This window comes from Ictidomys tridecemlineatus, chromosome 1, assembly GCF_052094955.1.
Source record: "Ictidomys tridecemlineatus isolate mIctTri1 chromosome 1, mIctTri1.hap1, whole genome shotgun sequence".
In the NCBI taxonomy this organism is placed as follows: domain Eukaryota; kingdom Metazoa; phylum Chordata; class Mammalia; order Rodentia; family Sciuridae; genus Ictidomys; species Ictidomys tridecemlineatus.
The window spans coordinates 85,744,633-85,815,189 of NC_135477.1; the positions used below are offsets into that span (position 1 = coordinate 85,744,633).

The window sequence follows — 70,557 nt, forward strand, 5'->3', positions numbered from 1 at the left end:
CGCTGTAAACAGTTTTCCAAGGTGTGGCAGTGGGAACTGGGTTGAGGAAACAATCAAGGAAAGAACGTGCAGTAATCTGATCGGGGACTTTCTGAGTGTGTGCTACTGTTACCCCAGGCACTGCTAGCAGGAACTTTAGCAACAAGATGTGTATGTGAAAAACCTTTCCTGTATGTGAAAGTTCTGTTCCTGCTCTAGGGACTTCAATGGTATGTGTCCCTGTGCAAGAGTTCATAGTACAATGAACTAGGATGTGTTTCCACATCCATGAATGTACTCACATCACATAGTGTCTTTATCATGTGTGTTTATGTACTACATCTATAACAGCAGTGGCAATGGAAATTATTTATGCCAGGACTCGAGAAGATGAGACTCATAGAAGACATGGAGAGAGATAATTATTGCCTTCTCTTCCCCCTCTAGTCTAAAAATAATTTTATAAACAGGTAGTACGTAATTGTAGTAAAAATGTTCATTCATTACCATGGAATAAAGTGAAAAATGAGTCTATCATCCTCCACCCCAGAAATAATTAATACCAATTCTTCTGTGTTCTTCAAGAGATTTTTTCCAAATACAAAAAGATGAGTTGGGATGTAGCTCGGTGTTAGAGTGCATGTGTGAGGACCTGGAATTGATTTCTAACACCCCAAACAGAAATAATGCTGAGCACATACATACTCAAATATGTATGTCCACCTTTGAAAATAATGAATGAGAAGGTTAGAACAGAAAAAAAATCTATCTTCTAATACCTGTGTATAAGCACAGACTCCAGAACATATGTGTTTGGTTCTATGATTTACACCTGTATATGTTTTACAATACAGGGCAGATTCTTTGTTATAAGAAAACTTCTAGAAACTAGGAAACAGATTCCCTTACTAGTTCTTCTAGTAATTCATCTTAAAGTCTCCAGGCAAATAAAATTCCCTATCTGAGACCTTGTGGCTTCCCACCGGTAGGTGAGAATCATTCCCATGGTGTTGTCTTCACATTCTGGTTTGTCATCAATGCTTTCAGAGCCGTCCGGCAAAGGTTTATTTAGTACAGCCCTCTGTTGATTTTATAACCAACTGCTGACTGCTCAGGACATAAAAATCTCGATGATTTACAAGTAGTACGTGGGGAAGAAATCCATAAATCATATTCCATAATAAGAGAGTGTAGGTGAATACACACACATTGGGACATTTCCACCTTCAAAAGAAGAGTTGTAGGCATGTGCAGAAAATATATTCATTTTAATTTGAAGAACATTGAAAATTCATTGATAAAAGGCCCAGGAAATAACCTCTGAGGGTTAAATTGTACCAGGTAATATTTTAATGTAGAGCAAGCAGAAGGCTTTGATTCTTTATGTCTTAAAAAGGAGACTCTAAGAAAAGAAAAAAGACTTTGGATCCTGCTTTTGAGATATTTAAAGGAGTTTTTATGACCCTAACAGAAGAAAAATATTTTTTTTCAACATTTTAACCAAAAAAGTTGAAGGTTGTCAACTTTCTGATGCTTTTGCAGCTATTCTGTGACAGATAATTCTTAGCCAGTCAAAGGTCTCTTTCTCTTTTTATGTGTTATTTTTTTCAGGCCTATATTTGGAAAAATCTCTAATAATATTCTAATAGTAAGCAAAAATCTATTAGTTATAGAAGAGCCCTAGCGCTTCAGGGGGCTGAGAGAAATGGAAATATGAAGTTGAAAAATCTCAAAAACAGTTTTTGTTTGGAAAGTGAATTTTATCAGGTATGAATCTGCTGCCATAGGTAATTTACCTACTGTCTACCTTCCAAAATACAGAATAAAACAGCTAGAAATTTATGATGCATTTAGCAAAAAGCTAATTTTGTTTGGATCCTGATCTTAGTCAAACAAAGAGGGGGAAAGGTGTGTGTGCAGTGTTGGGGGAGGGACTGGAGAAACTGAATACTGACTGGATATCTGACGACATTGAGGAACCATTGTAAAATTTTTAGTTTAATAATGGCACTGTAATTGTTTTTGTGTCTTCATCTTTTAAAGATACACAGTGAAATATTTTATGAGGAAATCATCTGATGACTTGGACTTGCTTTTTAAAAATCCAGTTGATTGTGGGTGGGCTTAGAGTTGACAGTTGAAGCGGATGATGGCTACATAGGGTCTCAGACACTGTCCCCTGTACTCGTTAAGTTAGAAACTGTTCATCATGGAAAAAACAACAAAACACCTAATAAGCTAGAATGGTCATTTATTATCCATTTGGAAAGTTCTTCATGTATTCATTTCCCATTTGTTATTCAACAGGATCTGAGAGCTGGTTGTGTGTAGGGCTCTGAACTAGGCAATCTCACCAGACAATATGAGATGGGCCGACAGTTGTTACAGGCAGGGACACTACGAAGATCTGGATGCACCTGAGATATGTGTCAGAACCTCTCTCCTCTTGGTTGGCAGGGAAGGTGTGTGGCCCATGGTCACTGTGAGGGGCTTCTGTTTGGGGTACAGCCACCCTGCATTTAGTCAGTTTCAGTGAAATCTTACTCCACTGATCTAACAGTAAACAAGGCCAGGAGGAGCCCCAGAGGTCTGAACCTGAAAACAGACACCCCAGGTCCACTCTTCACAAACAACAGCCTTTATTTTTATACTAGAGGAAAAGAGGAGAGTATTGAAAGGGCTGGTTTTGTAGCAGAGAACCACATGGTGAATCTGAAACATAAGACACATACTGAACTCTATGGAGAAGAAGGGGAAGAGACTAAAATCTCTGGGGAGCCTCCACTGTGACAAACAGTCCCATGTTGCAAAAGAAACGGGCCCCTACAAGGGCTGACAGGGACCAAAGAAGATGCCCCCAGAGCTTTGTGGAAGTGTTTTTCCATTGGTATTTGGGCTTCATTCCTCAAACCTGGACAATCCCAGTTCAAATTCTGAAGAAACCTATTTTTGCTTTTGCTTTTGTTTGTTTTCAACAAGACCTTTAGCACTGTTTTGAACTCTATGTAGATGGCCCAATTATATATGGCCCCACTGGAGGCCAAGGTTGGAGGGGAAGGAGGGAAAGGTGGCTTGGCTACTGACTATAGCTCCCTCTCCACTGAAACACGCCCCGTGTCCCCGAACACCATCTAAGGGTAAACAGCAGACCAGGAGACTGACTCCAGATCTCTTTCTTTGCCCTGATAAGATAGTGACTGAGAGGATGCTAAAAGGCAGCTTTCCAGACGACAAACCAGAAATTCTGTAGCAAGGTGTTCAGGAGACCAAGCAAGGACCTGAGGGTTATAAGCAAGGAGCCCCCCCGTGGGTTGGCCCCTATGACTTCCTGGTAAAGAAATAAAGAGAGCCTGGTGGGGTTGTCTCTCAGCAAGAAAAGGTGGTAGGTGCAATGTCTTGGGTACTGAGGGCAGTTTTTTTCTGAGCACTTTAGCAGCAAGGAATGGAAAAGGCCTGCACAGCCCTGAAGATGCCTCCTCCTACTGCCTTCCACGTGGCACTTCACCAGGCTTCTCCCATGAGCTCTGCCCTCTCCTCTTTGTTCAGTGGATGCTCCTGTCCCTTTGGGTCCCTGCATGATCTCCACAGGTGGCTGTTCCTGCGAAAAGCGCTCCCTGGAGTTATACAAGGCAATGGCCCCAACCTCACTTCCCCAGGCAAGTTGTGACTCCTTGGTGAGTACAATCCCGCCCCCACCCCCAGAGCTCCAGAACCCCTCACAAGTATCAGAAATAATTAATAAATAATGTAGATATTCAATACTTGATTCTCCACCAGACTAGAAGTTCCACAAGTACAGAGCCTTATCCACTCTATTTTAGATTTGTGTCTTCACGGTTGTATTCCCACTCGATGGCCTGGTCCTGGCACAGAGTAGACGCTCAATAAATAAATGTGGAATGAACACATTTCCATTTTCTGATGCCCTGATTGTTACAGTCTCCACTTGCACCATGGATTCCTGCAGCTATTAGCCCTGAAGTCCCGATTCCAGATCTTAGGACCATAAACGACTCTAGTTGGTACTGAGATGGGAACAGTGGTGCTGAATGACTCTGCTTCTTGGAGCTAAAATCTCCCCAAGGTCATTTCTCTGCATGGTGACCCTCTCTTGACATCACCAAGACTAGTTGGCCGTCTTGCCCAAATTGGCTCCACACACAACATGCTTTCCTAACATCTTTTCCTTTAGTGAGCTTCCTTTGATGTTCATTGTCACTCAACTTGTCATTTGGCAGTCAGCATGTCACTAGTGATGCTCTATGATGTCATCTAACTTCTTCCCTAGAACTGATACCCGCTGCTGGGACTCCAATCTCTCATGAATATATTGAGTGTGAAGCTCATAAAGCTCAATCTGTAAACAGAATCATGTTTCTCCACCTTCTATTCCCAAAAATGAAAATGAATATAAAGAGGTATTCCTTGAGTCATATTATAAATCACAACCATAATATACTATGCTTATATTAGTCCAATTCTTTTTTGGGGTACTGGGGATTGAACTCAGGGGCACTCAACCACTGAGCCCCATTCCTAGCTTTATTTTGTATTTTATTCAGAGACAGGGTCCCACTGAATTGCTTAGCTCCTTGCTTTTGCTGAGGCTGGCTTTGAACTTGCTGTCCTCCTGCCTCAGCCTCTGGAGCCACTAGGATTACAGGTGTGCACCACTGCACCAGCTATATTACTTCTATTCTTGAAACTAAGTGCTCTTATAGAAAGTAAAAATCCCTCCATGAACAGACATTGTATAAAAACTTTAAAGCATTGCTATACCCTGTGTCTTTCTTTGGGATATTCCCTCACCTTGAGTGGCTTTACCTTTGGAGCCCAAGGAAAATATCTTCTTCTGACACCTAATGATTTTAAACTGCCTCTTGTAAAGTAGCCTATTTAGTACACAGTTCAGATTCAGGAAATGAAGGATATCAAAGTTTTGTTATGAACAAGGTGAGCTTATCTTAGCCAAAAGATCCTTTTCACCACCATGACTTCTCAGGTGTTGACATGCTAGCTCTGTTCTAACTTAACAGATCCCTAGGGTTTGGGGAAGTGCCTGCGGTCAGTCAGCCATATGGCAGGGCTCATTCATGCCCAGGATGACCCCAGTCTGGGATGGACCAAAGGCCATTCACGTGCATCACACATCTATCAACCTCCAGCATGGCAGAAGAGAACATCAGCAGCCCAGGGTCACTGTGACTCAGTGATAACCTACAGATTTATTCACATCATTATCTCATTATCATTTCATCCATATGGTTTGGCCAGCTATCCAACACTATTCCAACAGGAGACACTATTTTATCTTATTCTACTGTATCTATGCATCTATTTTTCGGCCTTTAACATATTCAGAGTCCTTAAGGGAAACCAGAAGGCAACTGGGTTGATTGGGATATGCAAGTCCACTTTGGGGCCCGGGACAAGCACTGGGAAATCTTTAGTTGAGCCTCTTTCTCTCTCCTGCTCCCTTCCCACCCCACTCGCTCGGCCATGGAAGCTCCCTGACAAGAAGTGATTGTCTCAGAAGCAGTGATTTTTATCCTTGGCTGCTGGAGTTAAAACTGAGACACCAATGCCTTTGCATAGGGAAAGGGGGAGGGGAGCAGGTGAAATCCCTGGAGATCTTACACAGAGAGGTGCTCACCTGAGAGGATTTGAAACTGTACTAAAGGGGAACTTTCCCGGGCCATCATAATCTTTACCAGCCTGAAACATTTAACTTCCCACCTTGAATGTCAGGCTGTCTGGGCTGCTCTGCTGCCTGATTTCTGAAGGTCACAGCACAGAACACGCCAGTTGTCAGGTCACAATAATTCAAATACTCATTCCCTTAGCATGATAGTCTAGCCTCTAGCGGGGGAGAGTGTATATTTCCTCGTAGGGTGGAGGTGAGAAGCGCGCACAGTCCCCTTCCAGCTGTGTGTCTTCTAGCTGGTCAGCATCAGGGCTGCGTCTGAAATGTGACAGAAAACACAGGTGTGTTACAGCCCAGGACCCTACTCACAGAACTAGTGCTGCCACCCTGAGCAGCAGACGACAGACCATAGTCCTCACCCCTGCCTTATAGACCAGATGCAGCTGTAGATCCTGAGCGTGACAGGTGGGAGAGGGCCATCCCCAATACGCTCCCCATACCTGTCATTTCCACCATCCACGAAAGAAGGGCAGTCCTCGTCCTGCACAAACACAGCATTGTCTTGAGGGTAGATGGTGTAGTACTGAGGGGGACTTGGCATGGTGGCAGTTGCGCCTCCAGAGGGTATGAGACCACAGGGGTTCACCACAGGCTGCAGGTAGGAGGTGTTCATCCCCATCGGCTCCTGAGAACTGTAAGGAGGAGGGATATACTGCACCACAGTGGCCCCGTGGAAGGTGATGGGTTGGTTGATGCCGGTGAATACAAAGGATTGTCCTCCTGATGTCTGTTCCGAGTCCAGGACCCTTTCCTCACTTTCTTTGCACAACTGGCAAGAGAGCATTTTGAATTTGCACACAGCAATGAGGATGAACGTCACCCCGACTGACAGCAGGATGGGCCCAAGGAGCTGGGTCCATTCAAAATGGGAGACGCCTTGGTATTTGATCCAGCCCATGACGGTGAACGTGATCCCCACTAGTCCCAGAAAGATGCCTGAGAAGAGTAAGGTGGCCCCCGCCTTGTCGTCGTCGGACACCTGGATGTCAGCGGTACTGGGTGTGTAAGGAGTGACCGAAAACACATTGAGAGGGAAGTCCTCCAAGCGGCTGCCGTGCTCCATGGTCCCTCCCGCAAGGTCCCTGCTTCTCAGAGGGGAAAGGGATTGTGAAAGCCGAGGAATCGCAGGTTCAGATTAGTTATAGAAGAACTTTGGGCTTCTGTGGTTAACAGAGTGTAACACGCTGAGGGCTGAACTTTGTTTAGAAGAATAAAGGTCTGAGAAATGAAGCCTGAAATTTTGTCATAAATCACCAGCAAGTGGAGGTCTGTGTTTTGCAAGCCAATGACAAGCTCTCTCTGGGGTTCACATTCATTCATTCACTCATTCAGAAGACACTTCTCAAGCTGCCCTTAGGCCTGGAGGTGCTCTTCTAGAACTAGACAAGTTATTGCTCCAAGCCCTGTTTTTGACCTCCCAAAGCCAGGTTTGTAGAAATGGCAAAGCTGCCTCCAGGGGACCCTTGATGTATCCACCACAGGTGCTGGGAGCGTAACCGAACTTTGCTACTGAATCAACTGGTTACAAATAGGTGGACACTATTTCTTGGCTGTATGTGTATTCCCAGTCACTTTAGAAATCTCTAGTCATGATGTATTTGTCATAATCCATTTTCTGTTGCTATAATAGAATACAATGTGCTGGGTGATTTATAAAGAACAGGAGTTTATTTCTCACAATTGCAGAGGCTGGCAAGTCCAATACTAAGGTGCTATAGCGTATCTGATGAGGGTCTTCTCTCTTCATAACATGACAGAAGGCATCTTGTGGTAAGAGCTCAAGAATGTATCAGCTCAGGTCTCTCTTCCTCTTGTTTTATTTTTATTTATTTATTTATTTATGGGTGGGAGGGGACTCATTCAAATCATAGCAATACTTAAAACTTCATTAACAGAGTTACAAAGCTCTGAGGTCCTGTTCTTTCCTGGCTGGACCATGTGCCTTTTTTCCCCCCATTTTTTATTACCTTTTTATTTTATTTATTTATATGGTGCTGAGGATCGAACCCAGCACCTTGCAGATGCTAGGTGAGTGCTCTACCGCTGAGCCACAACCCCAGCCCCACCCCCAGGTGCCTTTTGCTTTGCATGTTTGGGAAGTAACTCCAGCTGAGGGAGAGGGAAGATCCACAGGAAAGCTTTCTATATGCCACATCACTGGTAGAGGCTGTATGAGCATCAGAGGTGAAAGTGACATAGTGTAACGGGGACACATGCTTAGGGTCTTCCCTCCAGATGGCTCCCAAGTTTCCGGTCTCCAAGGTGAGACAAACAGCTGCCTTTTTGAGCCTTCTATGTTTGTTCCCAAACCCAAGCTCATTTAGAGAACGCAGCATGCTCTTCAGGGACATTATCTGTCATTCATGACTGCAAAGCTTCCAAATGACCTGTGAACTTCGTCCTCCACAGAATTGTGACTGGCCTTCTTTCTTTCCTGGATTTTGTCCAAGAAGATGTTTCTCTTTGGTGGTTAAATATTACATCTGCTTCCTCTCATAGAATGAGAGAGCTGTGTCCTTGCCCAAGGCAGGGCTTCCTCAACTTCCTTTGATAACAAAAATCATCCTTTTTTTTAAATTGGCACTGGATTTTGACCCCAGGAGCATTCTACATCTGAGCTTCATCCCCAGCCCCTTTTTCTCTTTCTTTTTATTTTTAAATATTATTTTGAGACAGGGGCTCACTTTCTAAATTGCCCAGGATGACCTCAAACTTGCAATCCTCCTGCCTCAGCCTTTTGAGTAGCCGAGATTATGGGCATGTGCCACAGTACCCAGCTCTGGGACCGCTTTGTTAAAAGGCATAGTCTGAACTCCTGACAAAACCAAAATATCCAACAGAACCAAAATATTCAAGGAAGATGGTCAGTAAGTGACCCATGTGACTATTATCATTAGGGAATCTTGGGAAACCCTACCCCAAGTTAATCCCCAATACTGCTAGGGGACCAGGGACTGTTTTCCCCACCACAATGCCTCTCTTTGCTACAGGAGAAGGCTTGTCATCTCTAGTTTCACTGCCAAATAGATGGAAAAGCAAGCAGGTGACCCTTCATCTGACTCCCAGTGTGCCCTCAAGCAGCAAGGCTTGAGTGGGCTTGCCAGGGATGGGCTGCCCCTTCCCACCCAGCTGCATAGGAGAGCAAGGCAAGCCAACTTTTCTCCTTAATCAAAAAGATTCTGGCCAGCTGGACTGACATTCTTTCCAGGCTTTTAACTCCCAAGTTAAATATATATATATATATTAATTATATATATATTAATTATATATATATATATTAATTATATGTTTAATTTATAATGTTTAATTTATAATGTAATGGCAAATGTCCTTGATATTTATAAAAAAAAGAGCTATGGTAAGGACCTCAAACTATGAAAATATCTGCATTCATTATTATCTGATCAAGTACTGGGCTGACTTTGCAGAAAATGACATGGTCCTGGAAAGCTGTCCCATTGGAGATAGGCTCCTCTCCATCTCCAGCTGCAGCAGTTGTGGATCAAAGGGATTAGAGACAAAGTGACATTCTTGAAGATGCAGTTACAATGACAAATGAAAACTAGCCAGCTAAAAATGAGTACTCAGAAGAAACACCTAAGGCTGATGAATGGTCATCTAGCAAATTAGTCATTCTGCAAGTTGACCTAGATCCATTTTACATAAATAAATAAAAAACCTATAAAGTGGTTACATCGTTGATGTTTGTATAAACATACTATTCACTTTGCTTTTTACTTTTCAGTCTGTGCTTTTAGCAAAATATTAAAAATTAATCTCAGTCTCTCGTTAATTATTCAATTTGGCTTTTTAGCACATTAAAATGTGCCTTTTGATAACAACATCCTTTTGGGTTTGGCTGCCTCTTTTTTGGTGGGAAAGATATTAGGGATTGAACCTGGGAGCTACATCTCTTGCCCTTTTTCAATTTTTTTTCTTTTTTAAGACAGGATCTTGCTAAGTTGCCCAGGCTGACCTTGAACTTGCAAACCTCCTGCCTCAGCCTCCTGAGTAATCATACAGGTGTGTGACACCATGCTCAGTTAGGAGAATGTTTTATTTGCTGGATTGACAGATTAATTATAAGGATGGAACTCCTTTTTATTAATACTTCAGATATCTACTTTCAGGCTTTAGCTTGAACATATCATAAAAATTGAATTGTATTCAACTTTGTTATTCTTTAACTCTTTTTTTTACTTCCCAAATCTATACAGTTCTGTTTTTAACAATTTGACAAGAATGATTTATGCAATTAATATAGTTATAGCTGGGAATTTCTCAAAAGCCATCAAAATATCAACTAGCTATCATCAATGTAGCTCATTTGCTTTTCCACAATAATAAAAACATCTAATTGGAATAAGAATTCAGCATAAACAATTTCTTAAACTTTGGTAACATGCTGTTTTGGCAAGTATGTGGGAAAGTAGGTACCCCTAAATCTGCTTAGAGAGAATATAACTTGGTATAATGTCTTTTGCTGGGGAGGGGCAATGTGGCAATTTATACTACAATTTAAAATGCACATAGAATTATATTAAAGAAGATAAAAGTATTTTCTTCTGGAAATGTAACCAATAGATTGATACATACATACATACTATAGACACTTGCACAAGAGTATTTTAGCTGAATAGACAATGAATCAAGGTGGTAACAAAATACAGGTTGGCAAAAGGGAACCCTAAATGTCCATCAATAGTGAACTGGTTAAATATATTATAGTGATAAGTGATGGGGTACTCTTTTAGTCAGGGTTCTCCAGAGGAACATAACCAATAGACTAGATATAATCATAGGAGTGGACTTACATTGGCTTACATGAATGGTAGATTCTGGGTAGTTCTACAATGGCCATCTGCAGGCTGGAGAGTCAGGGAAACCAGGAGCTGCTCAGTCTTAGATGTTGGACACCTCGGAACAAGAGGGGCCAATGATGCAGACCCAGTGTGAAGCTGAAGGTCTAGAAGCTTCTGGGAGAGTCACTGATGCAAGGCCACATTCAAAGGCTGAAGAATCTAGAGTCTGATGTCCACAGATGATAACCACTCAAGGAGGGTCCAGAGTGGGCCCACAGGAAGTTCCTCTTCTGCTTTTTTATTCCACCTGGACCCCAAGCCTACTGGACAATACTGTTCACATTCAAGGCAGGCCTTCCCCCCTCAGTTTGCTGGCCCACATGCCAATCTTCTCTACAAACACCCACAAAGACACACCTAGAAGTATGCTTGACCAGTTTTCTAGGCATCCATCAATCCAGACAAGTTGATAATCAGAATTAACCATCACAGGTACTCTGCTACTATTTCAAAGCAATTCAGGTCTACATAAACAGAAGCAGAATAAACTCTTAAAATATGTTATTGACTGAAAAGAAAAGAAAAGAAAGCAAAGGGAGTGATGTGTTGCTATGCTACCACTTGCTCAAGGAAAGAGACACACTCTCATTGAATGCATTTGCTGAAAATATGATTGAAGGCATACACAAAAATATTGGGAAAGAGAACTGGTAAGGTGTTCCAGGTATCTATTACCATATGAAAAGCCATACAAAACTTTGGATCTTAAACCAGAGTTCCATGGTGAGCTGCATTTTCCAGCAGTCAGCTAGGGCTACTATCATCTGCCAGCTCCACAGTGTCGAATGTCCAAGATGGTTCACTCATTCGACTGATAATGCATGCCTGGAGCTCAGTCGGGCTTACCAAACAGATTCTCCACCGCATCTTTCTTTGTGGATTCTCCCAGCATGAAAACTGGGTTTCAAGAGCAGTGTTCCAGAACTCCCAGGGGACATGTGCAAGATGTCTAGCTTTGGAAGTCCCAGGAAAATCACTTTCATTTCATTCCATTGCTCAAACAAATGACTAAGTCAACTCAGAGAATGTCAAGGTCACACTGCAGACAAACATGTGGGACAAGAGATATTATTGCCTGTCTCCTTACAAAATATAATTTTCAAGAGATAATTACTTTTCATTATTCAGTCTGTTATATTGCTTGAATATTTTTTGTCCATGTGGACATTCAAGGGCATCCCAAGATTTCAAATCAACTCTCTCTCTCTCTCTCTCTCTCTCTCTCTCTCTCTCTATATATATATATATATATATATATATATATATATATACACTCGCTTGAGTTTGGTTGGTAGACTCGTCCATCTTCACTGGCAATTTCTTAATGGGTGTAGTGTAGTTTCTAGGGGGTAACATTGTCACAATCATTAATAATTCCAGGCTCTGAATTTTCTTGAGTTTTCTGTGTATTTTTACTGCTTTTCAGACTTACCCTTCAGGATTCCTGTATTTAACCACCAACCCACATTTCCGGTTAAAAGTTATAATGTTGAAATGAAATGATGATAGTTCAAAGAGGTGAATGAGAATGACAGTTAAGCCACAGAAAGAGTTTTCAGAGGTTATCAGAGAACCAGGTAGGAGTGAAACCTAATGTGGTTATGTATTTCTGAACAAACAAAACATTCAATTGGACATCTTGTGGGAGGAAGTACATTGTTTTTTTGGAAGAGGTGTGTGTGTGTGTGTGTGTGTGTGTGTGTGTGTGTTTGAATGCTTTTTAAAAAAAGTTTTGTAAAGTGGCAAATTTCTGTTTCAAAAATCTAGTTGCTCCAGCCATGACCCTTGTCGTGCCATCTGTTTTCATAGCCACAGGGACAACATTTCCTTTGATCTGACTCCAGATGTAATACCACCTCCATGCTCTCTGATAACAAAAAAAGCACCAAATATTTCAACCATAAAATGTAAAATAAGATAAAGCCATGAGCTTGGATGACATAGAAAACGGGAATCTCCTCATTTTGCAGGCAAATATGTCTCAATGCCCTTCAAGATTTCCAATATTTAAAAAGAATGTCTTCCCAAATATTTCATAAAAATGTTACTGTGTAGCTTCTGCTACACACAGTACAAGGTGGGAGGTAGAAGGGTAATAGACAGAGGTTGGAGAAAGAAGCAGCAGCAAGGGCCAGAGACTTTGCTTTGCACAGTAGGGTCCTGCCTGTGGCCACCAACACCCTGAAGTTGGGAGACAAAATCAGGAAAGGTCTGCATGGCATATTTCTGTTTAAAAATTATAATATTGAGGGGCTGGGGAATTGGCTCAAGCAGTAGCGCACTCGCCTGGCATGCGTGAGGCACTGGGTTTGATCCTCAGCATCACATAAAAATAAAGATATTTAAAAAATAAAATAAAAATTATAGTTGAAATGATAGTAGTTCAAAGAGACAAACGAGAATGACAGTGAAACCACAAAAAGAGAATTTTGAGAAGTTATTGGAGAACTGTGGTGGGAGTGCAACCTAACGTGGTTATGTATTTCTGAACAATCATATGATTAGACATCTTGTGGGAAGAAGTGAATTTCTCAGGGTCTTGAGAAAGCCAGTCTGTGGGTGCAGCTCTGCCTCCGAGTTGTTGTGAGAGGCACACAGGATCTGAGTACATGGCTCATGAGCCTGCTCAGAAACCCAGGAGCTAAACCTGCCTGCATAAGGCAGATGCTCCCTCCACGGCATTCCTGGTCACTAGGGTTCACGCAGTGTAAGAAGGCAGATGTCACAGAAAAGGGTGACCAGGGCCAGAAAACCATGCCCTGCCCTATTCTGTATCTTCAGAGGGCCAAGGATGAAGACCTGCAGGGAGCAGGACCTGGCTACTCGGCTCCACCCTTCCAGGGCTTTCAGCAAGAGGATCAATGCACAGTTAAGGACCCAGGATGAAAGAGACGTGGAGCCTCAGCCTTCATAACTGAGCATCCACCTACATGAATATTAGGTGTCAGCAACTCATTTGGAAGAGAACATTTGGGGGAAAACCTCAATAGTAGGCATTATGTACTAACTTTTTTATTTACTTGAAGGGTGTCCGACTGTGGCAATAGATGGTTATTTCTACTTTCTCCAATGAAAAGATCAGGTGGTTGAATCTTGGCTATACTATTGTAGTTATACTGCCATCATGTTAAAAATCAAGAATTCCCTTCAATTTTTAGATTTTAACTTGTTTCCAGAATAACACAAACATTTGGGGTGGGGATCATTGCTGGATGGATTCTGGACATTTATACCTTCCTCTGACTTCAGTCTCTCCGCATCCTAGTGAGGCGCAGGGCCTCCGCATTATAGATGATTAATCTCAAAAACAGGGAAGTGGGGCATTTGCTTAGCAGCCTCGCAGGAGGACAATCTGTTTTCCTAACCTGTTTTTAAACTGCTCATCCATGAAGGGCATGTGCTAGTTGACAAGAGATCTGCCTGTGTTCATGAGCCAGCCAGGCTGGTGTGGATCAGCCAGGCAGGCAACTCTCAGGTGTGTGTCAATCTTTAGATTTTTTTTTTTCCCTACTGAACTGAACATCATCTCAAAGGGACTGGAATTCAAGTCAGAGCCACTCTGTTTCCAGCAAATGATAAGGTGAGCCTCCCAAGGGGCTAGCTCCTGGTCTTAGATCTTCTAGAGCGGGGAGGTCTGCATTGGGCCGTAGTTCCCTTCTGAACTTGGAACTTCGTGAATTTGCGTGTTAGTTTTCTACTGCAGTACAGTCACCAACACAGAGGCTTAAAACTACATTCATTTATGAGCTCACAGTTTGGGAGATCAGACCTGGCTCTATTTTCTGGAGTTTCAGGGAAGAATCTGTTTCTGAACTCTTTCAGGCTGTTGGCAGCATTTGGCAACTATTGGGCTGAGGTTCTGATTTCTTCCTGAAGGAAGGTCACTTTCACCTCTCAGACCAGCAGCAGCTCTTCCACACTGTCCCTGGCTCTTGAGCTTCAAGTCTCTCAGACTTCCTCTTTCTGCCTTGTTCTCTGCCTTAAGAGCCACAGGAAGTTCTCTGGTTTTAAGGACCTACATGGTTAAATGGCACCACAATCCCTTGTTGAATTCCTCTTTAGGTCAACTGTGCAGAATAACATAACACAATCTTGGGGACAATATCAGCACACCTTCCCAGGTTTCAAGAACAAAGGAGTGTGGAATCTTTTCATGGAAGAGGGCATTTTTAGAAATCTGTCTACGACATTCTGACTCTGTTGCTGGTAATCAAAAAGGAGTTATTAGGGCTGGGGCTGTAGCTCAGTAGTAGAGGGCCTGCCTCACACGTGTGAGGTACTGGGTTTGATCCTCAACACCACATAGAAATAATTAAATAGATATTGTGTCCGTCTACAACTAAAAACATATATTTGAAAAAAAAGGAGTTATTAAAGAATAAGTGACTGTTAAGAGTGATCCCTGGGCACATTTGCTTGGTGTTATGGTTTGGATGTAAGGTGTCCCCCAAAAGCTCAAATGTGAGATAGCGCAAGAAGGTTCAGAGAGAAAGGATTGGGTTGTAAGAGTTTTAACCCAATCAGTGAATTAATCTCTGATGGGATTAATTGAAGTGTAGGGTGTGGCTGGAGGAGGCGGGAATTGGGGCTATGGCTATGGGGTATATAATTTGCATCTAGAGAGTGAAGTCTCTCTCTCTCTCTCTCTCTCTCTCTCTCTCTCTCTCTCTCTCTCTCTCTCTCTCTCTCTCTCTCTCCTTTCTGATCACCGTGATGTGAACTGCTTCCCTCTGCCACCCTCTCCCTCCATGATGTTCAGCCTCAACCCTGAGGAATGGAGCTGGCCTTCTATGGACTAAGACCTCTAAAACCATGAGCCCTCAAATAAACTCTTCCTCCTCTATAGTTGTGCTAGTCAACAGCAGTGAAAAAGCTGACTAAAACACCCGGGCTTCATCAACATTGCTAAGAAAGTTTAAGTGACAACTGCAGTGTGTCTTATGGACACTACCATGTCCCGTTCACTCTAAAGCAGCAGGCAGCAGGTCTCTGCTATGATTTAGCTGAAGTTTCAGTTTGTCTCCCAAAGGTTCATGTGCTGGAAGCTTTTTCCTGATGTGATAATGTGGGGTTTTGTTTATTTGTTTTTAATATTTTTTCTATTTGTTGATGTACATTTATTTATTTATTTATTTATTTTTATGTGGTGCCAAGGATCAAAGCCAGTACCTCACACATGCCAGGCAAGTGTGCTACCACTGAGCTACAAACCCAGCCCCAATTGATGATGTTGAGAAGTGTTGGAGCCTTTAAGAGGTGGGGCCTAATGGGAGGTGGTTAGGTCATTGGGGGCATCCCTCAGAAAGGATTAACATTGGTCTGTAGGAGTATGTTAGTTCTTGCAAGAGCAAATTAGTATCAAAAGAGCAAATCTGGCCTCTGAAGCTCTCTGGTTTCCTGTCTCATTGTGTGGTCTCTTTAGTACATGTTCCCACCACTGTGATACAGGCATCATGAGGTCTTTACCAGTGACCAAACAAATAATGCTACCTGATCTTGGAATATCAGCCTCCAAAACTGTGAGCTAACTAAAACCTCTTTTCTTTATTCAAATATCTTACCTCAAATATTTTATTATAATAACAGAAAACAGACTAAGTTTCCATGTGGTGGGGGGGTCCCAGAACTAGCAGCATCAACACCCTCTGGGAACTTGTTAGAAAGACACATCTCAGACCCCACTCAGATATACTGAATTAAAAGTTCTACTAGCAGGGCCCAGAGATCTGTGTTTAGGCCAGTTCTCAGGTGATTGATGCTTGCTCAAATTTGAGAACTATTTCTCCAAGGTAAGTACAGTATATGCTTTTTTTGTGTGGGGGGGAATTGAAAGAAGGGAAAATGTCAATAATTTGAAAATGATTTTTATTTCTAACAACCTATGATTCTGTGAATATTATAAAAAGTGATTACACTTTTTTAAACCAAAGGATGCATGGTAGGTACATCATCAATATGTGGGGGGGGGGCGGCGTGCACAAGCACCGGATCTTATACCCATATAGTGGTTAAACACACAGACTCAAACTCTACAGTCTTCTGTGATTACATCCTGATCCCACCAACTGCTAGCAGTGGGACTGGGCCAGTTGCTTAGTCTCTCTGAGTCTCAGACTCCCCATTTATGAATAATAGCATTTACTCCATAAGGTTATGAGGATCATGTGAGATGACAGAGAGAACATTTAGCATCCGTGATTATCAGTTGCATGTAATTATTTTACCTTGCTAAGTTTTTTAAAACTTTCTCCAGAGGACACGGGTGCACAGAGGACTGGAGCACCTGGGTCCTGGTCAGAGGCCCTGAAGGCCGTCCAATGAGGCACTACCTGGGTACTGAAGATCAGCTGCTCCTGGACCTGCAAGCAAAGGTGAGCCTTCTCTGATTCTGAGTGCAGCTGAAGTCCTGACACTACAGAGAAAGGCATTCCTGGTTGTAGTGTGTGCATGATTCCGTGTTCATCTCCTCCTCTGGGAAGTTCATAGAACTACGTACAACTATCCAATCTGAATGCTGAGTTAGCTGGGATTTGGAGAGTGGGACTGGAAACACCTGGGGGCCATTGCTGTGTGTTTTTATTTGTTATTTAGGGGTTTTATATATTCTTGTTGCTTTTCTTTGTGTTGTATCTTCAAAGGAACAAAACTAGTTTGGTCTACAATAGAGTCAAGATGTGCTTCTATAAAGTTTAGGTGAGGAAGATGTCACTTGGGGGACATCAGTACTGCTACCTGCTGCCTTGACTTCATAGGCCTTACCCCTCAAGCTGCAAGAGATCTTGCCAAGGGGCCCAAATGGAGCTTAAGATGCTGTTGAGCCAGAAACATGGGACGACGAGAAAGGCAGGGCTTCTTCCCCCAAGGACAGCTCTGCTCTCCTCAGCCTTCTGCGTCTATGGTACTGATGTGAGAGGCACAGCAGAGGCCACCCAGCGTGAAGCACTGCTGCCTGAAATGGAATCCACTCTCCCAGGCACTGGCAGGCAGTGACAGAGGGACTGATCCCCACAGCTGTTCCCCACCTGCAGCCCTGTTCCCAGGCTCCACATGGCTCCTTAAGCCCCAATGCCACCAAGAGAGCTGCTCAGCCTTGCTAGACACTGCTCAGCTAACAACCACAGGAACTCTCTGGGCGGATGCTGGCGGGTCTTCCCTGCTCTAAGCCATGTATCCTGGTGGCCCAGGGGGGAGGAGCAAAGCCTTGCAGACATACACACGATTTGAGGTCGGTCTCTGGCTGCAGCCTTAAGCAGCTGCCAGACGTTTCTGTGCCTGATGAAATATGAGTGTGAGCCAGGAACTCTTCTTCTGCCTCCCCTTGGAGGATGTCTACCAGCTTCACAGAGGGAAGCTCCCCGGCCCCCAGAGGAGCAGAGCGCATGGGACTGCAGATCTGGTAGGTTTTGGAAAGGCTTCCTAGCTCAGAGTCAGACACCAAAGATGCGCTCACAACTGCTTTTGCCATCCAATATTATATTAATTCCCCTTTGATATCCTCAATCTATGAATCCATTTGATTTCCTGAATGCAGACCCAAGTGACACAATTTTGGAGCCGTAGTTTCTTGTCTGCTTGGTAACTCCAGAAAGCCCACCAATAATTTGATTCAGATTAACAAGAACTCCAGAAAATAGTAAATTATTATCAATATACAATACTAAACAATGCTCATAAAATGTCACTGTGAAAGAAGCCTTAGAAATCAAGAGTCTGAAAAATGAAAAAAAAACTCTCTCTCTCTCTCTCTCTCAAAAAAAAATATTAAAAAAATTTTTTTAAAAAGTTTATACAATCACAAACAGTATATAGTGCTTGATGATGAAAATAGCAACTATGTTACTGGTTTATGTATTTGCTATACTCTATCATGATTATTTGAGTGTGGGTTCCTTCTACTTTTAAAAAAATATTTACTACAAATAAGTATGTTGTATTTTGCTGGCAATAAAAAAAAAATCAAGAGCCTGACCAGGTGTAGAGGCACACACCTGTAACCCAGCAACCTGGGAGACTGAGGCAGGAGGATCGCAAGTTTGAGGCCAGCCTGAACAACTTAGTAAGGCCCTGCCTCAAAAATAAATAAATAAAAGGCCTTGGAGTGTAGCTTAGTGGTAGAGCAGTTTCCTAGTATATGCAAACCCTGGGTTCAATCCCTAGTACTGAAAGAAACAAAAAAAAAATCAACAGCCAACACCACAGAGACATTCTTTTTTTTTTTAGTTTTTTTTTATATTTATTTTTTATCTTTATTTCACTTATTTATTTTTATGTGGTTCTGAGGATCGAACCCAGCATCTTGCACGTGTGAGGTGAGCGCTCTACCGCTGAGCCACAACCCCAGTCCCACAGAGACATTTTTAAAATGGTTCTAGGTAAGTAATGTTAGAAACCAAATGAGGGCTATAGTCTAATAGGATATATATAAACTAAGAATGTATACATAAAATAATACTCCTACCTACCTCATAAAACTACATACCTACTCTAGGAGAGATACCTTTCCTATTGATGCGATTGCCTCTGGGGGAGAAGGGGGTCAGTGCTGGGAATGGAGAAGGAAAGAAGAGAGGGAAGAAGATAAAAGGGAAGGACGGGAAGGATTTAGCAATGATGAGAACAAGACCATGTCCTGAGGAGTCTGAGTAACTCTGCCCTATGGACCTGAAGTTCTAGAACAAAAATAAAATAAAAGGAAGCAAACCCCAGTCTAACCCTTTCATTTTACAGATGGACACACAGAGGCTCAGAAAGTTGAGTGGTCTGGCTCTGGGGTTCTACTGCTGCTCAGTGGCAGAGGCCAGGCATCTTGACTCCAAGTTCACTGCTCTTTCTACTGAATCTAACTGCTGTGCATGTATGTATAATACCTCGATTCCTTCCTTCCCAATAGGTAATTCATCTAAGTATTCTTTTAACTAAAGAGGTTGATCATTGCTGGCCCAACTCATACCCTGGCCTGGGGGAAGCTCCCCATCTCTGCTTAAGGTCAGGGGTCTTGCAGGATGCCAGGTCCCCCAGCTTGCCTCTTCTTGAGAGACTGGCTGGAGTTGACATTTGACGAGGGGCCCCCTTTCCTTACCCAGAGTGTGTCTGGGTATGAGCTGGTTCCTGGGATGTGAGACTTTCAGCTTAAAACCAGAAAAGTACTGCATCAATGGGACAAATTGGTCACCCTAGCAGGAAATGATTTATAGCCTATATTGCTGGGTTCAAAAATAAAGCATGGACAATCAGGTTCTCATTTAGAAACAGGGAAACGAATGGAGAGAAGCTGTTGGCTGGAGTAGACATGCCATGGTGTGAAACGAAAGCAAGGATTGTTAGGAATTGCTGTGCTGGCCCCTAGCTAAACAAACCTTAAGAGAAGATACTCTGAGTAAGTAGTAAACACTGGTGACCAAGAGAACAGCAGAGCCCCACCCTTAAGAGACTGACCATGCAGGAGATGAGATAAAGTGCTCAAGACCATCTGTGAATGGCCTCAGATTCCTCTGTGGTCAATGCGTCACACCACTCAAGAGCCTATGAGCTCCAGAAATGTGGAGTGGGAATCTGTATGTGTAACTCCTGGGTTTTCCAACTTAGAGCTTCTAAGTGTGCTGGATTTTGGTGGTTTCTTTTTGATTTGGAAAATAAGATGCCTTGGTCTGGAGAGCACCAGCTTTATTCCAGAGAGAGGAGTCTGCTGGCGTGACCTTCTTCTTGGCAATGAAAGCAGAGGAACAGCCACAGCAGACAGAAGCATCTGGAAAGACTGTCTGCAAGGATATGAAATTGGCCATGGTGGTTTTTAAGAGAGAAGCTACTGAAAGCCAGTTTTCCTAAAATGTAGTCACACTGGTCAGCCTCATCTGGGCACAAGGAACAGAAATCCCGTGGGGACAGTGCTATAGAACATTGCCAAGGAGAGAGTCAGAGCAGAAGTCTCTTCTCTGGAATAAAGCTGGTTGCTCACCAGACCAATGCATCTTATTTTTCAAATTAAAAAAAAAAGTGAGCATAATCCAGAACATGCAGGAATTTAAGTTGGGAAACCCAAGAGTTACCCTTGCTGATTCCCACTTTGAGTTTTCTAGAGCTCTTAAAGATCTCAGTTGGCCAAAGCTGGTGTAGCAGGTTGTTTTTTCCAAAGGTAACTGTGACCACATGTGCCATTTCACTTTCTCCTCTTTCACTGTGACTTTGATACTTCCCTCACCAGAACCAGGGGTAGACGTCCCCTGCCCTTGAAACTGGTGGACTGTCTCAGAGTGTGGCGACTGTCACAGCTCAGGTATAAACCACAGTTTCCGCTCTGTGCATTGAACATTCACCATGGAACACTCTGGCCATCGTGTGAGCGGTCTGCCTGACCCTGGGGGGCCACAGCTGTTTTGTCACCACAAGGTCTGGGACCTTAACTGCCCATCTCTCGGTGTGTTCTTGTGCTTTCTCCTGTGTGTCCTTCTCTGCGGTGCCACTTCTTCCAGGTCTTTCCATGACTCCATGGTCTCAATTTCCTTATCACCTCAGACTATCCAACATCCACTTCTTCATGTCCCTCCCTCTGACTTTCTCCTTTAATTAAATATAATTAGAAGTCTGTCTAGATTACATCCATGCACATAAAAAGAGGTTTATGTTTTCTGTTCTTATTTTTAAAGACAGGTAAGGAGAATGTGTGGCACTGGAGTCCCTCTGGGGACCTCAGAACATCACCACGGCTTTGTCTCTCCTCTCTCCTTCCCTGACATCTGAATTTCTGTGCTGAGCCACCCTTCACAGGGGTGCCCCTCCTTCCTTGATCTCCAAGGATCCAGTCACCTCCTTCCCTTCCTCTCCTCTGAGCTCCAAGCATACTCAGGTCTCCAGACAAGCAAACCCCTCTCCCCGGCTCCCGTGCCTGGCGCCCCTTCCTCAACCATCTCAGCATTGTGCCAAAACTAACTGGCAAAATTGTTTGCACCTGTGCCTCCATCGTCTCCTTTCTGGGGCAATCCCTAAGTCCTCTCCCTCTATCTCCCAAGCTCTGAGAATTACTCTGACCCTGATCCCCCAGACCCACCAAGGGCCCAGATTTTGTGAACTTTTTCCAGCTCTTAACCTCAGGGCATTTCTGTAACATCTCACACCTGCTGCCGGCAAGGTGGGACCTCAACCTTGCTGCTTCTCTCTCTCCTCACCCCAGCCGACTCATCTTCCTCCTCTTCTACCTGCTGAAGGTATAGAGCCCAAGGAAGCCCTTGCCCACTTCTTACGCTTCCCTCCTTAGCTCCAAGGCCCCAGATGGCCAAGGCCCTGGGCAGCACCTCAGTAGCAGTGAGTCTGAGATCTGCAGCAGACGTTTCCACATGTGTGCACTTAGCCTTTTGTGAAACATCTGTGTGAAACTGGTTTTCACAATTTAGCAAACAGAGTCACATGGGCCTTATGTGTCCTGTGTCATTGTATGAAACTTTTAGCTTGGCTGGAATAATTCAGCCAGGGAGAGCCCTGGGTAGGCACCGAGAAGGGTTGAAGAATGCCAAGGGTAGGTGACTAAAGGACAGCACAGAGGTGGCCCCAGCCACGGTCCTGTTGTTCCCTGACCCAACACAGAGATGTCTCCTGCCCCAGTCAAGAAAGCTAGGAGGCCCATCTGCTCCACCCAGGGGGCCCATGGCAGCTAACTCAACTGCTAACATTGCTAATGCCATTTGTCCCTGGAGTTCTGTTCAAAACCATACTTAGAAGAATTTGGAGGAAACTCTGACTGTAGCCATGTTTTCATAAAAGCCACCCTCTAAGGAAGTCTGTAGACTTCAGGGTTAGCTCAAGTGTCAACAGTTTCTCCTCCAATTTTCATAATTATCATAGAAAGTTGTGGGAAAATGTTGAAAATCAGAAAAGTTGAAATTACAATGAAAATCCATATACCACCTTCTTCAACAATGGTACTGCTTGCCAGACTTGCTTCATCTCAGAGTCTTGGATGTGTTTTTATTGGCATTATATCATTTTTTGGTTGCTACTAAACCATTGAAAAGTAAGTTGTAGATGAACTTGAGATTTTATTCCTAACGTAGGTCTAAGAATAGGAAATTAGATGCTTCTTTTTAATCTTCATATCATTATCATAGTTAAGATTAATATTTTACAATATTATTTAATAACCAAGCCATAATCAAAATTGCCCATTCATCCTAAAAATATCTTTAATAGCTTTGTTTTCTCCAAGTCAGTAGATAACTGAGGATCACACATTGAGTTTCACTATTATGTCTCTATTATTCTCTATTTTTAGTCTATTTTAAACTTTTTTAAATAAGTAAAACCAATATTCAGTACAATACATTCATTTAAACTGTATGATTCAATGCATTTTAAAATGTATCTACTCTGACATTTACTCCTTTATCAAAATATAGAAAGTTCAGACATTTTCTCTTCAAAACCTATCACTAGCTCTGCCCCATCCGGTACCTTGTCAACCACTGTAAATAGTTTTGCCAGCTCAGAATCTTCATAAATGGAAGAATACAGCCTATGTTCTTTTGTGTCTCACTTCTTTCACTCAGTATATCTTTGAGATTCACCCAGGATGTTGTAAATGTGAAAAGCTTGTTCTCTGTATTGCTGAGCAGTGAGCCATTGTATAATATATTATGATTTGCTTATCCATCACCCCTAACAGATATTTGGATTATTTCCAGTTTTAGGCTATTATGATCAAAGTTGCTACGAAAATTCTTTACAACTCTTTCTGTAGACATGTGTTTTCATTTCTCTTGGGTAAAAATCTGTGAGTAGGATTTCTGGATCATATAAATATATATTTAACTTTATAAGAAATGGCCAAACTGGGCTGGGGCTGTAGCTCAGTGGCAGAGAGCTTGCCTAGCACATGTGAGGCACAATCCTCAGCACCACATAAAAATAAAATAAAGGCATTCTGTCCATCTACAACTACAAAAAAAATTTTTTTAATTAAAAAAAAAAGAAATGGCCAAACTGTTTCCAAAGTGTTAATAACATTCTACACACCAGTTTCTTTTTTTTAATATTTATTTTTTAGTTGTAGTTGGGCACAATATCTTTATTTATTTATTTTTATGTGGTGTTGGGGGTCGAACCTAGGACCTCGCCCATGGTAGGTGAGCGCTCTACCGCTGAGCCACAACCCCAGCTCAAGGTTGTAGTTTCTATGTGTCCTCCTCACCCTATGATCAGTCCTTTACATTTTACTATTTTTGTGAATGGTCAGTAGTATCTTTATGTGGTTTTGATTTGCATGTCCCTGATAACTAGAGATGTTTTATGTATCTTTTCATGTGCTTACTGGCCATTTGGAGATATATATTCTTTTTGTGGTATCTGTTCAAATATTTTGGCTTTTTAAAAAGCAGGTTGTCACCAGGCATGGTGGTGCACACTTGCAATCCCAATGGCTCAGGAGACTGGCGCAGGAGAAATGCTCATTCAAAGCCAACCTCAGCAACTTAACAAGACCCTGTCTCAAAAAAAAAAAAAAAAAAAAAGGTGGGGGTGGGGATTGGGGATGTGGCTCTGGGTTCAATCCTTAGTACAAAAACGAAAACAAAAAACCAGCAGATTGTCTTTTTATTACTGAGATATTCATATGAGTACTTTGCCAGGTTTATGTATTACAAATAATTTCTCCCACTCAGTGACTTGATTTTTCATTTTATTAATAGTGTCTTTTGAAGGATTTTGTTTCAAGGAAACCAAACTTATCAATACTTTCACTTATGTTTGATACTTTCTAAGAAATCTTCACCTATCTGAAGGTTATAAAGATTTTCTTCTGTGTTTTATTCTAGAAGTTTTGTAGTTTGAACTTTGGCATTTGGGCATATAAACCATTTAGGGGTAATTTTTTTTTTTTTTACATGGAGATAGAAGCTGAGGTTTGTTTTGTTTTGTTTTTTGCAGATGGCTCTGGCAGAAAGTCTAGGTAATTGTAAAGCTCACCTAGTTTCTTTGTTACCTCTTGGAGTATAGCCCTGTGCTGCCAAATATCTTGTGTCTGAAAACAGCTATTGGATTGATTTTATTCGGTTTTCTGGTTGCATGTGGCAGGATGACCACTCTGTCACTGATGGAAGCAGAAGAGTCATCAAGCATCTTTAATCCAGAATGGAGGTCAGCAAACTTTTTCTTAAAAGGTCAGGTAATAAATATCTTTGTTTTGCGGCCAACACTGTCCAGTTACAGTTTCTCAATTGTGTCATCATAGCACAAATGTAGCCAGAGGTAACAGTAAGCTAGTTAGAATGATTAGGTTCAAATAAGACTTTATTTACAGAAACTAGCAACTGACCTTTAGCCCTTATCTAGAACAATCCCCCTATCCTTTTCTCCCCTATGCCATTGACTTGGTCAGAACTCCAGCCCAGCTGTCTTATTAAATGCCCCAAATTCTGTATTCATCTGATTATCTTCTCAAGATATCACATAACACATTCCTTTATCACCCATATTTTCTATAAACTGTGATTTAGGTAAAGAGGCTTCATGAGAGCAGGTTAGATACTTCTCAGCAAGAATAACATCTTAGGTGATGTTGGGAATTTTAACGTTTGAAAAAGCATCATCAAAGTTGATACAACTGAGCTTTGATCATGAATCATTCATTCACCTGTTCATCATCCATCTATTGAGAGGATTTGTGATGCACTTACCTCTGCCAGGTGTGGTGCTGAGTGTTCTAACAAGCTACAGTGATGTGCTCCAACTTGCTTTCAGTGGAATGCTGATGGGATTGTTGGTGACGTAGAAGCACAGTGCTAAAAATCTCAGTACCTATCTTGATGGGCCAGGACCAAAGGATTCACTGTATCAGCAATGCTTGTAAAAATGAAGATTCACTAGCCCATTGGGCCAATGAAATGAAAGTCTTGATGAGGTTCAGAAAACTGTATTTTAATTGGTTCCATTGTTATAATAGGTCAAAGAACACTGAAAGCAGGTGTGATGAAGACATTTTATTAGGAGGAAAACTGAGAAGAGGCTATATCTTTCATGAGGTCAACCAGAGAGGATTTTATGAGGCAATACTTTAGTTACAAGGGAAAAGGCTTTTGGGCCTGGGGTGATTTTAAAGTTTATCCGTAGCTAGGCATGGTAGCACACACCTGTAATTCCAGAAACTCAGGAGGTAGAGGCAGGAAGTTCAAAAATTCAAGGCCAGCCTCAGCAACTTAGCGAGGTCCTAAGCAACTTAGCGAAACCCTGACTCAAAATTTAAAATTAAGGGGCTGGGGATGTAGCTCAAGGGGTAGCGCGCTCGCCTGGAATGCGTGTGGCCCGGGTTCGATCCTCAGCACCATATACAAACAAAGATGTTGTGTCTGCCGAGAACTAAAAAAATAAATAAATATTTTAAAAAAAAATTTAAAATTAAGGACTGTGGATACAGCTTGGTGGTCAAGAACCTCTGGGTTCAATTACTAGTACCAAATAAATAAATAAATAAATAAAAATAAATGTGCCCATAAATTCTTTGTGACAACTCTTTTCAAAAGGTGACAGCTAATTCCTTTTCCCTTCAGTGTGAACCAGACTGAGTCCCTTCTAACAAACGGAATAGCAGAGTGATGGTGCGTGGCTTCAAGCATTGACCCTTAGCAGTGCAGCACCTTCTGGCTCTCAAATCTCTTGCTCTTCAGGAAGCCAGGATCGCAGGATTGTGAAGCCACTCTGAAGCCCCATGAGAGTACACCAGGAAAGGAACTGAGGCCTCCTGCCTCTAGCCGGCATGAACTTGCTGTCATGTGAATGCCTGTCTAGTCCATTCAGGTTGCTGTAACAAAAATACCATAGATTGATGGGCTTCTAGATCACAGAAGTTTATTTCTCCCCAGTTTTGGAGTCTGGGAAGTCCAAGATCAAGGTACCAGTTTCCTTCTGTGTCCTCACATGGTGGAAGACGGGAGGGAGCTCCCTAGGGTTTTCTGTTAGAAGGGCACCAATCCCATCCTGAAGGCTCCGTGCTCATGATCTGATTCCTTCCCCATGGTCTACCTCCAAATATAGTCTCATGGATTAGAATTCAACCTATGAATTTAGGGAGGACACAAATTTTCAGTGCAGAGCAGTGACTATCTTGGAAGCGGGCTCTGTGGCCCCAGTCACATCTTCAGAGGGTTGCAGCCTTGGCTAACGTCTTGACCTCAACCTCATGAGAGAACCACTCAGCCCAGTGGCTCCCAAGTGGCCGAAAAGTGATAATATATATCTGTGATTGCTTCGAGCCCCTCATTGTGGGGTAGTTTTTTTATGCAACAGTAGATCATAAACACAGGGGCTTTGCACATAATGTGGGGACTAGTGCTGGGCTCACGTGGGTGAGCGCCATCTCCCCCTCCACCTGGGGCAGCCAGCTGGAGAGCAGTGTGGAGGGGGCTCTTCCTACTTCCCTGTTTGACACATGTGTCTTCCCGACTGGCGGCTGACCTCACAGTGAAATTCCCAGGCAGAAATACACCCGGCCTCCAAAGAATCAAGAGTGGTGGCATCCGCCCCCTGCGTGAACTATGTTTGGAGATGACGCCATTGCCACTCCTTCCGCACAGGGTGTTCTTTTAAAACTTCTGTCTGAATGGGAGACAGCTGGGCAGCCCCACTTCTGGCTGGGGAACAGCTTTTCCCAGTGGAGAGCCAAGAGCACATCTGGGTAGAGACAGCAATGTTTCTTTCATTAACACCATGTTCTAACAAAACCAGTCGACTGGCCAAGATTTTGAAAAATAATAAAATGATGGTTTGGTGCCAGAATATTCCAGTTGACTTCAATAGAGCCAATGGAGAAAGGTTAAAATTTAAGGGATCACTAATACTTTTTGATGAGAATGAGTTTAGGGGTGAGGGAGTCAAGTACAGTATTGTCCTATTTCATTGGTTTTATATTTTATAGGTCTTTCTCTAGTACATATGTGTTAAAAGTGACAGTGCTTGCTTCAGGAAAGATTTATGTTAAATTCTTTTTAAAAAATAGACTCAATCTAGTAAATTCATGGCTAAACAGTTCACAGAAAAATGATTCAAAAGGCTTTTTACATTTAAAATGGTGCTCCACCTCACGCATAGAGACATGTAAATGTGACTGGGGCCACAGAGCCCGTTAAAACTGTCCTGAGTTATGATCTGCTTAAAAGACTGGCAGAAATTCAAAAGTTGGATCTGGATGATGCACCATGTTGATGAAACTTCAAGGAAAGTGGGCATTTTTGTATGTCACCAGTGGGAATGCAAAATGGCACTTATGAAGTAGAATGCAACAATATCAAAGAAAATCACATGTGCATTCACATTTTAAAGTAACAGTGGCACTTCTCAGAAATTACCCTGAAGATATACCTTCACAAAATAAGAAACAATATAAGATGAAGTTATCATTCTGACATTATTTGTAAAATTAGAAGATTAGAAACTACCTCAACACCCATTGTTAAAAGACTGGTTGAATAAACAGCAGGATATTCACATATTATGGTACTTTACAGGTATGTAAGGGAAATGAGAATGTCTGCATATGGAATGATTGCCAAGGAGATATTATTGTATTTTTTAAAAGTAAGGTGCACAGCAGCATAATTGTGTGTGTGTGTGTGTGTGTGTGTGTGTGTGTGTGTGTGAATGTGTATATTACCAAAAGACACACTGGAAAGAAAGAACTGGAATTAATAAAAAATAATGATGGCCTGCTGGGGGTGTGGAAGAGAGAGGAAGAGAAAGAATGGAACCAAGATTTCTCTGTATTTTGTATGTTCAAAATAAAATTAAATCAAACTCCAAAATTAACCTTAATATTGAACATAACTTAGAATAAATGTTAACATCAATTTATGATTTAAAAAAAAAATCCCTTAGTAATACTGCAAGTGCTAGAAACAATGTCCCTCTAACAGCAATGAGTAAACTCTGACTCTCCAGATCTTGTGTCTAAATTCTTTCTTTTTTTCCCCTAAATCTACTTTTCAAAGGACCCAGGTCTGGAGAAGTGGCTACTTTGGGGGCAGTAGAAGCCGAGTGAGCGTGGGGTAGTTTGTGCCAGGAAACAAGATAGTTCTCAAAGACTCTTGGGGACATGACCAAAGGAGAGAGAGAGGGGGGGGGGAGGGAGAGAGAAGGATCAGAGTCTCAGAAGAAATTTACATGCCAGCTCCTTAATTTGTGCTATGAACTAAATTGGGTCCCCTAATCCCCAAATTCATAGGCTGAGGTCCTAACCCTCAGTGTGACTATATTTGGAGACAGGGTCTTTAAGGAGGCAATGAAGCATAAAAGAGGTGCTAAGGGTGGGGCCCTAATGCAATAGGTCAGGTGTCCTCACAAGAACAGAAGGAAACACCAGGAGGTTCTGCTCAAAGCAAAGGCCATGTGAGAACATGGAGAGAAGCGGCATCTGCAGCCACAAAGGGAGGCTTCACCAGAGAGCAGTCCTGCCAGCACTTTTTCTTTTTCTTATTTCTTTGAATTGATGGGTTGTAATTATACATAATGGTGGAACTCGTTACATATTTGTACACGCACACAATGTAACAATATACTTTGGTCCATATCATTCCCCAGTATTTTCCCTTTTGATTAGCACCTTGATCTTAAACTTCCAGCCTCCAGAACTGTGAGAAGATGAATTTCTCTTGTGTAAACCTCCCCGTCTATGGGACCTTGTTGTGGAATCCCTGGCAGACCAATACACTCTGAAAATGGGTGATTGAAGGGAAGGAAGTAGTCCCTCATCTTGCCTTTTTTAGGAGCAACTGTAACTTGTTCCTGGTTGATGAGTGAACCCTCGCTCTTCCTTATAGGAGGATGCCATGAAAGATGAGGATCACCCAGGAAGCCATTAGGTAAAGCTTCGCTGGGGAACAAACAGGGATGTGCACTGTCCCAAAATATCATCCCAAGTTGTGGTGGTCACCACCTTAGAGTTCAAACATAGCATCCCTAAATGTGGAGCAACCTCCTGGTAGGTACCCTGAAATGTGATGAGGTGTAACTGTTTAACAATAATCTACTCAAGCTTTTGAGTCTAACTTCTAGTTTCCAGGGACACAGGCAATAGTGGACCATGTTAACCAACACTGTGAATGGATTGGAATGCAAGACATAGCACCACTGGCCAGTAGTGAAATGAAAAGGAAAATTGACTGAAGTAGTAGTCAGTATTAATTAAAAAAAAAGAAAGAAAGAAAGAGACTTTTAAAAAGGATCATTTCAATATGGCCTGAATATTAGGTGATAATATTTTCTCAATATTAAATTTTCTTAACCTGATAGTTGTATTATTGTACTATCAGTTTTTTTAAAGAGACTGTTCTTATTTGTAGGAGTTAAATGCTGAAGCATATATATGATGTGTCAAAAGGCATTCTACTGTCATGTATAACTAATTAGAACAAATTTTTAAAAAAACTTTTTTAAATGATGAAGTATTTGGGAATAAAAAATTGTGTTAATAGTTTACTTTTAAATGGTTCAATATTAAAACAATAATATTGTATTAGTCAGGGCTCTCCTGAAAATACAAAACCATAGGAGATGTGTGGATGCATGCACACACATGCATGTGTATGCAGAGAAAGAGGGATGGGGTGAGCTAGTCTTGTGAGACAAAATACCTGAGAAAATCAACTCTATAAAGGAAAATGGGGTTTTTTTGGCCCCTAGTTTCAGCCCATGATTGCTTGGCCCTGGCACTATGTGTGGTAGCACAGTACTTCATGGTGGGAGCTTATGGGCTTGTTCACCTCATGGCTGCTGGGGAGCAGAGAGAGAAAGGGAAGCAGAATGGGCCAGATTTCCATATCTTCTTTGTCCCCTAGTGATATAAATTCCTCCCTAGGGCTCACCTTCCAAACACGCCACCACTTCCCAATGGTGCTACAGTCTGGGGACCAAGCCTCCAAAGCCTGGGCCTTCAGGAGACATTGAAGATCAACTACAGTAAAGCCTTATTGTAGGAACTGGCTCACACAACTATGGAGGCAAAAAGTCCCATAATGTGCAATTTCCAAACTGGAGAAGCAGAAAGATTGGTGGTGTAATTCAGTCTGAGTCAGAAAGCCTGAGAAATAGCAGGGATACAGAGATCTCCTGCACCAAAAACCCAGGAACAGGGAGCTCTGGTGTCTGCAAGCAGAAAATGCATGTCCCATCTCAAAAAGAAAGTGCAGTCACCCCATTATTGCCTTTTTGCTCCATCCAGGCCCTCAACAGATATTGTTCGATGCCATCTGTACTGGTGAGGACACTTCACCAAGTCTACTGATTCAAATGCCCATCTCTTCCAGAAGCATCCTCACAGACACAACCAGAAAGCATGTTTTGCTGGCTCTCTGTGCATCCCATAACATAGTAAAGTTGGCATAAAAATTAACCATCCTACCATATTATATACATTCAAAATAAACACCATTGAAAAATGTAAAATCTTCCAGACAAAAATAAAAACACCAATTCTAGCATTTTTTTTCACAACAAAAAAATTAGAAATAGTATCAAACAAAAGGAAACTGTTGGGGGAAAGTACAGCCACTTGTAAAGGATCATCTTGGAGCAAGAATGTGGCTCATTTCTGGGCAGAATCCCCTGAAGATATCCCAATCTTATGTCACTTAATAAAGTCGTTGTGATAAGTTCTTGAATCCATGTGTTTGGCAGGAGAAATCCAGTGACTAAATGAATTTTGCTGATCTCTTGTTCTTAATGCTTTTGTATTTTCTGATTTGCAAAACAAGAACAGCTGTATATTGGCTCAGCAGCCTTCCCTTCTCCCTCCCCTGTCATGGTGGCTGTGGCCAGGGACCTTCAGCCTGGCTGAGAAGACACAAAATGGCCAATCAGAAGCTGACATGGCAATGGAACCCAACCACCATGGATTTCCCTCAGCTGAAGCAATCTCCCTGTCAATCCACATCAGCCTTGACTAACCCACAACAGACACAATGTTCCTAAACTCTGCTCGGCCAATCTGATGTCGGTAGCTGCAATTTAGATGGTCTAGGCCCTCCTACCTCCAGCTTCCCTTATTAGCATTGTTCTTGCCTTTCCTGCCTGCGACTTCCCCGACCCTCACCCTTTTGTGGACCCGTGAACCTCTCCCAGGAACAGCCCCCCTCCCAAAAGCCTTCTTTGGGTGCCTCATTCTTGTTCCATGGTTCCTGATCTCGTGCACCCTTTCTGCTTTACATTTGGTGCTGAAACCCGGGAGGAGTTCAAAGCTTCCCCTTAGGGAAAGCCACTACTCCTCTCTGCCACCAGAACGACCAGGGATCTTTAGACCAGTGGCCCTCATCCGATCTAGTAAACGTGAGATAAGTCCCTTTCTCTTTGATCTTTTGACTCCCTCCCGATTGCCAGGACTCTATCCATAAATTCAAGTCCCGTCAAAGACTCCCCTCCCAACCAGTCCAGGCCCCCAGTGGACTGTATAGATGTCTCGGTCCCTGGCCAGGCCACTCCATTCTCTGGTGAGCAGAGTAGATAATTGGGACGCCTTTTTCCTCCCTGCTCACCCCAGGTGTCGAAACATCATGGGAAATATAGAGTCCACTCTTGATCCCCAAACCCCCTTTATACAGACATTTTTCCAAATTGGGACTCGCTCAGGACTTATGCTGTACACAGCTACTTTTCTATTCCACCATGGCCTGGCCACAATACACTTTAGATAATGGCTCTAAATGGCCTCCTGAGGGGACTTTTGATTTTTAAAATCCTCACTGATTTGGACAATTTCTGTGGACAGATGTAAAAGTGGCTAGAATTTCCTTATTTTCAGGCCTTTTGGGACTTGGGCTCCTGTCCCTCTTTCTGCTCCACCTCCACTTTCCAAGTCCTCCTCGCTAAAGAAACTGCTCCTTCCAAGTCCCCCTCTGCTCCTGTCCCTGACCCCTCTCTGCTTACTGAACCTCCAGAGCCACTCTCCTTACCACCCTCTGGACCCTCCTGTGCTAACCCTCCTCGTTATCCAGAACCAACTCCACCTGAGTTAGACCACCCTCCCTCCCCTGTCTCTTCCCCAGTGAGTGCCCATACCAGGTCTCGCCAAATAACTCAAGATCCTGAACTTCTCTGTCCTCTCCTCGAGGTGGCAGGATTTGAAGGCATCATTCGGGTTCATGTCTCTTTTTCTCTATAAGACCTCTCACAAATCCAAAAACATTTAGGCTCCTTTTCTGCTGAACCCACTACCTATATCAAAAAATGTAAATGCCTTTCCCAAGCCTTTGACCTTACTTGGCATGTTGTCCATGTCATCCTCACCTCCATCCTTACTCGGATGAACGCAGTCCAGGTAGCTGCACGGGACCATGCAGCCAGGTTCATTTGACTGATGACACCATGTCTACAGGCACAGCCGCAGTCCCCGACACTAATCCTAATTGGGACTATCAAAATGGAGAACAGGGCCAACGCGGCTGTGCCTAGATGATACAATGTTTGCTAGCAGGCATGCAGGCAGTTTCTAATAAAGTTGTTAATTTTGATAAACTAACAGAAGTCACTCAGGGGCCTGATGAGAACCCTGCAATGTTCCTTAACCGCTTAATGGAGGCCCTCGCTCTATACTAGATTAGAGCCTGAATCTCCCTCTGGGGCGACCATTCTGGTCACTCATTTATCACCCAGTCAGCCCTCAATATTATAAAAAAGCTAAAGTGGTCTGAGGATGATCCCCAAACCCCCATTCGAGATCTGGAAAAATGGCCTTTAAAGTTTATAATGTCCATGAGGAAACATTTGAACTTAGCCAGCAGACCTGCTTACAGAAAAAGGTGGCACTCCAGACACAAGCCCTGGTTGCATCTCTGCAGCCAGCCCCGGCCCCCACCAGGGCTCCCAGGGGTCCTCAGGAATCTGACCCTCCTGGGGCCTGCTTCAAATGCAGACAAGAAGGCCACTGGGCCCGCCAGTGCCCTAACCTGCAAGCAGCTGGGACATTGGAAGAGTGACTGTCCCCTGGCCAGTCCCTCCCTAGCGCCTCAACATGGGGGTATGGCCGGACAGGCAGTCCCTTTTTTTTTAGCTTCTGTGACTGTCTGACAACTGAAGAAGCCCAGACTCGAGGACCCCATAATCCTCACCAAGCTCCAGGTAGTGGGTAGATCCACCACCTTCCTGTGGACACAGGGACCACCTATTCTGTCTTGCCTGCCCACTCTGGGTCTTTATATCCTTCCTAGATCTCAGGCATGAGGATAGAAAGAACACCCTTCTCCCCAAAGAAAATGGCCAGTCTGACATGCTCCCTAGAGGGACATCCTTTAACCTACTCCTTTTAGTTATCCCTTCCTGTCCAGTTCCCCTTCAGTTCCCTCCAAGATGTTCTCCAATTCTTGGGGGCTACTCTCCAGCTCTCACCCCATGCCCCTACTACCCAAATCCTCCTCCCCTTGATTCAATCCACTATAGACACACCCTCCCCACCACCACTTATCCCCTCCCCTCAGGCCTCGTAGACCCCCAAGTCTGGGACACCTCCAAACTGGTAATAGCAACACACCATCAACCAGTGCAGGTTCAGCTAAAGTCCACCTCCTTATGAGACTCTCCCTGCCACACTCCGATCCTACCTGTCCACAAACCGTCAGGAGCACACTGCTTAGTACAAGATCTCTGTTTAGCCAACAAAGTGGTTACTCCCCTTCATCCAGTGGTCCCAACCTTATCCTCTCCTCTCTCACACACTGCCCTCAACCTCTCATTTCACAGTTCTAGATCTCAAAGATGCCTTCTTCACTGTCCCTCTTCACCAGATTCTTACTTCCTGTTAGCTTTCACCTGGGAGGACCCTGACACCCTCACCTCACATCAACTAACCTGGACTGTTCTCCCTCAAGGCTCCCGGGAGAGTCCCCACCTGTTTGGACGGGCACTGGCCCGGGATTTAGCTTCCTGTGGTCTCGGGGTCAGTCCCCTCCTACAATATGCAGATGACCTTCTCTTATGCAGCTCATCTTTAGAGACTTCTCGGGAACACACCTACTTAACTGTTTAGGTTCCTGAGGAGGCCGAGTTTCCCCAACCAAAGCTCGACTCTCAGTCCCCTAGGTTACCCACTGGGCATTCTTCTAACCCCGACCTCCAAAAGCCTCACTGTAGGCAGAATCCAAGCTCTTAGGATCCAACTCAGCCTCCTGAGTCAGCAGACCAGATCCTCTCATTTTGGGGGCTCACTGGATTTTTCTGACATTGGGTTCCCAATTTTGCTCTTCTTGCCAAGCCCCCTTTCCAGGCAGCCAAAGACACTCCTGTTGGACTGTTGGCATCTCCAGTCCAGGTCTCTAGATTTTTTCCTCAAATTTAGAGATGCTTTGATCTTCTCACCTCCACTCTTTCTACCCAGCCCCAACCGTCCCTTCCACCTCTTTACAGATGAAAAACTAAGGATTGCCACTGGTCTTCTGGCCCAGCCTGTTGGACCCTCCTACCGTCCTGTAGCATATCTCTCTAAACAGGTCAACTCTACAGTACCGGGATGGCTATCCTGCCTCTGGGCCCTCTCAGTGGCAGCAGAACTTACCAAAGAATCTCTAAAGTTGACCCTCCTTCAACCTTTGACCATTTCTTCCACCCGTAGGCTCCAGGACCTCCTTGGACATAAATCTCCCTCTCTCTCCTGGGCCCCTCTCAAATTCAGGAGTTTCATTTACTTTTCATCAAAAACCCTACCATTTTCCTCTGTGCCTCTTCACCCCTTAACCCGGCTTCTCTTCTCCCCAACGTCTGGCTCTACCTCTCCAACTACCCACTCTTGTCCTCAAGTACTTGAGGCCTTACGTCCACCTAGGGAAGGCCTCTTCAGCAACCCCTTGCTGGCACCAGACTTGACAATTTTTGTAGATGGAAGCTCAACTGTCAGGCCAGGCAAGCTCTGCAGAGCAGCCTATGTTGTGGTTACTGCTTTGTCAGTCCTGGAGGCCAGCCGCCTCCCTGGTTACAACCTCTCAGAAGGCAGAGCTCTTTGCCCTCATCCGAGCTCTCCACCTTTCAAAAGGCAAGTCAGTTAACATCTATACTGACTCCAACTATGCCTTTCTTGTTACACATTCTCTCGCAGCCATCTGGAAGGAGAGGATGCCTAACTACTAAGGGCTCCCCTATAGTCAATGCCTCGCTCACCTCTAAACTCCTTGAGGCTCTCCCCCTCCCTTCCTAAGTTGCTATTATACACTGCTGGGGTCATCAAGCCACTTCCAACCCCATAACCAAAGGAAATAACAAGGCCAATGTGGTGGCTAGAAGCTTAACCAGCGAGCCACCCATGGCTCTCATTCTCTTTCTCATTATGCCCACCAAACCGGCCTACATCCAGCAGGAACAGACTGACCACCTGGCACAAGGGGGCCAGATCAGAGATAAGGGCTGGATCTTCCTGGGAGACAGGATTGCCCTTCCTCAACTCCAAGCCCGAGATCTCCTCTCCGACATCCACAATTCATTTCACAGTGGTCCCCAACCTCTCATTCAATTCCTCTAACGTCTCTTTTACCTGCCTGGCATGTGTGACTTCATTCAATTGGTCCACTCCACATGCTCGATATGTTCCTCTGTTACACCTCAAGAGGGCCTACAACCCTAGGTCCCCACTCATCAGATGCAAGGAAACCAACCAGGCAAAGATTGGCAGGTAGATTTTACTCACATGCCCAGACACAAAAAGTTCCTATGTCTACTCACCCTGGTTGGTACCTATTCAGGATGGATTGAGGCTTTCCTTACCTCTCGAGAAACAGTGGAAACGGTGGCCTCAGTCCTCATTGAGCAGATCATACCCGGGTTCAGCCTTCCAATATCTACCCAGCCAGACAATGGCCCCTGCCTTTACTTCCCAAAGAATCCAACAGGCTTCAGAAAGCCTCAACATCTCCTGGAAACCACTTCACTTTCCTTACAGGCCACAGTCCTTGGGGAAGGTTGGGCAGGGGATCTCAAGGACCACCTTACAAAACTCCCAATCGAGCTTCGAATCTCCTGGCCCAATCTGCTTCCCCTTGCTCTTACCCAAATCCGAGCTGCCCCTAGAGCTCCCACAGGGCTTAGCCCCTTCAAACTGCTCTACGGCCGCCCCTTCCTGATGACCATAACCTTCCCATTCAACACCCCCCCTTCTGGTCTCATATCTACCTTATCTCACCTTGCTCCTCCGGGAACATGTGGACCGCCATCTTCTTGCCCCAATAGAACTAGCTCCTTCCGAGGGTCCACTCCTACCAGGACACTGTCCTCCTAAAGGAACTCCATCCTTGGTCACTCCAACTACTCTGGGCAGGATCTCATATGATGATTCTCACCACTCCTACATCAGCCAAACTACTAGGCCACTCCTCTTGGTATCATGTTTCTCGCCTCAAGCTTGCCCCAGGCCCTAGGTCCTGGTCATCCCAATTGGTGGGACCCACTAAACTCCCACTTCTCCTCTTGAGTCTGTTCCTACAGGTGCTCCTCACCCAAACAATGCTGCCTAATTCCTTTGGCTGTCATTTCCAGGTACAGGGGACCTGGGATGGTAAGACCCAGACATTAGGAACCAGCGATTGCCAACCTGCTGGTTGCCAAACAACTGTCTCCATTCTATTAACCGGCCTCCGCCTTCTTGGTAGAGAGCCACCTATCCTCTGCTTTCTTTATGACCAAACCAAGCAGTATTGCAAGTCCCAACCAGTTATTTATGGAGGATGACCTCACTCCTCTTGCAATATGCACAAGGTCAAAGGGACCACCCAAATCCAATGTTTGTATGCCTATTCTGGAGGTAGGACCTACCTGAATATCAGAGATCCTTGGGACAATCACTGGGCAGCAGGAGTGGAGGGAAAACTATACACCTGGTACTGGGACAGTGACCTCTATTGAACTCTTAAGATTTTCTGCACCTACATCCGAGTGATTCCTCAGCTCCACCAAGAAATCCTCCAGAAAGAAACTGCCCTCACTCAAGAAGGGAAACCCGTTTTCATGGCTGGCCCTTGTACATCAGGGGCTACAACTCCTAAACTACTCCAGGATCAATGATATTTCCGATTGTTTTCTGTGTGCTGCTCTGGATCGCCGCCCCCCTCCACTAAAGGCAGTCCCTCTGACCTTTCCCCTTAACAATTCCCAAGGGGGTGCTGCCTCTCCCCCTCTGAGAAGGATCCCCCTCTTTGAAAATCCCCTGAAGCAGCAACAAAATCGTTCCATCTTCTATGCCTTGCAAGCCGCCCCCAGGTACAACGTGACTGTTATGGGGTCCTCTCAAGTCCATGCACCCGCAGGATTTTTCTTTTGGTGTGATGGGATGTTGATGAAAGTCATCAGCTCCTCTACTGCCACTTCTTTCTGCACCCTGTCACCCTAGTTCCCCAGTTAACACTCTATGGGCAGGCTGAGTTTCTCTCGTTGAGCCTGCCTCCACCCACTAGATATAAGCGGGCCTCCTTTCTTCCAGTGGTCGTGGGTATTTCCCTTGCTTCTTCCCTGATCGCCTCAGGCATCAGGGCCTGGGCATTGGGCTACAGCTTAACCACAACTACAGAGCTTGAAGAAAAACTACAGCTAGCTGTCGAAGCCTCTGCCAACTCCCTGGCATCTCTCCAGAGACAAATAGTATCACTTGCATGGGTCGCTCTCCAAAACAGGAGGGCCCTAGACCTACTCACCGCTGGCAAAGGTGGTCCTGTCTATTCCTCAGGAAAGAATGTTGCTATTACATCAGTGAGACCGGCCTAGTAGAAGAAAACATGGATGTGCTACATTGGCTGAGTGAAGAACTGAGATGAAGGCAGCAGCCGTCCATTCATTCCTCCTGGGATGGTGGAACTCAGCCCTTTTACTACTTGGTTAGGTCTGATTGTGGGCCCCATCCTCATGATCTGTGTCTTGCTAATAATTTCTCCTTGTCTCCTCAGATTTATCCAAAATCACATCAGCCAAGTCTCACGGGTGGCAGTAAATCAGATGCTTCTCCACCCCTACAGCCGCCTTCCCAATGACCCCCCAATTCCTGACCTTCCCTAGCAATGCCCTCCTACCAGCAGAAAGTAGCCAGATGAGAAATGGCGCCCTATAACATCAAAGAGGTCGGGATGTTGGGCCAGCAGGCTTCCCTTCCCCCTCCTCTTTCATGGTGGCTGTGGCCACCTGGCTGAGGATACCCGAAATGACCAATCAGAAGCTGACATGACCACGGACCCCAACCACCACGGGTTCCCCATTGCTGAAGCCATCGCCCTATCAACTCACATCAGCCCTTAGTAACAAGCCACAGACACGATGTCTCTAAACTCTGCTCAGCCAACCTGTTGTCATCAGCTGCAATTTAGATGGCCTAGGCCCTCCTACCTCCAGCTTCCCTAATTAGCATTATTCTGGCCCTTCCTGCCTGCGACTTTCCCGGCCCTCACCCTTTCACGGACTGGTAAACCTTTCCTGGAATGACCCACAATAAACCTTCTTTGGGTGCCTCATTCTTGTTGCATGGTTCCTGATCTCGTGCCCTTTCTGCTTTACCCTATAAGCAGAACAGGCTGGAAGGCAGGGAGTTGGACTTCCCAGGTGTGAAGAACCGTCACAATCCAGGTTAGCAGTGGCAACACAGAGCTTCTCCCTCCCCCTTGATTGTTTATGGGGAACAATCTAAATGTTCATAAATCGGTGGGTGATTAAATATATTATTAGTTACCCCAATATAAAATACCACAGATATTCATATAGCATAGTCTTTTTAAAATTCAGCAGTATTTTGAGGAAAAAGAATCTTTTTAGTTAAATGCTATTTAAATAAACTGTTCCCGAATGCTGGCAGCCAGCCAGTCTTCAACGTGGCCAGGTGGGAGACAGGGGTACTGGCTAGAGCTCCACTGCCAGCCAGGCCGAGCTTCCAGCTTTTCTCCGTGTGGACAGGCTCCATGTCCAGTCCAACCCTGTCAAGCCCCCTCGCACCTTCTGTGCCCCGGGGAAGCTGTCACTGCAGATTTCCTAGCTGACTCCAGGATTTTCCGGAAGGCTCTTTCTCATACAGGATCCTGCAGTCACAGGCTATCTGCCTATCCCACCTCCCCGGCAGAAGGGGCCACACCCTGCGGCCACCATCCACCGTGGCTTTTCCTGATCAGTTCCACCAGTGCCTGCTGCTCAAGGTGCTTACAACAGGGGCATCACGTATTGAAGTAAATTCTTTCAGGTTGGGGAACCAAAATTGCCTCCCTGATAGCAAAGGACACCCTGCTTCTGGTTTATCTTAAAGACTTATACTGACCTTGAAGTCTCCCTTTGAAATCTTGATAAACATGTGGCCCCTCACTATTCTAGCTCCCCTTTAACCTGGAAGGATTCCAGAGAGAGAAGTTTCCAAAGCCAGCAGACGACTGTGGAGAAAGGTGAGGAGACCTTATAGGAGCTCGTCTGCAGTTCCAGTTCCAGACACAAAGTGCATCCCAGGAATGGGCTACTGCGAGAAGCCGTCTAGGAGCCTTGTGTGAACTGAGTGACCTTCAAGCCATTAGGCAGGGAAGCCTGGTTTTAGGAACTCCCAGGCGGAATCCACTGGTGGAGAATGCTCAGTTTACATGGATGCCCGTTTGAGCTCACCGCTCAAGTTCAAGCACAGCCCCGTAAATGGGAGTGACCCGTCAAGAACCAAACAACCTGTTTACTGCACCAAGACAAGACTCCTCCCACACTGAAACCTTATTCCTACTGATCCCCTTTGATCTGTACCGCTATAAATAAAGCAAGCACAGGCTTCTTCTTTGTTAGAGCCAGACCCTTCTGGTGGGCTCAACTGGTCACATCCCTGCTTTAAAACCATTCTTGCCTTTTATTTGTATTTCTGATATTTTACTTCATAGCTTTTATTTTGCAGCCAGCCCATCCCTCCAATGGATACCCATTCTCTCACCCATGCGGGAGGACATGAGCAACAGGCCAAGATGGGAGAGGGACAGTTACCTGGCCACCCCATATGATGGTGCTGACATCCCTTTCCTATGGTCATTCAGGGAGGACACAGTCTTGGAGTCAGGCAGACCTTGGGGCAGGTGCTGTCTCTGAATCCATGTGTGGGAGCTGTCATGAGTTGTAACCTCTCCAGGACGGCAAGAAGGATGCCTGAGACCCAGCAGGGAAACACTTAGCTTGCACCTGTAAGAGGTGAGCTCTGGTCCCACTACAGGGCCGCTAGATTATACTCCTGCTCCACAGAAAAGGCTGAGAGCCCCAGCAACTCCACTGCCCTCCACTCCCCAAGGGAGGAACAGAGTTCCAGAGCCTAGAAGGGGACTCTTGGAGGCAATTTAGCACCCAAAGGTGAGGGAAGTCTAGTAATTTACCATTACCTGTACATGGAGGGTCCTAGGAGACTAGACAGCCAGGAAAAAGGCTTCTTCCTGGTCGAGGCACGGGGCACAGGAAGACCCAAGATCTCCCAGGCCTCGCTGCCATTCTGGGTCCAGGACAAAGGAGGCAGTCTTCCTCCTCTGTGAAAATCCCTGAGAAGCCATTGGGCCCAGCCAGTGCCATAAGCAAGAGTCACTCACTAGTTCAAAAGCCTTGAGGTTTGGCCCAGGACAGCAGCGGTGGTTCATGCCCCCCTCACCTCCAGCCTGCCAGCTTCTGGCCCCTTGAGCCACTGAGCGACCTTGAGAACTCACAGTAGTTCACTGACTGCCCACCCACGGCCCTCCTCCCAGTTTTCTGTCTGCCACCTGCCTACTCAGGGATGAGGTCACACCACGCTCCTGCACTGGCCCCACACCGGCCCACAGGGCCAGCGCACCTCCCCGGCTGAGGTCACTGCACAGGGGCAGAAAGCATTTTCAGTCACATGGTACACCCAGCCAGAATCTCCCCCACAAAGCACTCCTTATTAGGAAAAGCTGCACCCCAGTCCTCCACTTTGTTCCTCTTGGGGTACTTGGACTGGTGGCAGCATGCATGATACTCCAGGAATCCCAGGTATGCAAGACCCCTGGAGGCTTGTGGACCACGGCTGGCAGACCATGCATGGTTCGCCTCCAACAGTCAGCGGGCGTTTCTCCCCGAAGGCCCCCTGCCCCCACAGTGTGCTTCCTGACTTCACCCTCCTCTGGAGACACTCCTGCGTCCGAGGCCCTAGGATCAGGGCTTCCTGTTCCAGGGCACGGTTGCAGAACACAGCTGGGCATACTGACCAGAGAAACTCATCCACGCTAGTTCAACAGGGTCTGGGAGGCATGGGTAGGGAGGAGCCCTGGCTGGGGCTGTTTTCATGCTACTTCCCATTTGCAAAACTTGAAGCAATTCCATTGCAACTCAACAAACTTCCATCTCTGCCTGTCTTGACAAGCATCATCGGTGCTCTGATAGGGCACAGCCTTGGCCTCTTCCAAGACAGAGAAAGCAAAGATGAAACTCCACTTTCCTTAATAAATGACTCCAAGATCTCAGTGGTTGGAAATAGAGGGGGACCACCCATGTGGGAAAGGAGCAGGCCGGTGGCATGACCCTGGCCATGTTTCCCTACTCCCTCTGAATTCTTGTGAGTCATCAGCAGTGCTGCCAGGAAGACTGGGGAGAGGAGCCTCTCCAGGCCCCCCTCAGCACTGGGACCAGCTGTTACCCACGCCCTTCCCTCAAGGTCCCTTTGCCCTGGCTGGGGCTGTAGACAGGGCTCTCCAGAAGGCCTAGAGGGTACAACTATTAATCAGGCTACCTCTGCAGTTGGTGCTGTTACCAGATTCTCAGACAGTAAATGTCCATCTGAACTCACTGGATTGGGGAATTGAAGGTTTTCAGCAAGCTTCCTAGGTCATTCTTACCATTATGAAAGTTGGAGAGACACTGCAGGGCCTGCCCCCACCCAGCAAAGACCCCACCCAAGTGCTCAGTGTGCCCCAAGGGCAGCTCCTTGAAGATCCAAGGAACCACCCGTTTTCTCTGCTGACGTCTAAGGCTGCATTCTGAGGGCTAGTTCCCGTAGCCTGTTCCACTCCTTTCCTGAGACCTACCCCGGGATGATAACCCCCTTCAGATGAGCAGACACATCGCCTCAATCCTCAAAACAACACCCCTGATAGTGGCCCAACAGTCATACCCACATGAGGATTCAGGGAGCCGCCAGGGCTTCCTGCCCTACCCCATTCTCAGGCGAAAATCTCAGGTAGAAATTGGATAAATGTCTGCTTGCCTTTCCCCTGGGCTCTCTCCTCCAAACTGCTGCTTGCCTTGATCTGCCCTATTCCTCCTTCACTTTTATGTTGATGAAGAAATACCAGAGACAACTTACTAGGGAGAATTTGTCTTACCTCAGTAGAGTTGTCTGGTCAGGTTAGTTTTCTTAACTGATCCCAGAGGAGGACAAAGAATTGACATGAATTCTACAGTGTCTAGAGGTAGCATGGTGGTACTTCGCACCATAGGTAGGTCATCCCACTTGAATTTGCAGACCACATTCCTATTTTATGTAAGGTGGGGACATCAGACTTCCCAATGCCATAAGAAGAAAATCCGGAATACGATTTAAATATTGGGTCAACTTTTCATTACTATAATGAAATACCTGAGGCAGGCTGACTTGTAAGGAAAAGAGATTTATTTAGCTCATAGTTTTGGAGGCTGGAAGTCCAACCAGATGGCATAGGCTCTGGCAAGATTCCCCTCCCCACCGCTGGATAGCATCAGGCAGGAGCAGGTACCTGTGTGTGTGTCTCTCTGTGTATCTATGTATCTGGTCTCTATCTTCTTATAAAGCCACTGGGATTCTATCACGGGAGTCCACCCTACTGGCCTTATTAAACCTAATCCCTTTCCAAAGACCCCACCTCTAACCACCTCTAATCTATAGTAGGATTAGTTTCTAGCCTCTTAATATCAGTAACACATGACTTTGGGGATTAAACTCCTGCATGAGTTTAGAAGGACAAACCCGTAACAATCTGTAAGATTTCCTGAGCCGATGATAATGTTTGGTATTCAAAAACAAGCATCTCACATGAAAAGATATTCAATACCATTAGTCATTAAGAAAATGTAAATTAAAACCTCAATGAAGCCCGGCAGGCGCAGTGGCACACGCCTGTAATCCCAGTGGCTCAGGAGGCTGAGGTAGGAGGATCACAAGTTCAAAGCCAGCCTCAGCAAAAGCGAGGCACTAAGAAACTCAGTGAGATTTTGTTTAGAGACAGGATGGGGATGTCTCTCAGTGGTAGAATGCCCCTGAGTTCAATCGCTGGTACCCCTCCTCCCCCCCAAAAAAGAAGCTCAGTGAAATACTATCTCAAACAAGAAAAATGTGTTTGTAAGGATCAGAAAAACTGGAGGGGCTGGAGCTGGGGCTCAGTGGTGGTGCGCTTACCTAGCATGTGTGAGGCACTGGGTTCGAACCTCAGCACCACATAAAATAAACAAAATAAAATAAAGCTATTCTGTCCATCTATAACTCTAAAAAAATTAAAAAAAAAAAAAGAAAAACTAGAATTCTCATACATTGCGATAGGAATGTAAAAGGGTGTACCACTGTGGAAAACCCTTTAGGGGTTCCTCAAAAACTACAATACAAAGTTGGAAAATAACCCAGCAATTCCATTCCTAAATACATACCCTACAAAGAATTGGAAATAGGCACTCCAACAAATACTTGCACACAAATGCTAACACCTGCACTATTCACAATGGCCAAAATGTAGACACAACCCAGATGTCCATCAGTGGATGAATGAGTGCACAAATTGTTGTATCTACATACCATGGAATATCACTTGGCCATGAAAAGGAACAGAGTACTGATGTGTGCTACAACATGGAACAACCTTAAAAACATGTTAGAAGAAAGTAGACATAAAATGTCACATATTGTAAGAGTCCACTGATGTGAAATATCCAGAGGCTGGAGGTAGGGTGTGAAAGGGGAGAAGGCGGACTGACTGACCAGCTTGGAGGATTTTTTTAGGGTGGATAAAAATGTTTTGGATTAGGGGAGGTGGCAGTTCACACAACATCATGAATGTACTAAATGTGCACGCACACACGGAGTGAGGATACAATGGTCAATTTTGTTTTGCAAGTTTTACCTCAATATAAAAAGGAAAGTAAACACATCTGCAAGTGGGTTCTCAGAAGCTGTCACCCTCCACCAGAACCTTGGTGAGCAAAGACCGAATCTCCTGGGATGGCATGCATCATGCAGCTGTGCCGCGTGTGGTTTCAGTACAGTAAACATCTGCACACCCCAGGCCCCTTTCACTGCTGGGAAGTTCATGGACTCTGGCTTCAGGCCTCCCTTTGCTGAATAGCACAACCCGCTAAGGGAGGCAGATAGACTTCTCTAACCAGAAGGTCAAATTTATTCCTACGCATGCATTTCTAACTGCTTGAGTTTATTGTCATGTAAAATGCCCTTAATTTTGAGCCATTCTAAAGACTCTTGATTATTTAAGAAAGCTCATAAATGTTTAAAAGTAACTCTGCCTAGAAGTTTCAGCTTGGTCGTTTTAAACAAATAACAGCAGAAGGAAGTGGTTCTAATCCACTGTTTGTTCTAATTTTAAAATGTGAATAATTAACCTTCCAGCAGCAAGAAGGAAAAAAAAAACAAAGTTTAAGAGCAGTTCAATCCAATAAATGTCCAATTTAAAAATAGATTAGGACTGCTGGTACAGAAGGCCATCCTGATTTATTGCTGCAGCAATTTACATGAAACTAGTCATTACTTCAGTTAAACTGGGATAGCATTGATGCCCTTGAACTCTGTTCTCAGGCACTTATGTACTGGATCATGCTACCTTGTGGGAATTGTGGATTGTGGAAAGCCCTGAAAAGCTGATATTTTTGCTACATCCAATTTTACTACCCCCCCCCCAAAAAAAGGTTAAATTATTACAGATTTCTTATTCTACAAATCAGTTTCTCTCAGGTAGAAATACTGAGTCATTAATTCTTAAGGATTGTATCTAGAATTAATAAATACATATCCCCATACCCACCTCTGTTTTTAAAAAGTTTTGTTTAGCAGTGTCCTTATAATAGAAGCCTATGGTTCGGACCATTTTGTACCAGGATATCACTATGGAGAAAGGCAAATCCTTCCTGGAATCTTTGGTAGTTGCCAAACTACCCCAAGTAGAAGAAATTTCACTGTTGGAGACTCCAGGGTATCAATGTGCTTATGACCGCCCTGTGTAAAATCTCCCTAAAGAAAGGAGGCATGAGAAGAGGGGGAAGGAGAAAGAGGAGCAGGAGAGGCAAGGGAGAAGGAGGAGAAGAAATTAGGAGAGACATTTTGTTTCTCCGTTCCAGAAGCAAGTAACACTGGAGACCCCGTGGGGCAAGCTAAACATTAACAACTGCCTCTGGTTGGTCTTTGGCAACAGGACTAGTGGTAGGAGCCTGGCTTTCAGAAGCCAGCAAGATGGGTTCAAAGCCTGACCTCACCATTTAAAAGCTGTGTGATCCTGAAGAAATTCGTTACCCTCTCTAAGCCTTTCTTTATCTACCAATAAAAATAATCGCACCTGTCTCCCAGAGTTGTCGATCTAAATGAGAAAACCGTCTCAAGTGCCTGGCGGGAGGGCACCATTCCTCTCCTGCTGCCTGAAGCACCAACAACTGGAATCTGACCTGGAAGCTGATTACTCCTGTTGATGTTGTATCAGGAAAATGAGGACACAGTCAATGCTATTGTCTTTTTTTGTTTTTTTATTAAAAAAAAAACACAAATTAAATAAAATAATGATTCATTATATATAAAACCGCACTGAGTTCACGGTGGGGAAGACTCTGAAGACGGAGACAAGGATGTGTTTGGGGCGTGTTCTTTTTCTTCATATCTAGGAGGCGGTTCCGATGAGGGATGAGGAGTGTGGGAGAAGTCGGAGCGGGCAGGCGGCCCAGAGATGGTGTACACGAACTCTCGTGGTCTCTCGGGGGCCTGGCCCCGGCTCTCAGGAGCTGGGGTTCTGCTGAGAAGAAAGAGACCATGTTGCTAACACAACAACACCCTTAAGTACTAGGTTCCTGTCGATGTTTCATGACATGCATTTGGCAGTGGCGGCAGGGGTCTAAGGAGTCATTTCTCCCACATCTACGTTTTATAGATCTGTTTGGATTCCTCAACCCCTCACTTTTCTTAGAGCTGTCTATAACATTCAGACAGCCTCCTTCCTCCTGCCATCCTCCTTGTCACAGAAGAGGCCCTGAAGAGGAAGGCAGAGGGCCGGTTGGGGATGTGGATCTCCTTTGAGTTACTGGTGTTTTGTCGTGGGAGCCAGTAAACAAACTTATGCACATAGAAAATTATAAATGAAGCCATAGGCTTGAAGGCAGACAGAGGGGCACACTGGTTAATGGACCTGGGCTGGAATCCCACTCTGCTATGTTCTGGATATTTAACCCTATCTGTAAATTGGGGTTGATATCAGTGCCTTCTTCCCAGAGTAGTTGTGAGAATCACATTAAGTAATGCAAGAAAATCCAGACCTGGGACTCAAGACATTACAGCAGCGGCAGTGGCTTAGTATTCATATTTTATTTATCTTTTTTTTTTTTTTTTCCTGCCAGTGCTGGGGATGGAGCCCAGGACCTAGTGCCTGCTAGGCAAGCACTCTATCACTGAGCCATATCCCCAGCCCAGTAGTGGTTTCCTTTAAGTCACTAAATACTGATTTTATGGTTTTGGAAAGTTTGTCACTGAAGGAAAAAAAAAATGCAAACTTCATTATCAGTACTGTCCAACTGGCCAGCCCTAACCTGCCTTTCTCCATGCAGGGCAACTCCTGCATTCACCTCCCAGTCCCCGCTCACCACCTGTGAAGCTCCAAGGCCTCCTCCCCGATCCTGTCCAATCACCTCATTCCCTTTCTCATCAGATAGCCTGCCCCCTTCTTTTGTAAAACAAAGGATCTCCACACAACCTTGCTCTCTCCAGGATCTGGAGGCAAGGCGGATGTCCACTGGCTGTCCTCTCCAGGGCCACACACCTGGGTCTGCTCTATCTGGGTGGTGGGGTCTGGGAGCTGTTCACTTCCCAGGATGCACCCTCAAGGCAAGGAGGTAGAACACTGCCTTAAACATAATGAGAAGGCAAGGCAGCACCTGTCCCCAGCCCTGGTCACCAGGTCCTTTGACTCTTGCTTCTCCACCCGCTCAAAAACGTACATCATCTCCTTCTCCTGACCACAGATTTCTGAGTCCTGCCCCAGCCTTTCACTTGGCTTGGACATTTCCAGCAACCCTTCCTCCTTTCCTGCTCCCTGACCTCCCCTTTGGACAGTAGCACCAGTGCTTTCTCCAGCCCTGCTCCCTGAGTGCTGCACAGCCGGGGTCTGCACCAGCCCTCCTCTGCCTGGGAATTCCCAGAACCCCTTCCTGGCACAGGTTTCCCTCCCACCCAGGGTCCGCTGGCCTTTCACTCTTGGCCTCCTCCTTTCAGCAACCTCTTTGCAGTTCCTTCTCTAGCACCTCCCTTTTCTCCAGGGGCCTGGCCCTGTCTACTCTTCCTCAAAGGCCCACGTTCACTATCCCCCCACCTCCAACCAGCCCACTCTGGCTATCCAGAAGCCTGTCTCCCTATCCTTCACCCTCAGGGATCTCTCTACTGGAGGTCATTATCTCCCCCTCCTCAATGTCAGCCTGCGTTCCCATCCCTCTCACACTCTTCCAGACTCCTGCTGCCTCAGGTCCATCCCATTTGAGTGGGACTCCCCCGTCCTGCGTGAGGTAGGGTGTGGATCTGACATTTCTCTCCATCAGTCATAAGGCTCTGAGGCTCAGGGAAGGACTGCACCCAGAGGGAGGGGCACCACTGGGTCAGGTCAGGGTGCAGGCTGATTTAATCAGTTACCCAAGCACCTCCATTAGAATACTAAAACTCTATACCTGTTGGGGATCCCTAGGGCCCCTGAACTCCCCATAATCTAGGGCCCCTGAGTCTCCCCACAATCTAAAACCATGGAGACTAAAAAGGGCAGTCCCTGGTATTCATTTCTCCTCAGGATGGGAGAGTTATTAGACACTTTGGGGACAGCCCCTGCCAGGAGCACAGGAAGATGCCCTAAGATGGTGTCATATTAACCTCTTTTAACATATTTAACTTAGGTGCTGCCCAAAATTTCCTGAAAGGCAGTATTTATGCCAAGGCAACAATACTGACATGCCATCAGCAAAAAGATGCTCAACACACTATTCACTCTACAGCCAAAACCTTAAAGTTAGACCAGTCTGAATTCAGGTCTTGGCCTGTGAGGTTACACGCCAAGATCAAATGGCAAGTCTTACCCATCATTAAAAAGGCTGTAATAAGAAGGCGGGCTTTCGGTTGGAAGCAAGCTGTTTGCCCCAGGACTTCGAGTTCCTGCAGAAGCTGAAGACTCAGGAAAGTAAGGTGGCGGAGGGGGTGGGAATATTATCACAGAGTCACCTGAGGAAACACAATATTTGTTTGAAGACAGAGAAAACAAGTTAGCAGGAGCAAAATCAACTAATTCTATACTTGGTCCATTTATATACAGCAAAAGATCAAAACACCTGCTGGTTACTCCAAAACTAAAAGGTAGGCCTGTGGGATCCATATATAAAGTGAAACAGGTTAGCAGGGCCAGGGTGGGGCTGGGTAGGGAAACTGTTTAATGGGTACAGAGTTTCTGTTTGAGATAATGGCAAAGTTCAAAGTTCTGGAAATTGATGGTGATGATGGTTGTACCATACTGTGAATGTACTTAACATCACTGAATTGTGTATTTAAAAACTGTTAAAAGAGTAAGTATTTTTACATTTTACCACACTTTGTTTCTTTGACTTTATTTTCAAAGTGGGCCTGTATTTCAGAGCCCAGAGTGCTCACCACATGCAGGTTGGGCATGGCTTCTGTTTCACAGCAAACAAAAAATGATTTGTGTGAGGCATTTGTTAACAAGCTCCCTCCCCTCCCTGGGGGTGTCTACTGCTGGTAAAACTTTTCTCATTTTCAATGGATCGTTTTAATTAATCAAAAGTTGGGTAAAGGGCCAAGTTCCTCAACTTAGTTTCAGCCTTGGAACAAATGACAATAAACCATTTTCTTCCCATTACTGAATTCATCAAAATTTCACCCAATCGGTATGGATAAAGGTCAAACTCAAAGAAAAGTTTGTATTTTGTATTTCTATGGCCACTGTTCACTCTAGAATACATACATCTCCATGTTTTGAGAAAGAGAAAGTAGGGACCAAGAAAGTGCTGATTTGCATTTGAATTCCAATACCTTCAAATTTCAATGCACATCACCACAGGAATTACCCAGAACATTCTAGATGTGTGGCAGTGCCACCATCAGAGGTCAGATGAAGACCTCTAGTCAACTGGCAAAACCAAAGCAAAATAAAAGAGAGAACTTTATTTCCTTGTAGGGAAAAGACTTGTTTGCACCGGTAGGAAATCAGTGTGTACTGGTACTGATACAGGATTCTTTAAAAGCTATGTGAGTCCCATTTGCCAATGACCAGCCCAGCATGGTCCTAAACAAGCTCTCCTCCTGCTGAGAAAACAGGAAGGAGAACTGGAGGAGACCATGTGTGTCCAGTGGTTACAGCAGGGCCAGGCAGAGAGCAAACTCAGGTCTAACACCCAGCAAAGGGCTTCCTTCCCTCCCACAGGCCAAGGGCACTTATTTGCCTGATGAAGAAACACACCCAACTGGCAAGCTGTACCCTGGTGCCTAGATCACTTGCCCAGAGGTGATTTACCCTTTCAAAAATGCATTAACTCTGTCTCTATTTCTGCAAGGAGATGGCAATTGGAATTGACATATATACTGCTAATCTCAACTTGATAAAGTGTCAGGGCTCTCTTGGGATTCTCATTTAATTTTTTAGAAGGTCTTGATGGGTCACAGATTGGAATTCAGGGATCACTTTAATGACACAAAGCAGAATGAAAGACCTGTGAAGCAAGCCTCGGGGCAGGCCATCACCTGTCAAAAACAAACAAGGAAATGCTCAGAGTAGCCTATTATCTCCAAGGAAGTCCATCCCAGTGTCAGTTAGCTCTGCCACCCACACCTTGCAACCTGGGCTCCTTGGAAAGAGGCCTCGCCCTTGGGGTTCGCCTTCCTCCAGGCTTTCAGAACTTGATGTCCTCTGTGAGGTCACAGCAAACACCTCTGGAGGGAAGCAGGGCCATTTCTTAACCTGCTCCTGAGTTGAGGATCTGGCACTGAGAGTGTCCATGGTAGACATAGCAGCTAAGATATAAACTCTCTCCCTAGCCTCCAAGGAGAAAAACTAGAGTGGAGATGCCAGTTTCACAGGCTTAATGGGGCGTACAGAGTTAAGTAGAAAAGATCTTGATCAATGCAGTGACTTCAGGACAAGGACACACACTCGAGAGCATCACCTACTTCTCTGTTCCTTGCACAGACCCAATTCTAGCCACCAGGTGGGAGCCTGGACCTAGAAACTCCCCTGCTAGCAAATCCCAAATCTCCCAAGTAGGGAATTATAGCATCCAATGAATGAATTTACTTGTACCCCAGTGGGTTCCTCAAAAAAGCTGAGAACATCTATAACACCAGGGGACCCCTTTTCTCATATAATAACTCTAGTGCCAAAGCTGTAGCTTCAGAGTTTTAACCTTTTAAAAGCAAGAGATTATCAAAAATAATAAAAATTTGCACATGAGCAACCATGTGGTTTTCCTCAGTTGTATGAAACTGAGCTCAAAAGTACTGATATTTGCTCTGGGTGGGTGGGGGCGACACTGAAAATAGTAATCCACCTCTTCTTCAAAACCCAGGAGACCCAAAAGGAACTTTTAGGCATTGTGGGAGAAAGAAGTACCGTCGTATTTCATCTCAGTCTGTCATTGACAGCCTTGAATCAACAGCCACTCTGATATGAGCAAACCTTGCCCCAAGCCCACAGTCAAGGGTGAAGTCACAGAAAGTAAATAACAATATGGGAACCAGTACAGAGAGTCCCCTTAAAACATCCTAACATACTTAGGACAGAACTGGACTCCTAGAATGTTAGTGCTAGAAGGAGTCTTAGAAATGTGGTGCTAATTTTATAGATATACAAATTAAGGCAGGAGAGGTTACAGGACCTATCAAGGATAGTCAGCCAGCCACAGCCAGGGAGGAGAACCCAAGAATCAGTTCACAGTTGATAGTACTATATGGTCTCAGCAGGAGAATAACAGGGAAAATGGGGGTAACTTGGTGGGTCCGGAAGGTAGACAGAGGTTTTTCTCACCTTCCTCTTAATCTTCTCTGTGCCCTCAGTCAAGTTCATTACTTAGTCTCCCAATGCTTTTGCTAAATAACAGTCATTGGGGAGAAATGATGTTAACAAGAATTCCTACAGGGGTCACCACAGCAGTGACATTGTGTATGTTTGCATGTTTTGTGTGTGTGTGTGTGTGCGCACATGTACGTACACAACGTGTGAGAAAGAAGAAAATATGTAGACCAGACTTGAGGGTAGCCCCGTGAAGCCTTAAATCAACAGCCACTCTAGCATGAGCAAGTGCCCGAATGACAGCCACTCACCTACAGTGACCTGGACAGGCTCCATGTTGTGGGTATGTCCCTCTTCGCTTTCAGAGGCATCCTGGCTCACACTCAAGTTGTTTCTCTTCTTGATGTGGGCAACCACAAAAAAACACAATCCCACAAGCACAATCAAAGGCCCCATGATCTGCAGAGAAAGGAACCCACAGATTGGAGGCTCCATGCTGGCAGTTTCTGTCTGGTTCAGTGATTCCGACACCCAGTCTGAGCTACATCCAGGAACCCAAATGCCCAGTATGCTGATGAGCATGCCACTTGTCAAGAACAGAAACCCAAAGATAAGGCACTGAGCAAACTGGCGGCTCTCTCCACAGATGAAGGCTTGGTTTGGGTCTGCCTGGTCGCCTCGTCGCCGCCCCTGCAGGAACTGAAGTCGTGCCCTGGAGCGGGCCAGGATCACAGTCCCAAGCCCAATCACAGCACATGAAGGCCCAGCGATCTTCAGTACCATGCTGCAGTCTGGGAGGGATTCATTTTGGCAGGCCTGGTACCCAAAGATGGAAAGCAAGACTCCCACACATAGCAGGACGGCGCCCAAGACAAAGAGGAAGAAAATGAGCTTGCTGACATGCCTGTCCTGCTGGTCCCCTTCTGGCTCAGCCGTTGCTGTTGAAGACATGGCCAGGAAAGGCCCCTTCCCTGAGGTGACGTGGGATGTGTTTCCTTCTCCTCGGTGCCTTCAGAGCTCTGCAAACATTAAAAAAATGCTTAATTAAAGTAGGTCCAGGTGTTACTAACCAACCCTGCTCTTCACTGGCCACCCCAGAAATCACAGGAGGTAGAACTTTCTACAACTGTCACACAGTGCCACATCGAGTTGGTTGATGAATCAGAATGGCATCCAGAAACTCATGAATGTGTGATTGTATGAAGATTGTCAAAAAAAGGAAATCCAATTACCATGCATCTGAGATAAGAGTATGTTTTTTAAAAAAAATAAAATAAGTGGGTGTGGCTTTTCCTGTTCTGAGTCTTACAAATTCACTTCCCTCAAAGCAAAAAACAATGGGGAGCGAGGGAAGAACCACTGGGATTATTTCTGATTTACAGAGGCCCCATATTTCATCATAGCTGCTCTGAGAATTTCCAAGTCAGTAAGTTTTTGTTTGGTAACTAACTTTCCATTTCCTGTTTCGAGCTTGGGCAGCTTTCCATTTCATGCTTTATTCTAAGACTGTATCTACAGAAGACCCAAGTCCAGCAGTTTTAAGAGAATGGAACGACTGTTCAGGAATACACTGGGGTTGAGAACTTTGAAGTTAATTCTGTCAAAATATGGTTCTTGGGCTCTCAAGAGACACCTACTAGGGCTGCACTGCCCCTACACACACACACACACACAGTTGCAAGGGGCCTGGATGAGCCCAGAGAGTCTGGCACAGCAAGTCAAGTGGAGCCCCATCTCCAAGGTAACCTAAGGCAGGTGTTCTCACCCTCCTCCCCAGCGCCACCCACTTCCACAGAGGTTTGGACTCTGAGAAAATAAGTGGCTGATAAAATCACATTACAAAGCACTAAAGTCCAACAGAACTTGATTTTAAAAGACTATTATGGAACCAAGTGAGAAGCACCTTTCACAGAATTATCCAAGTCCTGCATTCACTTCACCAAGTAGTTGTTCAAGAGTTGTTTAGTTTATGCAGAACTGACTCTATCATCCAGTAATCTTGTCTTGCTCCAATGAATGGGAGTAAGGGCACTATGTGGGACACTGGCAAAGACAATACAAAGTCATGAAGTCACTTGTCCAAAAAAGAAAACCTGCAAAATAATTTTGTGTCACTCATATCCATGGCCACATGAAGTTCAAGATTGAGGCTCTAAACCCAAGACAGTCTTGACAACCAAAATTGTGTCAAAGGATAGTTTAGGTAATGAAAGCTAACAGGTGATCACATATCAGGAAGTACTTTTCCAGGAAAAAATGCGATAGAATCAGAAGGAAGTCAAAGAAAAGAGGAAATATAGGAGAGAAATAAGCTTTCACCAAACTGGGAAATACTATTATTTTATGAAGTTGCTATGAAGCCAAGAGAAAGATCTAAAGAAAGCATTACACCATTTTATAAACAACCTCTTGCTGGTTTCAGAGATAAGGGTGATTATCAGCTAAAAAGTCCTATCAGGAACTCCTTGTCTACTTGGTATCTTCGGCTTTGCAGTGAGTCATAAGGTTTCAACAAGTATTAAGGCAAATTCCCGAACACTAACAAAATAAAAAATAGAAGAAACTCAAAACCGATCCCCCCCACACACACACACCCCAGACTAGAAGAATAAATACCTGGCATAAATGTTACTCCCTGATCCAAAAGTGTGGGGTAGTCTCAGTGCCTCCACTTTTCCCTATAGATCAAACAGGCACCCAGGGGCATCCATACCAATATAAAAAAAAAATTAGACCTTTTCCAAATACCAACCTGATTTCAAATTCCCATCCCACAAACCAAATCTGCCTCCCCACAACACTCCTATAGGTTTTCCAGAAGACATTTCCAAACCAGCAGCATCTCTCCACGTCCAAAGTTCTGGTGCGTAAAGAGAGCTAAAGAGAAGCAACTGTCTTTTGTGTGAAACACTTTTGTGGGCTTTAGCGGAGCTTGGAGCGCAAACAACAACAGGAGTGGCACGGATACCAGGGGCGCAGGTTTAGTGCAGTCCTGCGCGTCTCCGCGCTGCCGCCCTCCCAGCGCCCATCCTGCTGCCTCCCAAGCGCAGGCGCCGCGGGCCCGGGCAGCTTACCTGAGGCTGTGTGCTGTTGCGCTCGGCCGCGACGCGCTGCTGTGGGCACCAGGCTGGGCGCGGCGTCCGCCTCCCCACGCGGTCTCCGCGGCGTCCGCCACCCGCACACCCCGTTGCGCGTCCAGGCGCTGAGGGCGGGCCGCCACCGTATGGAGAGAGGAGGCGGTGCCGGACGGACGCAGCGGCCGAGGCAAAGCAGGACCGGCCGGCAGGAGCTGGCCGCCACCAGGTGCTGCCCTTCGGGGGCTAAGGAGAACCCCGCCAGGAAGCGGAGAGCCAGGGGCCCCTTGGGCTGGCAGACTTGGCCGCTTTCGCGCGCGTGACACTGTACGCGGAGAAATCGGGGGGGGGGGGGGGAAATGGGAAGGCTCAACGACCTGTGGCCCGCACGCCAGGCTGCAGCACCCGCGAGCTGAGTCTCCCCCAGTCTGCCCGATCTTCAAGCTGCGCTGCTTGGGATGAAAAGCGGGCTACTGGAAGGGGAGCCGGTCCTTTTCAAGCCCTCGGGCGCTGAATCCCTGGGAGGGCTGAGTGCAGCGGATCCCAGGAGCGAAAGAGAAAGCCTCAGCCCCCTCTCGGGCGTGGTCGCGGCCGTGGCACAATGGGTCCCTCGGGTTCCCGCTGCCACAGCCAAGGCCACCGCACGGTCTAGGGCGATTACACCTAGTAGCCGTGTGGACCTCCTGCTGCTCCTGAGACCTTGACTGGGTAACCGCAGCAAGAACGTAATTGTGAGCTTCCTATGAATAGGACATGGAGATACCAGGGTCCCATTCGAATGAGACCTTAGCCATTCAGGCCTGAAGTCCTATCTCTGTCCCTTGGGCACTCACATGTATGCACACAGCCCTTCTTTGCCATAGAGCCCCCTTCCTGGTCCTCTGCCTCTAATGAACTGCCGGAATTAAACTGGTAACTTTCCCTGCCCTTGAACCGGGAGTTTCAGGATGGGTTTGCTAATCCCCGTGCTATTTGTAACCTGTCCGATGACATGTGACACGGATCCAACTGTGCTAGTTTCCACAGCAGAGGTCAAAGAGCTGTGGAAGGTGAGTCAAATGTTCTCGGCCCAAACACCGAGGCGCCTGAGCCCCAGGGACTTCCCCACCCTTGCTTTTTCTCTCTAGCTTCCTGTCCACTTTTTGAGATCCCATGCAGCGCTGAGGCTCATTGGATTAACCTTTTTATTGCCTACCTGATACAGCAAGTTATTACTGCGGGTGAAGTGTGAATTGGATCTAGCTAATTACCAGGGGTAAGGAGAGACTTGTGAAGAACAGGTCAGAGGTGGGTACAGAGGGAAGGGTGGTTACCTGGGCTTTGGGGTTCCAGGGATCAGATAAGTGAGATGGGGGCTCACGGGGGAGGCAATACTGGACAAGTTCCAGCCTAGAGGGCCACATGTGGACTTTGTCAGAGTCAGGGAGTCCTGACCACTGTGAATCCCTGCCATAACTAAATAACAACCACCACTGATATTAGCATAATGAACAATACTGACATTCAGCACTCCTGACTCTGAGCAGGTTCTGCACTTTGTCTGCAGCCCAGAGTGCGTTATTATGTCTCCAGTAACTCAGAAAGTTGGAGCCAGAAAGGGAACAGGGAAAGCTAGAAAACCAGTCATTTTCCAGTTGAGGAAAAGAGGTCCAAATAAGGAGGAGGGAAAAAAAGTGCCCCTGAACAGCTGGTCCATGTGGAGCAAGGACCTGAGCCAGATGCACTGACTTCAGTGTCCCTCCCTGGGTTCACCTGGTGTCCAGAGGACAAACAATGTTGTGAATTCAAAAAATAGTTTTTTATTACATTGTTTGGTGATGCCAGGTGGGGGATCATATGGATCATTATAACAATGAAAGCACTGTATCTCAAGGACATTGCAGTCATCCATATCTGGGGTGGAGATATCCTGGTCAAAGTATCGAGATACACCACCTTCATCCTGGTCAAAGTATCGACATACACCACCTTCTGGAAGATCAGCAAGATCTACCCAGCTAATGAGCAGAGAGACCCAATGGCAATTGCACAATATCAGCAGGCGCTGGGCTTTCTAAGAACTCAGGCCCACATTATAAGATTTGTCTCAGGCTGGCTCACAACTCTTCATCACACAAGAGGGCTCCCATTCCCTTTCCCTACTCATTCTTCCCTTCTCCCTTATTTGAAAGTCAATCTGTGGTCAAGTCCTGTGCAGACCTGTAAGAAGCCTGTTGATACAGCTGCCCCTCTGGTGCCACATGACTGCGGGCTCGCCACCCATGACAAACTTCAGCGTCCTGGCACCAAGGACAATCAGATTAGCCTCCTGTTGGGATATCTGCTGCTTGGATTGCTTGGGTCTTGTGGAACTCATTTTGGCTAAATTAAACTCCTTGAAAACTGATCATCAGTCAAAAATGAAGGACACGCCCACCAGGCTTCAAAGTGCCTGTCTTCATAGTAGACATAGTCTTAGGAAAGAGTCTGGGAGACTTTGTCACTCCCCCCAAACAGGGGATCTTCCCTAGCCCGTGTGGCAGTGAGAAAAGATAAGCCCAGACAATCCTTTGAAAAATGGCATCAGGTCAAGGTTTAAAAATTGGATGAGCCTCAAATTCCATCAGTGAAAACAGGGGGATGAAGTGGATACCTGCATTCATTTATTCATTCAGCAAATATTTATTGAGTGCTTATCATGTACCAATAAGGAAGACAGATAAAACCCTTTGCCCTTAGGAACTTAAGAGTATTTCAATGAGGAAAAGACAATAAAATATGTAAATGGAACAGAGTGTTCTAAGGCTTTAGGAAGCACTAAATCAGAGAAGAGAGCTGGGGAGGGCTGCGGTATTCCAGCTGCAACAGAGTAGGTACGGAAGACATCTCTGCAGAGGTGACACAACGCTGCAGCAAAAGATTGAAGGGAATGAGGAAGCAAGGTATTATCTAATACTGCGTAACAAATTACCCCCAAATTTAGAAGCTTAGAACAACAAAGACTTATTATCTCTCACAGTTTCTGAGGGTCAGGAATGTGGGAGTGGCTTATCAGGTGTGTGCAGGTGTGACTGGGGCTGGACATCTGCTTCCAGGTGGCTATTGATAGGAGGCCTCATTTTCTCACCACACACCTCTCCACAGAGTTACCAGAAGGTTCCTTCTGAGGTGGTAAGTAGCTTTCTCTAGTGTGAGCCATCCAAGGCTCCTGCACCTTTTATGATGTGGCCTCTGAAACCCCACACTAACAAGTCTGCTTTAGTCTAGCCCTTAGGACTCAGCCATTAAGTCAGGGGGAGAAGGATTAGACTCCACTTTTAGAGGAAAGAGTACCAAAAATTTGTGAATGTGTTTTATGATATTTGAGGGAAAGAAAGAGTACTTGAGGTCAAGATAACAGCAAATGCAAAGGCCCTGAAATAGGAGCATGTATATTCGCGTATTCAAAGAAGAGTAAGAAGGCCAGGCATAGTGTTGCACACCTGTAGCTCCAGTGACTTGGAATGTTGAGGTAGGAGGAGCAAAAGTTCAAGGCCAGACTTGGCTGCTTAGCAAAAACATGTATCAAAATAAAAAATAAAAAGGGCTGGGAATGTAGCTTAGGTAGAGTGCTGCTGGGTTCAATCCCCAGTAACTCACACCACACGCGCACACACACACACACACACACACACACACACACAAAGAACAAGAACAAGAGACCAGCCTGGCGTGGTGGCACATGCCTATAATCCCAAGGACTCTCAAGGCTGAAGCAGGAGGATTGCAAGTTCCAAGTCAGCCTCAGCAACTTAGTAAGGCCCTCAGCTACTTACAAGACTCCGTCTCAGAATAAAAATTGAAAGGGGCTGGGGAAGGAGAAGGAGAAGGAGAAGAAGAAAACAAGAGGCCAGGTGGTGGGTATAGGTTTGCAAAGGAGTAAAAAGTAGGAAAGGAAAGGTGTATATGATGCCAAATGCACCAGGTTGGGCAGGGACTTGGAGGTTGTTATATATATTGTGAATACATGGTGGGGGCTTTAGGTGGTTTGTAAGCTGAGTATGTTGTGATGTGACCATGACTATGTCGACGACGACGACAACTTTGAAGATAGTGTCTCAATGTGCTGCCCAAGTTGCTCTCAAACTCCTGGGCTCAAGTGATTCTCCTGCCTCAGCCTCCCCCGTAGCCAGAACTACTAATTTATTTTTTTAAAGAAATTGATGACTGGCCCAGTGAGAATAGCCCAAGGAAGAGGAAAAGTTAGTAGGAGCCTGGTTTGGAAGCTTTCTAACGCCCTGCAGCTTGTGTTTGAAGACAATTAAAGTGATTAGACTGTGGATGGACCTTGAAGATGGACTCAGTAGGATTTTCCATGGACTGGATGTGGTTTTGATTCCGAGGTTTGGGAAGGATGGTTCTGGCATTAAGCAGGATGGGTACGGCTGGGAGGAGAACAAGGCGGAAGCTGCAGGGTTTGCTGGAGAACACTAGCTTTGTCCCTTAGACACCGGAGTGGAGAAGCTGAGCAGGCAGGTGGAATATACAACATGGAGTTCAGGAATTCTGGAAGGATTCCTGTGTTCTGTCAGCAATGTTGATTACAAAATCAGGAAGTCAGCCCCTTCTCACAGTTTGCTTGTATATACTTGGTCTAATTGTCAGTCCTGCACATGGAAAGCAAGGGCAGACTGATGCCCACACATGTGCAGCTGCCAGGTGTCCCCTGGGACAGATGGCAGCCAGTGCTGAGTGTGTACTGGGCAAGGGCTTCTGGGGTTCTGTTGTCAAAGTGGCCTTCAGGAACACCAAGGAACATGTGTCCTTCAGTCCAAGACAGCCCACATTTCTCCCCAAGGCTGTGCCAAAACTGGGAAGACATTCAGGGCACATGGTGTGGATGGGTTTGCAGAGTTCACTGATACTCTATTTCAGAGTTCTCAAGATTGCAGAAAGACAATCAGACAAGAAAGCAAGGCTGCCAAGCTCGGGTTCTCTTTTCTCTTTGGGTCTCTGCCCCAATTCACCTTAGCACCAAGAAGCAGGCATACACTCTTTTCAATTCTTGATGTCCCCCGAGATCCTGCTGGGATCTGGCTTATAGAAATTTGCTCTCCAGGGCTCAAGTTTGAGTCTATATTTGAACAGATATTCCCAGGAATCTCAGCAACTCCTCTGAACTTACTGGGTCCCATTAGCTGCTACCAGAGTCCCTGGGATAATTTTCTTGCTCCGTGACCCCAGTGTCAGATCTAAACCAAAGGGGTCTGAGAGACTTATCTGGATTAGGAGTGGAAACTGACTGGCTTGGCAAGCTAGAGTTGAAGGTGTAGACTGAACCCCTTAACAGCCCCTCAGTGCAAAGACAAACCTGTTCAGAGTCATTTTATGGCCTGGGATAGTGTTGTTGATTTTGCATGGTTGACAATGGCTCAGCCTGAGTGCCTCTAACCTGAGCCAGGAGTGTGGAATTCAAGCAGTCATTTCAGGAAGACAGAATTTGCCTGGAGCACCCACGACCTTACGGGGGAGACTTCTCCACATCTGAAAGACAGGAATCCCTTCTACAGTGACCATAGCATCTGACCGATAGGTTAGAGACCAGTGTGGTGATAGTAAGAATTTTAAGGAAAAGTGATGATTTCCTGGCATCTCATATCGCCCCATCAAATATCCACCACTTACTGGGTCCCAAAGAATAGATTATTTTTTCCCCAGAATGCAAAAAGGGATTGAGTCAAACTGAATTTAGATCTTGGCTTTCATGCTTACAAACAGGGTTATCTTGGGCAAGTCAACAATTTCTCTGTGCTTCAGTGTTCACATCTATAAAATCGGGACAAGCAGATCTACCCCAAAGGATGTCTTCCTTGAAGAGAATGTTATGTGCCAATGGAGGCCCACCAATAAACATATTGCTCTATAACCTCCCGGACTCATCACCTCATCTTCCACTTGTGGCTTCTCCCCCATGACCTTCTGGAGGGCTGAGCCGACAGATCCACGGAGACAGTGAAATGAGAGCCGAGGGAGGTCGGGAGCCTTCGTGACAGCAAAATGAGGTCGTGTTGATTCCTGAAGCCCAGTTTGCAGTGGTTAGGCTCCTAATGGCAGCTTGGCTGTGCTCTGTCTGCTGTTCCCCTCCCAGTCACAAGGAGGAGTCCAAAGGTGTGTCCCACATGATCTCAAAACCAGCCCATCCACATAGTCACCCTGGATCATCTGTCCTGTTGTTCTACCTTCATTCCACCAACACCTGCAGCCCCCAAAGCTTCTAGAACATCCTTTGCTGCTGGTGGTGTCCCTGAAGGGACATGTGGTGATTTTCCAGCTAGTGGGTGGCAGGGTTCAGGGTTCTACCTGCCTCTCATCTTCTGGATCCATCTGCAGTGTCTCAGCCTCATTGCTATGCCCTTTGCTCTGGCCCCTCCACTTCCTGATTGCCACCAATGATTCCAAGAGGGACTCAAACCAGCTTACTCTGCTTCAAGAACAGAGCATGCTGAAGTAAATATGAAAATAAATGATTAAAAAGAAAGTTTTATTGCATTTCTTGCCTCCTTCAGACAGCTGATTGGTCACATGCTGGGCAGGGTGGAATCCTTCTGGTGTTATCCACATAGGTAATTTAGTTATTGTAGGATCACCTGTGGAAACTTCGTCTGCGGCATGGACCTGACCCAGACACCTGGGAGGGGACATCTGACTGTCCTGAGGCACTGAATGCAGGGAACATGACACCTGGCTGGGGATCCAGAGACTTGTGTCTCCAAGTCTGGTTGGTCATGTCACAGTCACACACTTGAACCCCTGACTTCTTCCACAGCAACTTCTGACCTAAAAACTTAAGCAATAAGAATCGGAACACCTGAGAGCGGAGAGGCTTTGATAAATTAAAAGGCATTTTGGCAAGAAGCCAGCTTCACATTTTAACAAAAGGCTCTTTGTGGAAGCCACGGAGTGCAGGGAGAGCCAGGGCTGGAGGCTGTGTTGATTCAGAAAGAAGAAGAAAGAAAACTGTTCTTTAGAGATTTTTTTTTTTTTTAATCTACCTCAAAGGTTGTTGAAAGAGTACAGAGGCAGAGGGAAACCTGCCGTCCTGGGTGCTAAGGTGTCATTCCAGGAGAAATGTTTCCACCTAAAAAATAGAGCTAACCCTGCACACGGCAGGTGTGCGTGTGCGATGTTTGTGAAAGTGTAAGCCCTCGGGGTCCCTGAGTACCCAGGAGTAGGTCCTGCCCCTAGCACAGGTGTTCTGAGGTTGGTGCCTCCTCCTCACTTTGCTGGCTGCTCCCAGGAAGTGGGCCTCGGTGCTCTGCCACCTCATGGGCAGCTGTGGCTGTTACTCAGTGTCAGTTTGGAGCCAGTCAAGGGCAAACTAACTACCCACATTCATTCTTTTTTTTTTTTAATATTGTTTAGTTGTCAATGGATCTTTATTTTATTTATTTACATGTGGTGCTGAGAATCTAACCCAGTGTCTCACACATGATAGGCCAGTGCTCTACCACTGAGCCACAACCCCAGCCCCCCCATTCATTCTTTTCACCTCCAATTAAGTGCCATTACCCCAGAAAGCCTCCTCTTCTAAGTGAGCCCCAGCACCCCAGGCTTTCTTGGTATTTTAGGAACAACTGCTCTACTTCTCAGGGTACTTATCACAACCTTGGTTATTGATTATTCCTTCCATACCACTTTTCTCTCACCCTTTGCTGTTTAAACCATGTGTATGTCCACCTGCCCTTCCTGTCACTGTCACCATTGGCATTCCAAAGCACCTATCATTCAGCTCAGGTTTGGCACCTGGTCTCTACCCCATTCAAATCCTACTTTAATCCTGCATGGATGACCCATCTGGCTCCCAAACCATCTCACCTCCACGTCCTGCCTCTTCCATCCACCACAGTTGCCATCTCCTGCCAGTTTGGCCTGGACCAATGATGGCTAAAACATTTTCATCTGCAAAAACAGGAACTCAAGCACCTCCGACTCCTACTCCCAACCAGGCCTTCCCTTGTTCAAATTGGCTCTCTTTTCCTTTCTCCACTTCTTTCGTGTGTTCTTTGGATTCTATGGCCTACCTGTTTAGTAGTAACTCGAATACCCTGAATTATGGAGCCTATGTCTTCTCCAACCTACCTGGCAATGCCGCCATAACCTACTCTTGGTCACCTTTCCAATGCTGGAACAAAACAGCTGAGATAAACAACTTAAAGGAGGAAAGATTGATTCTGGCTCATAGTTTCAGAGGTTTTAATTCATGGTTCTTGGCCAGTGATCATTACCCCAAGTAATGAAAAAAGACTGAAGAAAAATGAATACAGCCTAAGAGACTTGTAGGACAACAGCAAGCAGACCAACATACACGTTATGGAGAGAGAGGGAAAAGAAAGGAGCAAGAAATAATGGCTGAAAACTTCCCAAATTTGATGGAAGATATGAATAAAAGCAAAACATCCTAGAAGTTCAGCAAACCCCAAGTCAGATGAATTCAAAGAGATCCACATTGAGACATATTATAATCAAAGTTTTGAAAGACAAAGAATCTTGAGAGCAACAGGAGATGTGTCTTATCACACAGAGAGATCCCTAAGAAGAATATCAGTAGATTTCTCATCAGAAACTGGAGGTCAGAAGACAATAGACCAATATATCCCAAGTATTGAGAGAGAGAGAGAGAGAGAGAAAACTACCTTATAAAGCAAAAAATCAAGAATCCTATACCCAGCAAAACTGTCCTTCAGAGTGAGGGGTAAATTAAGATATTTCCAGCTGAAGGATTTTGTTACCTCTTGTCTTGCTTTTCAGGAAAGGCTTGAAGAAGCTCTGCAAAGTAAAATAAAAGGATGATAGACAGTAACCAAAGTGGTGTGAATAAACAGAGACCTCAATAAAGGCAAAGTCATGGGTAATTATAAAAGCTAGTACTGTTGATACTGTTGTAATAATAATTTGTACTTTTACTTTTCATACTCTGCATTGAGAGACTAGTATATTTTTTAAAAACAATTAGTAATTTAAAATCTAGTATTGTAACATTAGTTTGTAAATCCACAACTTGTTTTCTATACAATTTAAAAGAATTAATAGCTCGTGGGTTTGGCACACAATGCATAAATATGCAATTTGTGACTCAGCAACTGGAGACAGAGCTGTACAGGAGCTCTAGAGGCTGAGGAAGGAGGAAAATGCATTCAGAGCCAACTTCAAAAACTTAGTGAGACCTTGTCACAAAATTTAAAAAATAAATATAAAAGGTCTGGGATGTGGCTCAGTAGTTAAGTGCCCCTGGGTTCAATCCCTGGTACCATTAAAAAAAAATACACACTAGGATTGCTGTATGTATACACATGGAGGTATAACCAATGTGATCCTGAAATCTGTACATGTGGAAAAATAGCAATTCATAACTCTATTTGAATCAAATGTATGATATGTCAAGATCATTGTATTGTCTTGAACAACTAATAAATAATAAATAAAATTTAAAAAATGCAAGCTGTAAAGAAGAAAAGTTTTTGTATTTTATTCAAGTTAAACTTTTATGAATTCAGGGCCAAGGTTGTGATTCAGTGGAAGAGCGTTTGCCTAGCATGCGTGAGACACTGGGTTCGATCCCGGGCACCACGTTAAAAATAAATAAATAAATAAAAACAAATAAAATAAAGGTATTGTGTCCATCTACAACTAAAAAAATTTTTTAAAAAACTTGTATGAATTCAAATTAAGACTTAAATGTAACCCCAAAGGTAACCACAAAGATCATAGCTGTAGAATATACACTAAAGGAAATGAGAATAAAATTTCCATTTTGCTACAAAAAATCAACTAAATACAAAACAAGGACACAAGGACCATTAAAAAAGCTATGAGGCATATAGGAAGCAAATAACAAAATTTCAAAACTAAGTCCCTTTTATCAGTAGTTACTTAATATAGATAGACTAAACTCCTCAGATGACAAAGGTTAGTAAAATAGATTAAAAACAAACAAACAAACAAAAACATGATCCAACTACATTCTGTCTTCAAGAGACTCCTTTTAGATCCAAAGACACAGCTAGATTGGAAGTGAAAGGCTGGAGAAAAGATATTCCATGAAAATGTAACCAAAATAGAACAGGGGTAGCCATGTGGATATTAGATTAAATATACTTCAAATCAGAAAAGTTTATAAGAGACAAAGAAGGATATTTTGTAAAAATTCTGTGTAGATAGGAGATAAAACAATCACAAACATTTTTCTACCTTTTACAGACCATCAAAATATATGCAGCAAAAACTGACAGAATTGAGGGGAGAAATAGTTCTACAGTAGTAGCTGGAAACTTTGATAACTCACTCTCAGTAAGGTATGGAACAACCACACATGTAAGGTGAAATTGTAAGAAACGAAGCACTTAACATAACAAACCAACTTAATCTAACAGTCACACACAGGACCCTCCTGGTGACAGCAGAACGTTCCTTCTCACGACCAATGAGACAAGTTCCAAGACAGAACATGTGTTAGGCCACATATTAGGTCTCAATAGATTTAAAAAGATAGACGTCCAACCACTTTCAGATAAATTTAGAAATCAGAAACACAAGTAAAACTAGGAAATACAAAAATTGTAAGAATTAAACCACACACTCTTGACCAATCAATGCACCGAAGAAGATATTACAAAGGAAACTGGAAAATAATTCGAGATGAATGAAAATAAAAGTCCAGCATAGCAAAACTTCTGTAACAAAAGCAATGCTTGGGGTTAAATTTATAGGTACAAACATTTACATTTTCAAACACAAAAAATTTCAAGTCAACAACCCAAGGAATTCGAAAAAGAAGAACAAGGTAGACTAAAGCTAAAATATGGAAGAAAATAACTAAGCTAGAGCAGAGAAAAACAAATATTAGATATCTAGCACTTCAATCTAGCACTTGAAGTTCTAGTCAGAGATAAATATTAGGAAATTAATGAAAACTTAAGTTGGGCTATTTGAAAAAGTCAACAAAATTGACAAACCTTTAGCTTGATGAACAAAGAAAAAGAGAACACTAAAATTACAAAAAATCAACAGAGGGCTGGGATTGTGGCTCAGCTGTAGAGTGCTCGCCTAGCATGGGAGGGTCCTGGGTTCCATCCTCAGCATCACATTAAAAAAAATAAATAACGGCATTGTGTTGTGTCCATTTAAACCTAAAAAATAAATATTAAAAAAATCAGCAAAGAAAGTGATTCTACAGTCATACAATGGGATTATAGAAGAGTATTTTGAACAACTGTATCTCTCCAAATGGACAAGTTCCTGGAAACCTACCAAGAAGTTTCTACAAAACCTACCAAGACTAAATCACAGAGAAATAGAAAATTTGAATAGAACTAAAACCAGTAAGGAAATTGAGTCATTAATAAATGTCTCCAGACAAAGAAAAACCCTAAATGGTTTAGCTTCACTGGTGAATTATACCAAACATTTAAAGGAAGCAATACCAATTTTTTTTCTCAAACATTTATAAGAATGAAAGAGGAGGGAAACCCTTCTTAACTCATTCTGGGAGGCCAACATGACCCTGATATCAAAGCCACATATGCTACAGGGAACTATTGACCAATACACCTTATGAACATCTATGCAAAAATCGTCAACAAAATACTAGCCAACAAAATTCATTAGCCTACTAAACAGATGATACCCCACAACCAAATGAGATTTATTTCTGTAATGCAAGAATGTTGAACTTTTAAATTCAATACATTGCAATGTACCACATTAATTGAACCAAGGATAAAACCACATGATCATCTCAATTGATGCAAAAAAAAAGATTGGACAAAATTCAGCAGGCTTTCATGTTAAAAACATTCAATAGATGAGGAGTAGAGGGATGTTACCTCAACAGACACTGCAGACACCATACTCAATGGTGAAAAACTAAAAGTTTTCCTCTAAGATCAGGAATAGGTAAGAATGTGTGGATTTTTCCATTTTCACTTTATCTAGCACTTGAAGTTCTAGTCAGAGTAATTATGCAAGAAAAAAAGAAAAGAAAAAAGAAAGGAAATAAAAGACACCCAAATTGGGAAAGAAGAAATAAAATTCCACTCTGTTCATGATTATGTGATTTTATGTATAAAATTCTTAAATATTTCAGCTGGATGTGGTGGCACATGCCTGTAATCTCAGCTTCTCTGGAGCTTAAAGCAGGAGGATTGAAAGTTCAAGGTCAGCCTCAGCAACTCTGTGTTCCTAGGTTGGTAGACAATATTGCTAAGATGTCAATACTACCTAAAGTGATCTACAAAGTCAAAGCAATTTCTACCAAAATCCCCAAAGTATTTTTTGTAGAGATAGAGAAATCCATCCTAAAATTCATATCTGAATGAATTCCAGATAGCCAAAAACAAGTTTGAAAAACCTGATTTTAGAACTTAACTACAGAGCTATAGTAAGCAAACAGTTGTGGTCCTGGTACAAAGACAGATGTGTATATCAATGGAATAGAATAAAGAGATGAGAAATAAAGAGATGAGAAATAATATATATATACATATAATTAAATGATTACTGACTCAATTAGCAGGACCATCTGTTGGGGAAAGGGTTTTTCAATAGTGGATAACTGGATATCCACATGCAAAAGAATGAACTTGGGGGGCTAGGGCTGAAGCTCAGTGGTAGAGCACTTGCCTAGCATGGGTGAGGCATTGGGTTCAATCCTCAGCAGCACATAAATAGTAAAATAAATAAAATCATGTTATAAAAGTATATTTAAAAAAAAAGAATGAACTTGGATTTTACCTAGCACCATAAATAAGAATTAACTCAAAATGGCTCAAAGATCTAAAACATTTAATACTTAAAAAAAGAAAGCAAAATCTTCATGATGTGGGGTTTGGCAATGACACCATGACTATGACATCAAGGCATAAGCAACAAAGAGAAGATGGAAAAAGTGGACTTCATGAAAAAATTTAAATTTATTTATCAAAAGATCCTGTCAATAGAGTCAGAAGGTGACCCATAGAATGCAAAAAATATTGGCAAATATATATCTGATACAGGCCTAATATCCAGAATAGAGAACTCCTAAAATGCAACAACAACAAAAAGCAAACTGATTTTAAAATGGGCAAAAGATTTGCATAGTCATTTAGTCATATAGGATATACAAGTGGCCAGTAGGCATGGGAAAAGATGCTCAACACCTTTAATCATCTGGGAAATGCAAATCAAAACTACAATTATATGCTACTTCACAAATATTAGGATGGGCACTATCGAAATCAGAAAACAGGGGCTGGGGTTGTGGCTCAGTGGCAGAGCACTTGCCTAGCATGTGTGAGGCACTGGGTTCGATTCTCAACACCACATATGAATAAATAAAATAAAGGTCCATCAACTAAAATATATATATATATATATATATATATATATATATATATAATCAGTTTATGACTTGCTGGCAATGTGGAATGGCAGAGCTGCTATGGGGAAAAGTATGGCCACTCAAAAAGTAAGAATTTCCATCAATCCAGCAGTTCCACTTTTAGGTATACACCCCAAAAATTGAACACAGGATCTTAGGGAGGTAGATCATTCATGTTTATGACAGCATTATTCACAACAGCTAAAATGTAGAAGCAACCCAAGTGGTCATAGATGGATGGATGGATAAGCAAAATGTGGTATTTATGTCAGCCTAAATGAGTGACAGAGAAACTGACTCTTCAAAACAGAGTTTATTTGAGAATAACAAGGGGCCACAATCTGAGATACATGTGCTATGGCAGAGCATGTTACAGGTGGTGGTATTTGTCCACTGTTGCCAGGAGAGTATTCTCATAGAAGTGTCTTAAGTGGAAAGTTTCAGTTGGGAAATTCCTCATGTCAGCTCTTTTTGTAGGCACACATTCATTAGGGCCCTCCTTCATGGCCTCCAGCTTCATTTTATTAGGGTTTGACACAATTGCTTCCATTTTGATAGGCAACCTTCACATATACAATGGAGTATTATTCAGCCTTAAAAAGAAAAGAAATTCTGATACATGCTACAATGTGGATGAACCTTGAAGACATTATGCTAAGTAAATAAGCCAGTCACTAAAAGATAAATGTGTGATTCCACTTATTTGAGGTACTAAGCCTAGTTGAATTCATGGAGATGGAACATAGAGTAGTGTTTGTTAAAGGCAGGGTGGAGGGAGATAGGAGATTACTATTTAGTGGGTATAGTTTTAGTTTTTTTCATCCTTTCAAGATGAAAAAAAGATGAGAATTGTATAATGCTGCGAATATATTTCATACCACTGAACTGTATGCTTAAAATTGGAGAATATAATGCTAAGTGAAGTTAGCCAATCCCCAAAACCTAAATACCGAAAGTTTTCTCTGATATAAGGATGTTGATTCATGATGGGGTTGGGGGGGGGCATTGGAGGATTAGACACATACTAGATAGGGAAAAAGGGGTGGGAGGAGAATGGAGGGGGACGTGGGGACAGAAAAGACGGTAGGATGACATGGACATCATTACCTTAAGTACATGTATAAAGACACGAATGGTGTGAATCCACTTTGTATGCAACCAGCAATATGAAAAATTTTGTTCTATATGTGTAAAATGAATTGTAATGCATTCTGCTGTCATATATAACAAATTAGAATAAATGAAAAAAATTTTAAAAAGAAGTAATTTAGACAGTAACCTTTGTGTTCAGTGTATTCTGCCATAACCAAAAAAAAAAAAAAAATAAGGGGAAAGGAGTGAGAATTTTTTCTTTTTTTTTTTTTTTTGGTTCAAACCGGGGTCTGAACTCAGGACCACTCAACCACTGAGCCACATCCCTGTATTTTATTTAGAGACAGAGTCTCACTGAGTTGCTTAGCACATTGCTGAGTTGCTGTGGCTGGCTTTGAACTTGAGATCCTCCTGTCTCAGCCTCCCAAGTTGCTCGACAACAGCCAAGCAGGACTGAGAATCTTGACTCTGTCCCATCTACCCACCCCAACCCCAACCCTCAGGCCTAATTATCCTGGGTGAGAAGAATGCAGAAGCATCTGAGCAGGAGAGTCCCTGGGTACCTCTAGTCTCAGACCACCTTATTCTAAGCACCTGCAGATGGAGTTACTCCCTTCCCCCATCCATGATCCCCCATCCATAATGGCGCCCTTTTATATATAGTTCCAAATCCTTATGTCTGATGCAAACTTTCCCCACCTCCTCTAGTCCTCATCAGACCCTGTCTCCAATCTATTTGGCAGATTCAAGGTGGAGCTAAGTAAACCACCAGTCTTTAAACTGGGGTACAGGGATCTCAGAGGGACTGGGGACTTCCAAAGAGCAGCTGGCACAGGTGGTTTCAAAGGGACTGATTTCAATATCCTCCTCTCCCTGGGGAGCTATTTTTTAAACTAGATCTGCCCCCAGGTTTACCTGGGCTCAAATCCTTTTTCCTATGTAAAGGCCTCAGGGCCTCAAACAATTCTAAGTACTGACGTGGAGATAAGCCATTGCTCAAAGTACAGGGCAACCAATTTCAATTGGTTTCCATTTATTAACCTATGCCAAAATCAAACGATCAAATAGTCAACTGATAGGTCACTAGAAATAATTTTTATGAAAAAATCATTATGTGTTTTTTGGCATACACACAAAATAGACCTTGGGGAAAAAAATCAAAGAATTAAATGATCTCATTGTAACAAAAATCCATTTATATGTCCTTTTTCATGTACATAAGGACCATCAATATTTATATCCACAGCAGTGAAAAGTAGGAATAAAACTGTCTCATTCTAGCAATAAGCAATAATATTCACTGGTTACCCTTATCCAT

General features: G+C 44.3%; 3 protein-coding genes and 1 long non-coding RNA gene across 17 annotated transcripts; 1 reads left to right on the top strand and 3 right to left on the bottom strand.

Annotated features, from left to right (window-relative positions):
* Positions 1–5,185: 5,185 nt before the first annotated feature.
* Positions 5,186–6,821, bottom strand: Tmem174 (transmembrane protein 174). Its single transcript, XM_005328958.5, has 2 exons — positions 6,124–6,821; positions 5,186–5,941 (listed from the first exon to the last, which is right to left on the bottom strand). Exons 1-2 carry the CDS (start codon positions 6,744–6,746, stop codon positions 5,839–5,841), a joined length of 726 nt encoding a protein of 241 aa, XP_005329015.1. The 5' UTR covers positions 6,747–6,821; the 3' UTR covers positions 5,186–5,838.
* A 7,061-nt stretch (positions 6,822–13,882) lies between these two features.
* Positions 13,883–28,459, top strand: LOC144376327 (uncharacterized). 9 transcript variants are annotated; one of them, XM_078043685.1, is made up of 7 exons: positions 13,883–14,125; positions 16,799–16,916; positions 17,184–17,941; positions 19,273–19,399; positions 24,457–24,478; positions 24,604–24,666; positions 25,472–25,964. In XM_078043685.1, exons 3-7 carry the CDS (start codon positions 17,828–17,830, stop codon positions 25,584–25,586), a joined length of 441 nt encoding a protein of 146 aa, XP_077899811.1. In that variant the 5' UTR covers positions 13,883–14,125; positions 16,799–16,916; positions 17,184–17,827; the 3' UTR covers positions 25,587–25,964. The 9 variants fall into 9 exon arrangements, 6 of the variants coding, with proteins under 6 accessions (XP_077899811.1, XP_077899781.1, XP_077899791.1 ...); XM_078043690.1 differs by lacking the exon at positions 13,883–14,125 and adding an exon at positions 15,494–15,610; XM_078043655.1 differs by lacking the exon at positions 17,184–17,941 and having other exon boundaries at positions 13,898–14,125.
* LOC144376330 (uncharacterized) lies at positions 25,494–41,233 on the bottom strand. 2 transcript variants are annotated; one of them, XR_013436655.1, is made up of 2 exons: positions 41,052–41,233; positions 25,494–26,326 (listed from the first exon to the last, which is right to left on the bottom strand). It is a non-coding gene; the product is annotated as an uncharacterized LOC144376330 (long non-coding RNA). The 2 variants fall into 2 exon arrangements; XR_013436652.1 differs by lacking the exon at positions 41,052–41,233 and adding an exon at positions 40,851–41,045.
* Positions 41,234–46,167: 4,934 nt separating this feature from the next.
* On the bottom strand, positions 46,168–55,710 carry Tmem171 (transmembrane protein 171). Of its 5 annotated transcripts, none has more exons than XM_078043720.1 (4): positions 55,606–55,710; positions 52,010–52,717; positions 48,763–48,904; positions 46,168–46,448 (listed from the first exon to the last, which is right to left on the bottom strand). In XM_078043720.1, the coding sequence occupies exons 2-4, from the start codon at positions 52,647–52,649 to the stop codon at positions 46,250–46,252; spliced, it is 981 nt and encodes a 326-aa protein (XP_077899846.1). In that variant the 5' UTR covers positions 52,650–52,717; positions 55,606–55,710; the 3' UTR covers positions 46,168–46,249. The 5 variants fall into 5 exon arrangements, with proteins under 5 accessions (XP_077899846.1, XP_021584572.1, XP_005329016.1 ...); XM_021728897.3 differs by lacking the exon at positions 55,606–55,710 and adding an exon at positions 54,773–55,599 and having other exon boundaries at positions 46,168–46,445; XM_005328959.5 differs by lacking the exon at positions 55,606–55,710 and adding an exon at positions 54,773–55,599.
* Positions 55,711–70,557: the final 14,847 nt, after the last annotated feature.

Bases quoted from the DNA above. Each gene is read 5' to 3' on its own strand.
- LOC144376327 (XM_078043655.1), top strand. From the start codon at position 13,974: ATGAGCCAGCCAGGCTGGTGTGGATCAGCCAGGCAGGCAACTCTCAGG. The intron at 14,126-16,798 runs GTGAGCCTCCCA...AACTTTCTCCAG, and splicing joins TGTTTCCAGCAAATGATAAG to AGGACACGGGTGCACAGAGG. The intron at 24,479-24,603 runs GTAATTGTAAAG...TGCATGTGGCAG, and splicing joins GGCTCTGGCAGAAAGTCTAG to GATGACCACTCTGTCACTGA.
- Tmem174 (XM_005328958.5), bottom strand. From the start codon at position 6,746: ATGGAGCACGGCAGCCGCTTGGAGGACTTCCCTCTCAATGTGTTTTCG. The intron at 5,942-6,123 runs GTATGGGGAGCG...GTCACATTTCAG, and splicing joins GTGGATGGTGGAAATGACAG to ACGCAGCCCTGATGCTGACC.
- Tmem171 (XM_078043720.1), bottom strand. From the start codon at position 52,649: ATGTCTTCAACAGCAACGGCTGAGCCAGAAGGGGACCAGCAGGACAGG. The intron at 48,905-52,009 runs GTGAGTGGCTGT...GTGTTTCCTCAG, and splicing joins GCCTGTCCAGGTCACTGTAG to GTGACTCTGTGATAATATTC. The intron at 46,449-48,762 runs GTAAGACTTGCC...CTTTCTTCTCAG, and splicing joins TACAGCCTTTTTAATGATGG to CAGAACCCCAGCTCCTGAGA.